Source organism: Chaetodon trifascialis, chromosome 5, assembly GCF_039877785.1.
Source record: "Chaetodon trifascialis isolate fChaTrf1 chromosome 5, fChaTrf1.hap1, whole genome shotgun sequence".
Classification (NCBI taxonomy): domain Eukaryota; kingdom Metazoa; phylum Chordata; class Actinopteri; order Chaetodontiformes; family Chaetodontidae; genus Chaetodon; species Chaetodon trifascialis.
The window spans coordinates 27,317,989-27,390,077 of NC_092060.1; the positions used below are offsets into that span (position 1 = coordinate 27,317,989).

The following is a 72,089-nucleotide window of genomic DNA, read 5'->3' on the forward strand; positions in this document are numbered from 1 at the left end:
AGGTTTGCACACAGAAACATTTTCAGACCATTCATTGGAGCACCCTTCAATTTTAGGACAGTATTCTCTGCTATCAGTGATACAGGGGCTTGACATTCGTTCCATGAGACATCTTGCTGTCTCCTCCAAAACTCTGACCACACATCATTGGCGTAAACAGATAGGAAATGAAGGGCAGGATCTTGCCTGTAGTTTCATTTATATGTTAATCTGTCTATGGACCTTGGTTAGGATTTGAGTGATTCCAGCATAAGGTTTGGTAATGCATTCAGCCGGACATGTTCTGATGGCGGTGGAAAGCCTATACATCCTTGTAGCCTCGAAGCAATCTATCATTTGCGAGGTTTGGCAGCATGTCGGCCCTCCAGACTCCATAACTGTTCCATTTATTTAGAAGACTACCTGCAAAATATCTGTTGAATATAGAGCAGCCACACAGCTGAGGTTAACTTTTGTCATAAATCAAGAAGACAAAGTAAGAGTTTGCCTGCATGTGATTGACTATACTCTCTCTCCGGCCCGTAACATGCACACTGTAAATGGCAAACGCGGGGAAGAAAGGAGGGAGCAGCAGATTTTTCAGGGGCAGCTAATGCATACGCATGCCTGTCGAAAGCCACGGAAAGAGTGACATGATGGATGGAAGCCATTGGCTGACAGAGGAGGAGAAAATGTTTTGGATTGTGCTGTTTGCTGCTTTGAAAATGGAGCATATTTTAAAAGGGAGTCAGAGCTAAACAAGAACAACAATGCCGTATGCTAATCTAGCACTTTGCACTAAAACGTCAAAACTGTATGATTATTATTTTGCATTAGCTTTTTATTGCTTTACCTGTATTATTAATGCTGCAGCAAAGACTTCTAGTTTTTCTTTTTTAATGTTTCTATTCATATTTTCTTAGCATGCTAACATCGGCTAATTAGTACACAAAGTACATTTGAGGCGGCTTGGACAAAAGACATTTTGACCTGATCATCCTGAGGGGGACATTGGTGAATCAATGCATGTAGCTCACCACCACTTATTTAAAGGAGTACTTTTGATAAAACCCACTCCGCTTATGAAAGCATCTGACAGGGGAGGAACTCTTAGATCACCTCCTGGCGCTCTGCAGATCACTCCATCCTGCTCCCTCACCAGTTCTTCTTGGTCATTCATCGACAGACCCTCCCCTGGCTGGCTGCCATAGCTCCTAATGAGGTCAGACTCCTGCCTGCTCGGCTGCCCTGGTCAGGAATATGTGTGTCATTCTGTGTGTGTGTGTGTGTGTGTGTGTGTGTGTGTGTGTGTGTGTGTGTGTGTGTGTGTGTGTGTGTGTGACAGACGGGGATAAAGCAAGCAAGACAAAGAGAGACTCACTGAAAGAGAGTGAGTGTGTGTGACTTTGAGGGAGAGAGGGAAGGGGATAAAGACAGTGTGCAGGAGTGTGTGTGTGTGTGTGTGTGTGTGTGTGTGTGTGTGTGTGTGTGTGTGTGTGTGTGTGTGTGTGTGTGTGTGTGTGTGTGTGTGTGTGTGTGTGTGTGTGTGTGTGTGGTTGGTGTTCTCTCTGTGCCACATGTACTGACCTGGAATAGGGTTAGTGGTAATGAGGACAGGGACAGAGGGTGAGATGTGAGGGGAAGTGCAGGGTTGCCAGGTCAGGCCTAATTCACATTTAGGGGAGTCCAGATTTGAGAAGTCATGCACTGGTTGTGCTGAATAGCAGCTACTTTCAGGGTTTGGTGTCACACACAAAAGCTTGGCCAGAGATTTGAATGGTGGTAAGTGAATTTCTACAGCACGAGTAGACACCCCAGCCAGTAAGCATTGCTAACACAACAGCAACTGTGGAGCAACTCGGAGTTTTAGTGATGCAAATGTGTCTCTGAGGTAGAGGACTGAAAGTCTATAACCATGCTAGCAAAGCTGTGATGCTTAGATCTGTACCACAGGGAGTCTGCAGGACCGCAGCCATGTTATAGCTCTGTGCAACTCACTTTGAGCTAAATGCTAATATAAGCATGCTAGCATACCGATGTTTAGCCGGTGTAATGTTTGCCATGTTAATCATCTTAGTTTAGCATATTAGCATGTTAATATCTACTAATTAGCACTGAAAACACAGCTGAGGCAGGTGGGAGGTTCAGTCAGTGCTGCAGGCTGCTTATGCTCAGCTGAGTTTCAAACCACATGCCAATGTCATCTTTATTACATTAGCATTCATCTGGAGTCTGCTTCTGGTCGGACACCTGACAAATGTAAATCCAATATTCACTCTCGTTTTAGCTCCGTTTTTGTTCTCCACCAGGGAATGTCTGGCTCTTTGGCAGCCATGCAGATTCTCTAATCTGATCACCAGACAGTCTCTAGATTTGTCTGCCTTTTAGTGATGTAACATACAGAGCTTGTTTGCTGAGAACAGCCGCCTGCTGGGGCTGGAAACGAGGCTGATGAGAGCGGTGAAGGTGAACCAAAACAGTTGAGTTGCGAGCCATAAAATCAAAATAATGAGTTGAGAGACGTTAAAGCTGCTGTAGCGCTGAGGGGAGCTGCAGAGCTGGGCGATAATTCTCTGTAAGGGGTGTCACTATTAGCAAATTCTTTCAAATTACACAGTCACTCCATTACTGGTATAAAAATATTGATTACAGCATTAATATTAGTGTGTGGATGCTCACATTTCACATGCTGACATTTAGTGTGTTGCATTTGATATATTAGCTGACCAACATTAGCATGGGCTGAAGCTAAAGGGAATTACTGTGGCTGTTAATGTGTCATGAAGTGGAAATTTTGACTTGTTGCTGGTGCCAGATGGAAATTCAGGGAATACCAAAGTCACTTGGAATCATTCCCTGGGGGCCGTGAGTATCTGGACCACATTTCATGTAAATATATTCAATAGTTGTCGAGCTATTTCACATTGAAGTGTTGGAAAGACGGTGGACCGGCCAGGATTACCATTCCCAGAGAAATGCAGCTAGCGTGGCTAATCTCAGTGGTTGAGTTCAATTTCATCATTTGGAGCCAAGGAACAACAAGAAAGCCTTTCTGGCAACCTGGCGTGGGTGATTTTCCTTCAATGTGATTTCCTTTTATCTGATTGCATCATTGTAGTGTTATACAAACAAAATTGATATATTTGTTCCAAAGCTGCCACCTAGAATCCGATCCCATAATTTCCAACTCTTTTGTGCTGCACACATTGTGGAAAGTGATATCAAGCAAAGTCTTGAGACTGTTGATTAACATCTGCCACAAAAGTTAAATCAGGTCAAATCTGTTAAGCAATCCTGACAAAACAAATTTAAATACTGGCAGAAGCAAAACGGAGCAAACCGATTGCAAAACTGAAGCCAAGACAACAGAGCCTGCGCCAGGGTTTTTTCACGTGTTCATGTGCAAAACAGTGGAACAGCATCCGTTTGCGATATCATGAGGCATCCTCCTCTCATGCTGCCTTTGTCATTTTAATAATTCTCCCGCTGCTCTCTGTGTCAGTTAAACTCATAGGACGTCTTTGTTTCGTCTTCACTGTTCTCCATCTGTCCCCGGGCCCCGTTACACCAAAGACTTTGATTTGGTCGACAAACGGTGTGTGAGTGCAACAGAAAAGCAGCAGAGAGGATTTTGTCCTGGGCTGAACTCTGCAGCAGCCGAGGTGAGGGCTGCTCACTGCTGACGGAGGGAAGAAACGGAGGAAGCAGACAGCAGACAAAGAGCGACAGAGAAGGCGGACATGACAAATAACAGTAAGAAGAAAAATCTAAAAAATGAAAAGACAGAGAAAAATCCCACAATAGCAGAATAAACAGCACGAGTGATATGAAGACACGAAGATGCAGGGCACCAGGAAAACAGCAGACAGACAAAGAGAAAGACAGGAAAATGGGTAAAATATGGAAGAAAGGGTCAAGCCAAAGCCAAGAAAACATGCTAAATGGATGGGGGTATGGAAAAGGAAATGACAGAGACCAGGAAAGAGAAGTAAATCAAAATACAGAGATAGAGGCTGAGAGGAAAAAAAGCAAGACAGAGTGAAAAACAAAGCCAGCAAAGAGGGGAGAAAGACAGCGACATATAGGAGCACAAACCAAATGAAAACAAGCAAAAAAGACACAAAGGAAGAAAAATAAAGGAAATGCAGCCAAGACAGAGGCAGAGCCAGGTAGCTAGAGGGAGCGAGAGAGACAGAACGAACCTTTGCCAACACTGTGAAATTTCCTCAACTCCCAGCGATAATAGCCCTGCATAATAAGCCGATTTAGCAGCTCAGTACCAATAAAACACCCAGGTGGTGCTCACTTTTTTGAGCTTGATGGCCAAACGCTGTGTTTCAGGCGTATGTGCTTCTCATTGTTCTGTTTGTGCTGGGCTCATAATGCTCAGCTACAGTAAAACCAGGAAGGAAGGGGCTGCAGGGGGATTCACAGGGCGCCAGTGATCGTTCCTGCTTAGATAAAAATTAGCACTGTGCTGCTGTGTTTATTGATGTGTCTCGGCATTTGATACCATAGGACACAACATGTTGTTATGCTTTAAAGAAACTGGCTTTCAGTAAGTTGTGTGCCTTTTCAGAATATACATGAGTAATTATGACTGAATGCTGATAACTGGATTTGATTTAAGTTCTATGCAGACGACACTGTATTTCTATACAAATGCAAACTCAACTCTATTTATACTTTGATCGGTTTACATTTGACAAGTCCCAACGATATCTTTTAATTAGGATAAGCTTTATTTAAGTGTCAGATAAACATGACATGAGATTGAAACGTAACTTTTGTCTGTGCAGTTTCTACGGAAGCCAAGTGTTTCTCTAAAATGGTAGAAAATGCTCCCGTTTACACTTCTCCTTTATACTCACGCTTAACCCTCATGCCACCCACTAGATGATAGTGTGTCAGTGTGATGGCTTGTCTCGCCCAGGTGTGAAAAGTACTGTACACCCATGTATGAAGTGCAATACCAGCAGAGGCCAATAGTGACAGGACCCAAGGTCAAACATAGTATAAAGGACTTGCACGGTTTGATTCCTGTCTGAAACCATTTTGGTTCTTATAAAATTAGTCTCAAACACCCATCCAAGGCATACACAAAGTAAGATAAGACAAGACTTTATTAACCCCATGCTGGGGAAATTTTGTCCCATTTGGAGCACATACATGGTTTTGGTCACATTTGAACACACTGAGGTAGAAGGTTTTTATTTGTGCCTGCAGATGACTTTATCTGGACCTTAATAGCTGGAAAACAGTGGACCACAGCATGAAGCCTCATTCTAGTCCAAGCTCAATAGAAATTGATAACAAACAATATTTTACATATGTCTTTCTGATGGTATGTCCAGTAATTCTCAAAATAAATAAATAAATAAATAAATAAAAAGACTATTTACAGGATTTATGTAGATAAATATATTCATATTTAGCGAATCTATGTTTAGGCCTTTTATATTTATATTTAAGCTATCTATACTAAGATTTAGGCTATATATCTTTATATTTAGGTCATTTACTTATTCATCATTTTGTGTAATATCCCTATTTGCACTGAATTCCTTGATTTAGTTGTAAATCACCCACTGAAGCAGAATTTCATTGGCTTTACAAAGCAACCACAAACAAATGTGGACTCTCATTGGCTATTAGGCTTAAATGGAAGATTCTAATTGGTCAAGTGAGGTATCAATCGAAAGGTCAGAGTGCAGTGGCCATTTTGAAACGAATATATCACCTGTGTGCACATGCTTACTGGAGTTATAACAAACAAAACATGGAAGATTAGCACACCTGCCACAGCTTTCTGTGGATTTATGGTGTTTTAGACTAAATATTTTAATGAATTGGATTGTTTGGACCTTTGCTACTGTAACCAGACTTATTGATCAGTGGATTACTATGAGACTCAATTGGTGAGTTGCCTCAATTGTTTATTTGTTGTTGCTGTTGATTGTACCTTGAACATTTTCTAATGATGTTTCACATGAATGTGAACATAAATATAGGACTTGTTTATAAAGACGCTTAACACTCGCTGACGGGAAGTCGAGTGTTAAGAATAAAGTCATCGTTTTATTTCTCCTGAAAAATGTTAGCTGGTGTAGGAGTATGATGGAGGAGATGTGAGTGTTTGAATGCGAGCTGACAGAAACTTTGCTTTGCAGCCCTGAGAGAACGTGGTTGAGGTCTAATTTGCTCATTTCTCCCGAGGCCCTCACTACCTGATCGAGGAGGAGGTGTGGGTGGAGGCGAACAGTCATCTACACCTCTGCACTGCTGGCATTCTGTGGAGACTCGTGTTCTTTGAGCTAGCCCGCCTGGTTTTGAGTGAACTAATCAACCAATTTGATCAAATCCCTCTTGAAATGTTACCTCGCCCACATATCCTGTTACACTCACAATACGTCATGTTACTGAAGCTTAAGAGAAAATTTAAAGTGGACATGTCTGTCCCATCGCTGGACGTCACACTGCTTCCCTTTCATTTACAGTATAATGACTCCTTACTTCCATATTTCTCTGTGTTTTACTCTCGCTCTGCACAGTTAGAAATTCCTCGGATTAACACAAACATTTACTATCATTGCACCTCAGCACTGGAATAACAATCAGGATACTATCAGACCCGGCACGCTCGGTTACTCACAGCTTTCATTGAAACACTGCCACAAGCTGAACGGGACTTCATTTTCAGTTCTTCAACTTCTTCTTCATCTTTGAACTTTTTGTGTTGTGTACAGTGTTTTGTCTGTTTATCTTATAAGTGCATCTTGTTCTAGTGATTATTATTTGGTGTGCCGTGGTAAACAGGACGCAGCTTGCTCTCTGTGACTCTGCCCTGTAGATATTTAAAGCTTTCAATTCCCAGCTGCCTCTTACAGATTCCACTCACCCACATATCATCACTGCTGGGTGCAAACCTCATACGTCCAATAGGGGTGAATTAGAGGATTATATGCTCCATGGGTTGGGGAAATTCTCTCACCTCTCGGGCTTATAAAACCTTCGCAGAAACTCGTGAGAGGCTTCAAAAGTGGATTGTGTTCAAGCTGTAAACAAAGCTGTTTTTCAAAGTTCCTCAAAAGCTGACATTTTGGAGATACAGGGTTTGCATCTGAATGCGACTGTGATGGAAAGAAAGCACGGAGCTATGAAATACTGAGCTCTCTGGTTTACAGCTGCTTTTGTCTCGCACCAGAATATCTTGGTCTGTGTAGCTACAGGCTTTTCACTGTGCAGCGCTCTGGTTCATTTATTGTCCTTGGCTTCAGCGGTAATGATTAATGTGGCATAGTATGACGGTGCATTATAGCCAACTCCCCCAGGCTCCAAAAGGCCGGGGCTTCAGTGTTTTGTGTCCCTGGGGACAGACATTTTGACTTTAGATTTTACTGTCAGGTGTTTCACTTATCCCATTCAGTGAAAGTGGAACACCTGTGTGCATGTTGGACCACTGTGTTGAGCTTCAAAGATGAAAACAGGTTTTCCACAGAGAGTTGATGAAAGCTTTTCATCCACGCTCCTTGATGAGAGACTGTAGGGATTATGTAAACAGGCAAGAAAGAGGAATACAGTATGTTTAATCTCTCTTTCTCCAGCTTTGTTGGCCATGAGTTACTTCATTGTTGTTGAGCGGAGGCTGCTTTCATAGCTGCCTGTTTTTAAGCACAGGCCTTTTTCCAAAATTTGAATTCAACTTCTGCTGCAGTGCAACAGATAGGAGGGACTCGGTGTGCAGCCTGAAAAGAGAAACGTCCTCCTTTTGTAAAATGTGTATTCATAAAAGTTCATTCATTCCTTTTGAGAGATCTAAGAGCTGTTTATGAAAGCAGATGAGCACAAGCAGGTCTCTTAGGCCATCTTTGAATGCTTGGTTCCTGAGGGGCTCGTGAAAACCCCCGTCTCCACCTGCCGCACTCCACTGACACATACCCAGACTGGCCTTGTTCAGATCAAACGCTCTGTGTTACCGTTGGCAGTAAACAGTATAAAATTCAGCAGGCTGGCTGTCACAACAGCATCTGAAACCAACTTTGTGATTACTGCTCGTTGGCATTGTGGGAGTCCAAAATTTTATAGGAGCTGTAACTAAGATTTATACCGCCTCACAGCACAAAGTGATCATAATGTATCTGCAGAGGGATGATGGGTTTTTTGATCAATACCAATGGCTAAATGATCACTTCAGGAGGGTCGGAGATTTCTGGCTTTCAAACTTACTTTGGAGTTTGTTAGAACTGAAGCAACAGTTACAAATGCAACTGTGGTTCCCTGAATTACGGCTGCGGAGATCATCATCGATTGTTTATAGGAGGAAGAAGTGAAAAGCAGAAAAACACTGACTCTCGTGAATGAGATTTGAGCCATGAAGGGTTGCAAGGTTACCAGCAAATAGTATTGCAGGATATATTTGGGTTTTTCAGCTTTTCAGCTGATGAGGTCAAACATTAAATATATTGTCTTTGTACAATTTTTAGGATGGGTTTTCCAAAGCTTCATTCTTGTTATTAGACAATAGGGCTTCCTTACTACAGAAGTCTTTTATTAGCTTGAAACATATTTGCATCACTGGACATTTTAGCTGTCAAAGCTCAAAGCAGTATTTTTAGTCCAGAACTTTTCTTGTTCATGCAGAAGCTGCCTTCATTAATCGTTGCATTTCTCTGATCTCTGAAGTTAGCTTACTCCTCCTCACTGTTGCTGAACTTTTTTCTTTACGCTGCAGGTTTCAGAAGCCATGCCAGAGAGCTGTTGATGATTAAAAGAGGTTAGTAAGAAATCACCTGACTTGACCTGCTGGAGGGAAGAGGCCTATCTTCTTTGAAAGTGATCTTATGCACGGTAACTTCTGCTGAACACCGGCTACAAGCAACTGATGATGAGCAAGGCTGAAACGCACAATGCAAAGCTACAGCTATCTAAAGTTTGCTAACGTTAGCTAACATTCAACATCATGGGCTAATGGTCACGTTAGAGTGCAGGCTGCTTCACTGTTGTGTATTGAATTGAGCAAGGGTGTATTGTATTCCTTCCATGTTCTGCTTTTAATTTCTGAGAAAATCAGTCTCTCATCAAGTCTCTTAAATCATCTCACTTGAAGAGCAGCTGCTAGTGACGCATTGTGAAAATGTAAAGCAGTTCTACTGAGAGCAAGTGCGGTCAAGATCTTTGGAAATAACATGTTATTAAAGAGGAGAAAATAACGTCAAAACTGTGAGCCTGACTTCTGAATCATGTGATAATAGCATGACATTTAGTAAATGTGGCTTTGAATGTATTAAAAGCCTCTCTCAGGGTCAGTAGACCTCCACTTACAACATGAATTTACCATTCAAAATACTTAAATTGCAGTCATTTCCTCCTCAGAATTGTCAAGTAATTGCTGTGAGTTTGGGGGGAAAAAAAAATCACCTTTTTCGGCTCACAGCTTGAACAACGCTCCTGCACTGGCAACTGCAGTCAATCTAATTTGAAACCCGGTATGATGAAGGGCTCTGCATGGCTGCACTTGTGTCATTATAAAAATGGATGGACAGATTTAAAAACCCCTTTGTAAAACTTCTCCGTGAGTCTGACACTTGGCTGCCTCCTCGCCAAATCACTGCTGGCACTGATCTGCAGAAGTTGACTATTTACGCTTGTACGGATGCCAGTTTCCCAGAACAGTAATTAACATTTGGAGAATAAAAATGGTTTGACAAGATGTACTCTTAAACAGTCTCGCTCACGCGCTTGCTGTTTGCTGTGGGAGTTGCAGAATGTCAGCTCTGCAGATGTTTACATTCTAGCATTTTATCCACAGTCGAGTTATGTCATAAAAACAGATGCGTCAAAAAACCTGCCATGTGTTCATCTAAGTTAACTGATTACTACACTACATGAAATTGAGTGTGTGGTGGTGTTTCCGCCGCAGTTACTGTGCATAATTAGGGATATGATATAAAAAAAAGGAAAATGAGCAGCAGTAATCCCTCCACGAGATCACATATGTTCTTCCTCAGACATGTTGTGCTGTGAGCTCATTCATATCCTCACATGACTGAGGATACATTTGGAAATGCATCTTTTTTTTTTGTTTGTTTTTGGCCCATTTTACAACTTCTTCTCCAGGTCTCACGCTGGAGCCTTGTCGAAAAAAGGCTAATGCATCACTGTCTTGTGATAACATCTGTACTCTGTGATGATGAGCTATACTGAAACACAACATATGTGATCACACTCAGAACTGGAAACGAGACAGCAGGCCGTGCCAAACTGCAAAGATATCAGTGTTTGCATTCTTGCGAAGTTCCTTCTTCCAAAGGCAAGCTGGGAAAAAATGTTTCGCACAAGGACACGAGAATCAACAGCATTTTTTTGATTTGATAATTACCTTGAGCCAGTTTAGAGCCACATACATGCAGGTCTGCAGCACAACAGAGCAGCTGATTTCACTTCAAGAAGTGCTAATAAGGAAAATCTTTGTGCAGAAGTGTTTTTCTGGAATGAAAACCTGCACACATATGGCTCTTGATGGCACATAGATGAAGGCCATTGGGTTTAAAATTGCGTCTGGAACAAGTCGGCCGCAACTGTCGCCATGTTGTGTATGTTGCGTGGGAGCTTGTCAGCACTGTATCCAAAACAAGGGCATGGGTGGAGAAGAACCAGATGTGGCCATTGGCAGATGGTTCAGGAGATCCTCCAAGCTTGGACAGTACATACCACATGACATCAGTACCAGATGGCTTGCTCATTAACACCCACCCTCTCAAAACATACCGAAAAGGCTCTGCTGAGGGACCAAAAATCTTAATAACACTTTAGATGCTCTGACACATTTTTTCATGAAGTGTTGGGTGATGGTAATTAAGCCTAATTAGTCAGTGTAGCAACTTTGTCATATCCTCAGTCTTTGGGCCAAGAGCTAAAATGCTGTTAAATCAATTACATGCATTTGAAACACAGCTGAAGTTAGTTGCTGGGCATGTATTTTATGTTTAAATGTCATAATATATGCTTCATAATGACAACCAAGGGACACAGCTACAGTGTCTACTATGTAAAGTATGTAATTTCACAAAATGTGTATTAAAATCAAGTAAATCTTCAAACCATTGAGCTCTCTCTGTATCTGATCTCCCTCGCAGCTCCCGTTTGTCTGAGATGAACTGAGTGAACTGGAAGGGGGGCGGCAATAGCACTTGGCACACTTGTCTGTTCCACTTCAGCTTGATCCATGTGTTGTGATGCCTGCAGTGTCCTGGTTTGGCCCTCCACCATTAAATGACCAACACTGGGGTAGGTATTAACAGCATAGCCTGTGGTTTTGCAGGCTTAATGCAGGGGGGGAAACACTTCAGTGGATAAAAAAATGCCTCTGGGTTGAAAGGAAAAAAGAGTTAACAGAGACAGGAAGGGATATCTGCGAGGAAAAAAAGAAAGTCACCGCAGTTTTGACCATTTCTGGTTGCCGCAGTTCCCCTCTCAAACACTTATCTTGCTTTTTTCTGGCCATTTTATCAGCTAGCTTCAAAAAATGCCAAAAAAAAAAAAAAGTGAATGGAGCATCACTGCTAACACAACCTTTTCTGCCCCAGACATATCAATCATTCGGCCTTGAATTTAGAAATATTTGGCTGCTTGACTAAAAGATGAAGACGTGAAAAATTGCCTTCAGCATAGCTTCAGATACCAGACATCAATTTAAACGTCCTCCTGCCTCCGTAATGAGAAGGCCTCACTGTCATAACATTCATTTATCGCATTCCTCCGTTCTGGGCATTTTGTTGATGTCCAGCCCCGTTTGTGTGTGAAGAAATGTGCCAAAGATTTGTTTTTCAGCAGTAAAGCAAATATGTTTATTAAGCACTTTAATATACATCAGAAAATTCCACTTCATATAATACAGGAATTCTTTTTAAATGAAAGTTGAATGTACATGGTAAGCTATTTACAATCCAATCACTGACAGTCAAATCAAAGATGACAGACAAAACACAGTCAAGACAAACAAGATAACTGCTTAATAAGACTATACAGTATGTTTCCAACACTGTTTCTAGACCTGATCCTGCCTTGAATCCTTCTATTGACCCTTCATGGTATACGTTTGAGCTACTGTAGTACTGAAGAGCTGAGAGCTTTCACTAGGGCTTATAAGTGTTTGTGCATGCGATTGGTTTCTACTCCCCCCAATCCCAGTTCTTGGCAAAAAATAGCTCACTGTTGACAATATGAAAAGCCTGCAAAAATATGACACAGTCTGTAAACGCTAACGCAGCTCCACACAGTTCATGAGAAACAGATGTTTCAGTTCCCTCAGCGTCACAGTCGAGCACCTCCTCCCCTCCGTCTCCCGCGGGGTTAAGTCCTGTTGAACCGATACTCGGCGTCTCACAGGGAGAGGGTGGGACAGAGTTACGTTGTTTCAACTTTGGCTTTACAACTCGGCATTTCAAACAATATCATTCACAGCTATGAGTTGTCTTAATGGCTGAACCCTTTTGAGCCGTTTTGTGTCATGCCCCTGAAAAATCCAGCAGGAATTACTGGAAATTAACCACATGACAAGAAGGAAACAAAGCTTGAATTTTGTTTCTTGCATTGCAGTAGGTTAAACATGTAACTCTTCAGACAAATGCAATTTTCTAAATCGCCGCTTTCACTTGAAATCGCTGCATTTAGCACCAAACTTTTGCTGACGGTACACAATGGGTTATTTAAATATTTTTCTGCACACACAAAATAACAACACACAAGCAACTGAAAAATCCCATAGGGACAAAATGAACTTTTTTTTTTTTTACATTTTCAATGAACCTCCCTCTTTCTCAGATATTTGTAATAATACACAAACGCACGCACAAAGCCAACAAAACTGGGAGTCCAAAATAACTGCAGGCAACTTCTGAACACAGCACCATGGTAGAGCGTAATGCAACACAAAATGCAGCAAAAGTGGCTTTTCTCCAAAAATAAATATGCTTGTATATACTTGTGAAGTAAATTGCCATAGCTATTAACATGTTACACACAACAGAGGTTTAGCACACTGATCAAGGTTAACACAGATTATTTGGGGTCTCTAGAAAGGCAGACTATCAATGCGCTTAAATTCATACCATGGCATCACTTACTGTTATGTCCTGTGGTTTGTGACAATGTACTCAGTGGCACATTGCTGTCAGTGTGAAAAAGTAGACCGAACAAACACAATATAAAATAATAAAAAAGCATTGGTATGTTTCTCTCAAACAGTTACTTTGATAAAACATGGATGGGATACAAAGTGAATAGAACAAAAGCATGTCTGTCATTTTACTCTTTTAAAAGTGCATACACTGTTTATTAAATAGCATTACATTAAATTAAAATGATAGTTTGCATGAATACATGAAGAAGGCTGTAACAGATGTAGGCACATCGATGTATCAGTTCACATAAGCCTTGGGCAGCAATCAACAATCATCCCTAGGTATTATTTTGAGGTCTCCCACTGATGAAATAAATCTAGTATTTTTTTTTTATGGAGATGAAAACAGTTGCTTTGGCACATTCCCTCCAATGTCAGCATGATGAATGGCATTCAAGACATCTGAAACAGTATAGGAATGACTTGGGTTAATGTTTTGTTTGGGAGGAACAAGTCGGCTTATCCAGATTGAGGCATTCTTCATGCAAGTCTGATTAAATCCAACTAATGGTGGTTGTGTTGAGTGCGATCCAGTATCAACTAAAAGTCAGTTATTGGCCTCTTTATTAGCCACTGTAAATGAACAGACAAGCCAAAGTCTTGCCTACGTGCTGTCACCCTGACCTTAATTTCAACTTTGAGACAAATGCTTGATATATTTCAACAAGAGCACATACTGGAGGATTATTTTGAAACATCTCTTACCAGCTATAATGGAGTCTCCTTTTTGTAGTTAAACCCAGGGTCTGATCCTTCAATCTGCAGTTTCAGGGCTTGTTTAAGGCTTAGCTCGGTTTCCCCTATGGGATAGTTCTCTAGAACATCCTGGTGGCCTCTGTTCTGTACAGTCCGAGGAACTGATACCCTACTCAGGAAAACCTGATTACCCTGTAGATGATAGTTGGGGTTGGTCATGATGCCATTCCTCCTCTTCTCAGAACAGCTCTGCTGCTGGATGAAGAACTGATCTTGGCTTTGCCCCCTTTCCTGCCGAATTGAACCACCGATCATGATCTTGCAATGGGGATCCTTCACCGCAATGTTCGCTACTGATTTGTTGAGAGCAATCCTCTTGTCGAACTGTGTCATCTCGTACTCCAGAACCTGGCCTTGGGTTGATCCACTGTTCTTGGCTTTTTTCTTGTCTCCCAGTGCTCCTTTGCCGTTGGATGTCCCATTTCCGGTCTTACTTCCCTTTGTTGACTTAAGACTGGGTTTTAACTGAGACCAGTCAAAGTCACTGGATGGAGATGATGGCTGCTGACCAATGGACTTAGTCGTAGAGGAAGGGGACACAATAGACTGTCTGCTCCGGCTGCGAGGCAGTGAGTGCTGCTGGATTTGTTCAGTGAATGTCAGTCCATGAAAACTGTCAATCGGCACAGTCTGTGCTGTGGCTGTGGACGATGTTGTTCTCAAGGAGGAGTTTTTCGAACTCTTGAGGGAATTATTTGATAGGGAGGATTTCTGTCTATCTACTGTGGAATCAGGAGATTCTGATGGTGAACTGAAAGCATGGACAGGTCCATTGGGTAGACCACGTCCAGACGACTGCATATCTCCTGCCCCAGTGCTGCCAGAGCTGCTTGATTTGATGGTGAGGGACTGCATTTTACCAGTCACCGCCAATGGGGTTTTTTCCTCCATGGTGTGCACTGGGGATGGATTGCAGCCATTTAGAGTTGTGGCCCCATACTTTTCCAGAAGTTTTATGATCATTGAATGGCCACCTTTTGCTGCCACTCTCATTGCTGTGCGTCCAAACTGGTCGGCGTGATTGGGGTCAGCACCATTTTCAAGGAGTATTTGCACAACATCAATGTGACCCTCTTGTGCAGCTATGCCTAGTGCTGTTGCTCCCTGGTTGCATGTATGATCCACATGTGTGCCATTCTCTATCAAAAACTGCACAACTTTTGTGTGTCCTTGCCATGCAGCAGACTGGAGGGCAGATCGCTTCTCATTGTCACAGGCATTCACATCAGCATGATAGTTAATCAGCAGCCTCACCATTTCAACATGTCCTTGCCAGCAGGACACGTGGAGGGCCGTTCTACCCTCAGTGTCACAAGCTTCCACATTTGCTCCGTTTTCAAGGAAATACTCTGCCATAGCCAGCTGATTTTCAAGTGCCAATATGTAGAGTGTCGGGCGTCCATCTGCGTCTTTGTAATCTATGTCAGCACCGTGGCTCAGCAGCAGTTCGACAATGTCCCTGTGGCCTTCTAGTGCAGCCACCCTGAGAGCATTTCTCCCATCATATCCTCTCTCGTCAATGCAGGACTTGTTTTCCAGAAGAATGTGCACACAGTCATAGTGCCCCTCTTGTGCAGCTAATATCAGCGGTATTCTACCATCATTATCAACCTCTGTACAACGAGCACCTTGCTCAATAAGGGCATCGCACACTTGCCGGTGGCCCTCAAATGAAGCCATGTGCAGCGGGGTCCAGCCTGCATCGTCCCTGTGATTCTCGTCCAGACCTCTGTCCAGCAGAGTTCTGACCACCTCCACATTACCCTGAGCAGATGCAATGCTCAGCACAGTCCTTCCCTCACTGTCAATGCTGTCCACAGCAGCCCCCCAGAAAAGCAATGTGTTGACAACAGAGGCATGGCCCATTGATGCAGCAGCAAGAAGAGGAGTGCGACCATTGTTGTCTGTGTGATCCACATCAGCCCCTCCTTCCAAAAGAAGATCGACTACATCGACATGTCCTTCATAGCCAGCCACAAGGAGGGGAGTCATGCAGTCTTTATCACAGTGGTCAACCTCTGCTCCCCGGTCAATCAGAAGGCTCACAACAGAAGCATGGCCTTTACTTGCAGGAACACAGAGAGCAGCAACTGAGAGGGCAGTCCTCCCATCCACATCTTCATGATTAACTTCAGCCCCATGGTCCAAGAGGTGCTCAACAATCTCTCTGTGTCCCATGTATGCTGCAGCAATGAGAGCTGTTCTTCCTTCATTGTCTGCCTTGTTGACCTCAGCCCCATGCTGAAGAAGGTTCAATACTATGTCTTCATGGCCTCCCCAAGCAGCAGCTCTCAAAGCAGTTCTACCATCCGCATCAGCACAGTCCACTTTGGCGCCAGCATAAAGCAGAGCTGATACAACCTCTGAATGTCCACCCCAAGCTGCTGAGCGTAGGGCCGTCCATCCATCATGATCTGTGTGGTTTATGTTGGCCTCACAACCGATTAGGCAGTTGACCACTTTGGTATGGCCCTGCCTCGCAGCAAGAGTAAGTGCCGTTTGTCCATGGTTGTCTTCCAGCTCCATGTTTGCCCCTCTAGATATTAGCAAGTTGACCACATCAAGGTTTCCACTGTATGCGGCGTTGGCCAGCAGAGTTCTCCCACTGGAGTCATACTGGTTCACAGATGCACCATTGTCAAGTAATGTCCGTATCGAGTCCTCTCTTTCAAGGGCCTGTTGTACAATACATGACGCATGGTCGTCCTCATTGTTGACATGAGCTCCAGCTTTGACCAGAAGTTGCAAGACCTCCTGTTCTCTTGGTATAGAGGTGGTCAGAGAGTCTTTCGCAGGAGTTCCATTCCAAACCATCCAAAGAGCCAGATTAAATGGCTCAATCTGCAGATTGGAATTGACCAGGTGCAGCGCAAATTCCTGCACTTCAAGTGGTTTGAGCTGCTTTGCCCGGCAAGTGTAACTCATTGCCAACATCCTATGTCCCTCTGCTGCATTGCATAAGTACTTCTGGGTGCAATGCTTAACATCCAGTAGCCACTCTGCAAAACTGTAGTGAAAAAGGATTTTAGTGCTCCCAAGACCATCAACCAACAACTTGGAGAGAATGTCCATCTTTTTCTGAAACTCTTCCATAGTCAGTGTCATGTTTTTGGTCCAGACTGCATGGTACAGTTCCTTTACCGTGAGTGGCCTGCAAGTGGCCAGGATTACATTAAGGATGGGCTGGACTTTGGCAAACTGTTTTCTGACAAATAGTCTCTGGCAGAGCCACAGGTAGAGGCCATTGAGAGTGCCAGGGATGTCACGGATCTCACGAAGCATGATAAAGTTCTCCACCACGCCATCCAGCACACGCTCCAGGTAGAGGAAACAGCCGCTGCTTTTGATGTGGAGTTGGTTGAGCATCTCGGCTGTCTCCTTTGTCAGGTGCTGCCTCAGGGCCTCCTCCTGGTCCAGCCTGTGGAGGATGTACTGTTGCACATCCTTTACGATGTAGGCCTTGCGCAGATCATCAAGGCTGATTTTGCGGAATCCTGAAAGAAAAGATATGGATATTAGAGAAGTCACCAAAAAAGGAACATTAAAATTAAGTTGGCTTGTATATGAAGAATATGAAAAGATGTAAGTAGCTGTTCATGATGGGTGGTGTTACTCTCCCCACAGTGTGCCTTGGAGTCATTATCTTGAGTCTGACCTTGAGATCCTACCCAGTATCTACCCACTGATCTTGTACCTTTGGATAGTTAGAAAATTAAAGGTTGGCTTAACCTAAGACAAAGGATAATTAACAGTAAAGCCACGTTGTTAAAGAAAAACCTTTCAGAGGAATTGAGAGCATAACCCCTCTGGCTGCTAAAGGCAGACATGATCAGCAGGAGTTCACAATCAGTCCAGCCCATAAAGAACTAAGCAAAATAAAATCATGTCAAAAGCGCACTATATTGTGTCTGCCAATAATTTAGGGTGTGCATGCAAGAGGATAAAAACAGTAAAATTTCAGTAAATACTGAAATAATTAATACATTATATTAATATATACTTGTGCTGTTGCTTATCCATGTGCTGCAACATCCAACTGTGTAAACACTCATCAAAAGAAAAACTACAAAAAGTAAAAGCAGTGGTCTTAGCAGAGAGCCTTAAAGAAATAACACAGAGAGTGATAACTATGTCTGAAAAGCCATAATACCCTGAGAAAAATAGAATTCCTTTCAACACTAAAGTTGGGTTGCTTGGTCATTCAACCCAGCTATTGACTGCAGAGGTTATTAGCGCTTAATCAGCAGGAGCAGATCTGTGGCTGAGGCTGAGGATGAACAAGAATCAAAATGGAGGAGAGCAAGGTAGACATCATTTCAATGCCTGTAGCACATCAGTGGTCTGTAAAACATTTCTCCAGTGCCTCACTTATTATCGTGCTACATGCTCCCAGCACAGACCTTTAGAAATCCTTCTGAAAAAAGAAATTATCACAGTGGGTCTTAATGAATGATCTTTAATGGGAATTCCTCTCCAAGATGTGGAAAAATGGCTCCATAATGGCCTCGGCTAATGGGTATTAAGTGAACTTTCCTCCACGTTAAAACAATCTGTTCATGGTCTGTGTGGCCACCAGCCCGAGGGCGAGGAGAGCATTTCTGCATACTTATATTTACACTTCCCATGGCTCCGGAGGTTACTGGGACAGGAAAACACTGTCACCCGAGGCACTCTCAGCGTTATTGACATACAGTATTTTACAACGACTAACAGGCCTCCAACTCTGAGGAAAGCAGTTGCATTCTTCTCCCTAAAAAGGTGCACTTACATGCCAGACTGCGCATGGACTCATTAACAGTGACCTTTTTAAAGTAAGGTAATTAAAGTTTTAATTTTAGGCATCTCATTATTGGCTGAACCTTTTATGTACTGACAGGAAACTGCTCTGAAAAGAATCAACAACAAAATTTAGCACCAGCACTTTCATCTTGAACAGTTTGCTGTGATTGCTTTGATTATATAACACAACTTTTCCCTGTACATAATGTGAATCAGACTCTGTCACCAAGCCTGAGGCGGTGCTCTGTTCATCTGACTGCTATTGTGTGGGTAGAAAAGGCTGTGAAATCTTACTCCACACAGGGCCAGTGCTCACCACACCTGGAAGCCAGATAACAAACCTGATGAGTTTAAGGAGAGTTCCCAAGCAGGTACTGACAGTTTGGACAACAGATCCCGGCAAACAGAAGGCACGATGGGTTTTCTTTATCATCTGCTTCTGAGTTTGTTTTAGATAAGCACGCCTCCACCAACTGTGTCTCACAGTGATCTTCTTCTACTTTGTCCTTGAGGCCTTACTTATGTTTGAAGCTGTGATAAAGTGATGAAATTAAGGCATTCACACCTCAGATACTGACAGAGTTTAATTACATTCTTTGATAGATGGCAGAAAGTAAGAATGAAGCACTGATTTCAATTCTAATAAATCACACTTTTAGGTTGGACTTTGTTATAGGCACAAATCACCCAATATTTTATGAGAGTTTCTAACCCCCGGGCAATTAAAGGGTAAGTTTTTGGGATTTGTGACTTTACTGTAATAGCAATTATATATGAACAGACAGGTTCCGCTTCACAATCTAAACTGGAAGGAAACATAAATGTAAAAACTCCACATGCTTGTTCTAAATATTCACGTCTACAGATGTAATTTAATGTGCAGCAAGGAGGCAGCTGTGCAATTGGTTTAAATTATTGCAGCTGAAAAGTATCACTCCCCAGCATTATACCATATAACTGCCAAGTAAAAACTCAGTGACCCTAACCCACTTTCAGCCTGTCATTGTTTTCAGTGACTGTGTGCATTTTCCACCCTCTCTTCAGCCTCTTTTCTGCTCCTGCACCAGCTCCCACTCCAGTCCTGGAGAAGGCACTGACATAAGAGACAGATGCACAGTCAGCATGCATAGCAGCTATAGGTAAGTAGAAACACTGAAGCATTTCGACCTTTGACAACTAAAAACCATCAAAGATTCTGTGTAAATTCAAAACCTGTGCTCCAAAAACCTCTGATTTCTCATAATTACAGCGCCACGGGAAGACCTGCAATGCAATCATGCATTCTTTCAAGTTCATATCAAAAGACACAGAAACACTTGAAGGTACCTAATGATCCTAATGTGCAGTCCTGTTCTCAGTGTACTCACGAGTCCTCTGGCTCAGACTTCAAGCATTAAAGATCAAATTTCAGGCAATCAGAGGATTTCTCACTCCTACTCCCATTATTTTCTCAAGCCTTTTGTTTCATGTCAGGTTCTTAATGGTCTTTTGTTTAGCTTGAAGGCCAAACTAGCTGGTGTACATGCTTCCTTCCCCTTTTATTGATATTTTTGAGCTCTGCTTTTCAGGCTAATGCAGAATCACAAGTGCTTCATTCGACACACGCTCAGTATCACGGTTTTATTTACAATTCATGTTGACAGAGAGACGCCTGGTGTGTTCTCCTGCCTGTGTGACTCTAGCGTCACGGACTTTCTACTGGACCCGATCCTTCTTTGGACATTCTGGGTTTGCTCCAGTTGGGACAGGAAACCCACTAGCTGAGAGGGGGGGAGAGGCCACTGAAGGGGAAAAACAAGGACCAAAAAGAAAAAAAAAAAGAAGAAGACTTTAGAGGACCAATAAGAAAAACTATTTTTCAAGCAGCTAGTGGCTTCAGCAAAGCGTGACATTTAATATTTTGTCTTGATGTAGACTGTTCTGCTCACACAGGGACTAAGAAAAACAGTGAGTGTGTATTACGGCCCAATTCTGGAGATGTTACTCTATCGTGAATATTTTCTCGGGGGAACAAAAGAAAAATGCTTCTGCGCTGTAGTTTATGATAAACAGTTTCTCCTACATTCCACGGTCGCTGACACACCAATTATGAAGATACAATGACTAGGAAGGCTGGAGGAGGGAGGAGGAGACAGAAATTTGACTGCAGCCACCATGAAATAAAGCACTTGCCTGGATTAAAAAGAAGCTTTTTACACACACACACAAAAAAAATCTTTTTCTATATACAAGAAACAAAAACAGCTCCAGTGAGAGTCCACCAAAAAAAGACCTCCTCTTTCAGTCGGAGGGGATGAGCTACAATTTCCACTTTAGTCATCAGCAGACATCACTTCACGAGGCTTGGATGTCAACTGTGAAGTCATGGCATTATTACTGCCCTAAACCTGCAGATAAAGCACTAAAAACAACCACAGGGGGAAAGTCGTCCAACCTGTATTTGATGACTGTGGTGTAACAGGAACTACTATTAAGTACTACACAAGAATGCAAGAACTTTCATTGGCTACAAATGTTCAAAAGCCTTCCAAGAACCGCTTTTCTTTCCAAAAACTAACAGTCATGAAGGCCTAGGTTTTGCACCATTAATAAGTGGGCTACACAAACTCTAGCTGGGTATTGTGTGTGTTCAGGCTTTTTATGTGTGTGTGTGTGTGTGTGTGTGTGTGTGTGTGTGTGTGTGTGTGTGTGTGTGTGTGTGTGTGTGTGTGTGAGAGAGGATGGTTCAGAGTCTGAACAAAAGCGAGTGCTAAACAAGCAACAAATGACACATTCATCAGGGTGAGGGATGCAGCTCCCGAGTACAGGCCTCTGAGCCAGCTGCTGCTCGTTACAGAACTGGATACCAGCCACAGGAGACAGAGCCCGGCGTACAAAAGAGGGACTGTTTGCCTTCTAGATTAATTTTTCAGATGACAAACGAGGCCGCGTGTGTGCATGCGAGAAATAAGAGGTCCGAGCTCATCAAGCAGGATTTCGGAAGAGCGGCATCTCCGATTCGGCGCGTTCTTTCGCGAGACACCATCTTAGGTCATCTGATCCATAAAGAAAACAGAAACCCAAGCCTCGCTGCCCTCTCCTCAGGCTCTCCAGTAAACCCGCGCTCGACAAACGTCTGTTCGACAGCTGCAGCGTTCCCGGCTCCAAAAAACACGAGAGCGCCAACCTCCTAAACACAAGTATGTGGATGAGAGTCAGCTCCAACGGTCTGCAAACAACAGTCCTTTGAAAAGAGTGCTGCTATTTAATCTCTGAAAAATCCTGGAGCGTTCCTCATTTGACTGCATACACTCTCTAATTTCTACTCTAAGAGACCACTGGAGATAACACGTTCTACTTTATCTCGGATAAATGTGGATTATTCACAAGTGAGAAAAGACAAAGGCAGGCACTGAGAAGCTTCGACTCTAATGGGGCGCTAATTCAACTGTGCAGAGATAACTGTTGCAGGAGAACAACATTTTAGATTAGCAGCTTCATTTTAGGCGAACTGCATGTTTCCTGCCATGCTGCACGACCACCGGGCGAGACGCTGAAATGATTACACTTTAACAATTAATTCTTGTTACGCTACAGGCAGGGCACATGAAAACGCTCCTGTCCAAACACGCCTCTCTTTCAAACGGGATGTGAGAGGGTTTCCAGTCAAACCTGTTGTGTGCGACTGAACGTTGCTGCCGAGGCGGGGGGGCAGGGGGGGGAGCAAACAGGAACACGTTTAACACACTGAAGCCCTTTTCACACATGGAATACTCAGCACCGCCGCCTCCATCTATCTGTTAAAGTGGCGGCATTTGGTCAATCACATGCTGGTGACTTTTCACTACTGTGTTCAGACGTGACAGGAGAGAGACAGAAAACAGCTGTGAGATTAAAAAGTTATGATAGCTCTCACCGGCTGCATCGCTGATGGATTTTAAAACTTATTTTGCCGCTGGGGCCTTAATTAATGACCACTGTGACTGCGAGGGATGCTCGCCCACACTTCAAACTGTGAAACCACTGAAACGTTTTCACATCATTTTAATCATATAATGTACTGATGGCGAGGTCTGCTGCCCGTTTTATTGTATCTGAACGAACACGAGTGCTGACTGACGGGCTGATAAATTGGGACTGTTGTACATTCATGCAGTTGCCATGAATGAACATTGGAAATACATGCAGAGACTGTTGGTTAGATCATTATTGTAAGAGGGTTGCTTTAACTGCAAGGGGAAACATCATTTTTACAGACTGGCCTGATGTGAGAGGATTGATCCTCAGTGCTTTAAAATCGCCTCCTTTGTTAAACTGATTTTGTGCATAAGAGACCATGATTAAGATGACGAATGCATTAATAAAAATCTCTCCCTGCATGTTTCACCCCGTGCTGCTGGAGCGCTAATCCAACAGCATTCATGTCAAACTTGAAACTGATGCAGAAATGTTACCAGTCTGACCTTATAGGACTGTTGTTGGGACGTTAATGTGAGCAGGGTCTTATTCAGACGTGAGGCCGACGTGTTAAATTGCCGCCAGATTAACGTGAGAGGTGCATGCCTGAATGAGGCTTTAAAGCACGGCTCAGCTTTAGAGGTATCAATCAAACCACCTGCACACGGAATAATATATCAGTCATATGAGCATCTAAGCAGAACGCACCAGAAAAAGTTTCTTCTCTGACAGCCTAAGAAGAAAAGTTCCCGCACACATGACTTTGAATGACAGGATCTCATTAAGATGCTGACAAAAGACAGTCGTGAGGCTGCACCTGGTCACATGTGTGCCTTCACTCAATGCATCCCATAATGGAGATCTACTCTAAAGAGAGTTGTCACTTCATGCTGTATCATAGAGCTTCTTGCAGCTGCACAGATGACTGGAAACTTCATCCAAGTGAAGCAATTCCAAAAAGAGAACTGAAATAACTGAGCCAGAAATCCACAGATCAAACAGGACCGGGATCAAACAGAAGCAGAGTGATTCAAACCGTCCACTAACACTTTCTGTAATCAGGGAAAGAAAGAGCTTCTACAGTCAATAATTCCTCTTCTCATACCACGTGGTACTTTTCATTTCTTCCCTGAAGTTTAAAAGGTTATATATCTAAAAGGCTCCATGATCCTCGCACCATAAAACAAAACATTCCCACTTGTCGATCTCCGCTCTTGTGCTGCTGGGAGTTCGCCGCCCCACACAGGATCAAATTTCCTCTATCGCTGCCCATGTTTTTGTTCATCATTACACCGGCTGACCTCCCGGCGACCTCATTTAGCCCTACCAGCACATGTTTCCATTCACCTGCGCAAGAAATGGCTCGGCCTAGCACGTCAATCGTGTTTTATTGGCCATCGAGTCAAACAAGCCATTATCTGCTATCAGCATGCAGTGCCAGGAAGGTTCTGGAAGCATTTTAGAAAGATCTCACAGGGAAATGTCCAGACAACAGTTCCAGCACAAGGAAAGCTGTGGCAGCTTGCTGTGGAATCAGGTACTTGCAAAGTCATCCTTGGCATGCAGGTCAAGAGGCAGTGCGGTATAAAAATCCCCCGTCTTTAGAGGCCTTTAGCCCTGCAGCTAAACCAGCTGAAAGCACGCCAGGAATTCCACTGCATTTATTCTAACTAAGGATAAATTAAGACTTAATTTAAAGACCCTTCAATTAAAGCAAAAACTGACAAGTCGCGCTCCGTACGAGAGCCTTGAAAAAATAAAAAAAAATCTCAAGTCTATAAAAATTTGGCAGGGGCACGCCACATACCAAAGGGCATCACCTCGGGAAGAAAAAGGGCAGTCGGTTCGTCTGCCATGTTCAGAATCATGTTTCTGCAGTGCAGCACCCAAGGTGTTACAGATACAGACACGGTAGACCTGTAATTTGCCCGGCTGTCAGACTGCACGGTGGTAAATTACAGTATTCAGCGAGGATTATGGTCTTCAGCTCATCCAAAGTGAGGCTCAACATGCAGCCTCACAGACGACAACTCATACATGAATATGGACATAAATCAGCTTGTCTGTGTAAGCCAATTCCAAGAAGGGGGGTGGGGGGTGGGGGCTAATTAAATATGTCGTCCTTGCTCTTGTAACCCAGGCATCAAGGCACAATCAATACTGAAAGCTCTATGAGGAGAGGACAGAGAGGGCTTTTATTATGTTTTGGTAGCATGAGGCATTTGTCGAATGCACTCTTTGGTTTAGTGCTTTGCAATTTAGTCTGAGGCCAAAGCGTGTTGGACTTGTTTTAAAGTTCTTTTAAGTATTAAATAAAGACTTCTTAATTTTGAGCTCAAAGAGCGCCTTGGAGCTCTTTCCCCTTCCAGCCCCGAAAATTGTTCTTGGCATCTAATCTCTCATAAAACTTTAGACTTTTATTTCATAGTTAAGTTTCAAATTCATCTGTTGCCTTCGCACAAACACACATCCAATGGCCTAAATGATGCCACAAAATGTCATTTACTGGGGAGTCAGTGAGCAGAGCCATCTTTGTCTCTCTTCAGGGAGCATTCCACAGCCCAGAAGAAATAAACCATCCTCGCTGCTTTACGACTGTGTTTGTGTTGTCAGTCGGCCAGGAGATCTCGTGGTCCCTCCGCTGAGGTCTCGCATTTGACCAAATAGAAAGTATACAAAAAAGGGGAGACGTTAAGAGTTTGGTTGACCTTTTTTTGCGGAGGAACGGCCGTGTCGGATTCGCGCTCAGGCCTCTGGACAAAGGGCGGCTCAGAGAGGTGGAGGAGGGCGCATACTTTGAACAGGGCTGCGCTTTTGGTTTCTGATCATTGGTGGTAAATCACTTCTGTCTCTCGCCGTGTTGGCTAAAGAAAGCTCCATTCACGGCGGGGCAGAGTGGAGGTGGAAGACGTGGTCCGGGTCCTTGCCAGGGTGGGCTACCCTCTCTCCAAAGAGACCAAATACAGGAAACAAAAACACAGACCCACCCCAGGGTCATATAATATCCTGAAAGTCGCTGTGGAATTTGTAACGGCTTATCTATACGCAAGAAGACCTGCTGCTAAAAAAAACAACTCAGAACATGAAGAAATGCGTCATTTTAGGAAGGAAATGAGTAAAGGCCCCATCAAAATGCCTCACAGGATGAGTGTCTTCTTAAAGTGGCCACATGCTCCTGCAGCATTCCTCAGACTGAGCCTGGAATATAACCGTCTTAATTACAGCTGTGATTCATAACAAACAGGGGCTTTTACGTGTGGTTTTGTATGTGTGTGTATATGTGTGGCTCTATTCCAAGTTTCTAGCTGGCACAACCCACAACGCCTGCCAAGTGCCCCCTGCGACCAACTGGAAGAACTAATAGTAAAATTGGGACCAGAATGAAAATAATAATGTATTTTATGATCATGGAAATCAATCTAATTGAAGTTGCTGTAACACTGCACAGCAGGAATGTGGTTGTTTAAGGGAAGCTATTATCTTTCATGGCTCCAGTAGCACACTGATACTATATTATTATAACTACTGGCACTGCAGTTGACAAATCCATGCCTTCTCCATCTTTCCTCATCCCTCGCTCATGTTGGCTTTTTCCTCAAAATCCTAAGTACAGCTTGCACGAGGTTTTGCTTTGTGTTTCCTTTAAACTGGGCTGTATCATTGTCATCTGCCTCCTCCTGTATTCATGCATTAGTCACAACATGGGAGGAGAGACTTCAGTGGCAGCAGCTCAGATATTATTCCACGTGAATTTTACCTCAACAAAGGCTGCGTTTTGAGAAGACTTGTATCTCCTGTTTTTGGGTAGGTTTATTGCTGACTGTGTGTTAAAAGAGCTGAAATATCAAAAGATTTAAAAGACAAATGAACTTCCTGAACACAAGGAATTGACAGGTATACTTTTGCTCCCACCCCCCTCTTATCAAACATAAGAGTATCTGCTGGGACTCACAGCGGCCGCAGTACCGCCTGCTGCCTCCAGGAGAGGCCGTCACATACTTACTGCATGAGAAACAGTGACTTTGACAAGCATGCACCATAAACAATATTGGACAGATGGTAGTCATTATAGTTCAGTGATGCCTCCTCACGATAAACAGATCACACACTAGGCTGGATCAAACGCTGTGAGGGGACCGGGATTAGAATTAGTCTGTAATTATTTTAATGAGCCCATAAGCAAAGTGAATCTTTTCTTTGCAAAAAAACGAAAGGAGAGCCTTAAAAAACCCAAATAAATACAATTTCTGCTTCATCATATGTTGAATTGGGCTTATTTGGCATTTGAGAAGTTAGAAGAAGCATTTCTGAGTCAGCAGAAAAAGTTTTGTGCAATTTTGAGAAATCATCACCTTCATCGGTTTTGTCCGAGTAAGTGAAATGATGAGAGTCTGAGGTACGAACTGTAGAAAAAAGAAATGTCTGAGAGGCTGTTTCTATTTAAAAGCCCAACCCCCTGTCTCCCACCTCCACCCCGCCCTCTCTTTCCCTTTCCCTCGCCCTCCCTGCTGCCGGAGGCCTTGTTAAATTGGCACAGATTCTGCCTGACTCCCAACCAAAATCGCTGCCTAAGTGTTTCCACTCCGCTACCCCTATCATGGCCTTACAGTAGCACAGCACACGGGTGTGTGTGCGTGTGTGTGTGCGCGCGCACAGCAGAGGCAAGCTTCTCCCCGTAGGTCTGCAGGCGCTCGGGACATAAAGAAGCAGCACGGACTTCGCTTTTTAGCGCGAGCCTTATTAAACACCTCGAGTCTGACTTTTTCTTAATCCGTTTCAAAGATGACACACAGAGACTGAGGCTTGATCAAAACTGAGTGATCACATGATGTGAGTCAGCCAGAGGGACAAACTCTTACTCCTCCACGCACAAACAGAACGGTCTTTGTTTGCGAAGCTTTAGCCGAGCGGATGCGAGCGAGTCATTCTGCTGCAGAAGTCAGAATGCCTCCTTCTTCCTGCTCGGTCTCAGAGGTGTTGAAAACTTCCCAAAGCACATTCCTCTCTGAGACAGACACAAGGAATAACAGTTGAGCAAGGAAAGAGGAATTCAGAGTCTAGCTCCTGGGGACAAAGTCATCTCTTTCAGTCAAAAAAAGAAAGAAACACCCAGCTGATGCAGAGAATATGCGTCAGACTCCGGTGAGTTAAACACAAATCAAAGATGGTGAAACTCTTCGGTTTCACTGCTTTTTCCTGAATTCTTTCAGGAATCTTAAAAGCATCGGTGCAGATTTCAGGTCCTATAACTTCTCTGCAGAATGACCCTCTGGTAAAAGGTCATTCCTCAAACTTTATCGCCACTATATTCACATCACCACAGAGTTCCCATCACCGCAGACCAGAGTATACTGGGAAACCCACACAACCTCCACCCCAGACGAAATGGGCCGCTCGTATAAAATAGGAGTTGGCTTTGCACAGAGCATGAAAGTGGAGTCTTTTGGCAGGTCACTGCCATCTCTGACTAGTAAACAATATGGAGGGTATTTTTAGGGGACACTTGGCCTCAATTTGATACTCTGAAGTCCTTTGGTCTATTTTCGGTCCAGTGCTGCATGAATAAGAAGCATCCACACGGCCGTGTTCCTAATAAGAAGCCCAAGCTAATGGAGGACGAGGTAGGTGGGTGCATGTTTGTCTAAGTGCGAGGAAAAAAAAAAGGCGGTCTAGCAGAAGAATTTCCAGTGTTGAGGTAAAAGCGGAAGACTGAATCTAGACAAAACAAAGACGGCGCTAAAAGCAAAGGAGGAAGGCCGAGGCCTGCTGAAGGTCTGCGGGAGCATCTCGATGCACAAACTCAAAGGGCTCCAATGAAACGTCGCAGTAATGAAAGCACTAAATCTAGAACAGCGTGTTCACATAAACACAGCCACACGGGCAGTTCTTAAAAAGAAAACGGAAAAACAAAATCACATATGTCCTTCACTCCTCTCAGACGGGGGCATCACATCTGATGTGTGAGTTTGGCTCCGTTCAAAAGGCCTTTTTTTAAAAACGACTGCTGGGCAGTCGCAATAAAAGCTTGGCCGTCATCAAGAGGCAGTAAAAAGGGAAAGAGATGAGAGCCAGTCCCAAAAAAAAAAACCCACAAAGAAAAGAAAGAAGATAACTGCTGTTTATCAGATTGTTCCAAGATGAAATTCCCTTCAAACCATATCAAAAACTAAAAGAACAGAAAGCTCATCAGCTTCCAACGTAAGAGGAGAAAAAGGCAAATGGGCAATCAGAGAAGTGCTCGAGACAATCTGAAGCAAGTCCCAGATAAAAACTTCCCATTAGCGTTTACATCAGCGGCATATATAGCTCTATATTCACCCGGTGACTCCGCTGTCAACTTTATGAGCAACTGCAAATAACATCGGATGATTTGAATCTATGGTTCAGCTCTGAGACGCACACACAGGATAGACCAGTAAATACGATTTAATGCAAATTGCTTCTGAAAGGAAATCAAATGTAAAACTTCTTCTTCTCCGTCTGTGTTGTCTGTGGGCTCAAAGTTTTGGAAAATGCTGCGAGGACGCTTTATACTACACAGAGATACCGATCCAGGATGTGATCCACCGCGGGCACCTACGTAGACGCTTTGATGTTCGAGGAAAGCGTGGGTGGGCATGTCTTTGTGATTATGAAGTGGGCAGCTTGCATCACAGTTGGTTTGTTGAATTAGATGCACGACGCCCACGAAAGACTCAAAGTGAGTTCTGGTGTCCTAAACCCCCCCACTGCCACAACACCGATCAGATCTCCACTCCTCTAAACTACACTTACACCAGTCTGACGCCTACACTTAAGATTTCACTTAATCCCCAACACTGCACCCAATCATTTACAACCTACTTTCAAACTACATTGTTGAGTTAAGATGGAAACAACACATGACAATCAGTCTATAATGAGAGACAGGTGCTGCGATAATGGTGACACTGAACTGCATCGTGAAATTACACCCAATCAATACTCAAATGACACCCATTCTGAAGAGGAGTTAAGTCTGGAAAGCCTTCGTTATGACCTCTGAGATCCTTTTTCTCATGGCTGGACCAAAGCAGTTTGAACGGACTGGCTGGCGCCACCTTCCTTACAGCTGCATTCACTCCGTTTAGACTATAAATATGACGTTAAGCATCTGACTGTCCAACACAGAAGCCCAGACACAGGAAACAGTACAAAAACACAACATCAGATGAACTCTAACCATGTTTCAGGAAGAATTTGTGTCATTCTGCTGTATTTCATCCTAATTTCTTACATTTTGATCCTGAAAATCTGGTTTCAAGACAAAGTTTAAAATGAATAACAGAAAAGCATCGTGATGTCATCATCTGAGACGCAGGAGTTCAAATAAGGTTTAAGTTTTCAGCCTCGTATACTGTTTCACATTTCTCTTTGTTCATTTCAGGGCTGCATCTGATGATTATTGATTAACACTGTGACTATTTCTTTAACTGATCGTCTCTTATGCAAATACATTGAGTGCAGTGTTTAAACTGGAGTCAAATCCCTCGTATGTGCACACATATTCTTTTGATTTTGATTCTGAAATGGTGAAAATGCTGATTAGAATTTCAAAGAATCCAAGATGGCGCCTTCAACTTCCTTGTTTTGTCCAACAGATTAAAAGATTTCCATCTTACAATGACAGAAAACTGCAAATCTCAACACTGGAGAGGCTGAAACCACAGAAACGTTTGATGCGTGGCTTCAAAAATGATCAGCTGATTATCAAAATACTTGCTGAGTCTGATATTATACTGCAGAAAATACAGTTCTGCACAGGTACTCTGCGTCTGCTGCAGGTTGAAACCAGCTCTTGTAGAAAGGCGCTGGTCTGAAACATGCCTACGCTCCTGAACATCTCACTTCTAGCTTACCTGCAGAACATCGTTGCGTTCTTCTGAACGTTTGCCAGCGACTGAATTCAGCGCCCACTCCAAGCTAAACGCTGGTCAAACTTTTCGTTTGTGCTGAAAATCTGCTCTGCACAACGATGCAGCTTCTAAACTTTGCATCATTCCTACATGACAATGTGCAACATGAGCAACGTCACCTAGAGGACCAGGACGAGACTTCTGTCTCTGCCTGATTTTATCCATGAAATAACACGAAAATGTGTAAATGACAAATTACCGTCCAGAATTTTAATGCATCGTTCTAATTATTTGGGACACTGCATACATCATTTATGCAGCGAAAGGAGGAAAAAGCAACGTGTAGCTCGTTCAGCCTTGAACCTGACTTGAAGCATCTCCTGAGTGGAGCAGCGCAGAAGCGACCGCTGAGACTGCTGGGATATTACGTAATGGTTTAAGAGGCGAGCTGAGGGCTCGAGAAGCTCCCACGTCGAGCGGTTTTGGGAAGGTAGAGAGGGTACACACAGCAGTGCGAGTCTGCGGAGGAGACTTCCTCCCACACAGGCAGGCTTTTGATTAAAGCTACGCCAGCTCATCGCCACAGAGGAGGCTGCTGGACTGACAGGGAGATAATAGCAGCTGGTGTGGTACAGTGTCACTGGACACTAAGGAAGCACTGCAACTCTTCCAGAGGTCTGCAGTGGTGACCCTAATCTGTTTGGGCACGCCGCAATGTCAGAAAGCCTTTTGTATCTGTACTATCTGAACAGCCATGACAGAAAAGTAACGGCCGCAGTGTCTGTTTGTAACCCCGTTTTCAGGTGAAACATATCACATTTGCATGGAAAGGTAGCTGCCGCTGAGCGGAAACAAGCACTGACAGGTGCAAATATTGTCTCATCTATCAAAGTGTCTTTTTACATCAGCCCCGCTCAGTCGAGACGAAGGTATCACAATTATTAAACCTCAAATAATCTTGGATAGAAGCTCTTCATTTACAGAAGACCTGAGCGAAGAGAGGAGCCAGACGCTTTACCTGTGAACAGTTTAGTGATGGCCTTGTTCTGTCGCCGGGCGGAGCAGATGAGAAGCAGCCAGGGGGGCAGGAACTCGTGGTGACTGGCCAGGAGCTCGGCGATGGTCCTGGGGGAGCCGGGGGAGGACCTCTGCTCCCCCTCGCCCAGCTGACAGCCTTCGTCGATGGAGTCCACCAGCAGGAAGACAGACTGCTGAGGAGGCTTGACGCTCAGGAGAGGCAGGAGGACACATCTGAGGACAAGAGGAAGACGAATGTCATCATGTGTTCAGATGCTTGATTGTGTTTCACTAATTAGACGAGAAATGTAAGTTTCTGTTACACAAACACTGTTTGAAGGCACAACACAATCCCACTGGCTGAGAAACAGTCGGTAAACTTTCAGAGTAAAGATGTTGAGCAGGAAGCTGCAGTCAAATTACAGGATGATTTTCTCCACAAAATTGGCAAATAATCATTTTCTTCCTCACGGGAAGCGCAGTGAGGCGAAAGCAGCGTCTGTCTGAGCGACGGCGTTTCTGAGGCCGTGTTTGTTGGTATTTTTGAATGTGACTGTTTGAAGGATGAAGGCATTACCGCTCGAAATCACAACACTGACGACTTTGGAAACATCATGCATTCACCTAAATTTAAGAAAAACTTTCCTCGAACTTTGAACCCTGAATCCTCAAACTCTTGCCTGGGTTAGGGTTAGGGTTGCCCTCTGCTCTCATCTTAAAAGCAAAAGTTTCTTGAACTTTATTTACATGTAAAGAACAAAAACATGTAAAAATGTTGTCTACATACAGAAAATATGATGAAAAGGTTGTGTAATATTGTTTCCAAATGTCAAAATCAACTAAAATTCAATCAAACTTTAGACTTTAAACTTTAAAAATGTCTCCATCCAACCCAAAGTGCATCCATTAACAGGCCCAGTGCGGATGATTTGAGCTCACACAAACATGCAGATACAGTCATTTATAATTCAGCGGCTCTTTCTGTGCGACAGAAAACTTTGCCGAGAGCTAAATGTTCAGCCTTGAGATTAAATCAATGACGTGGAGAGAAATGTGTTCAGCGACTATCAGGACAACTAAACATGCAGGATTTCGACAAATCTGCACCATAAATATTGATGTTTGAATATGAAAACCGGCCGTGTGGCGTCCAGTGACACAGCAAACATCATGCATGGCGTCCTGTAAGCTAGCATCACATCAACACTCAGCTGAGCGCCCCCCCCAAAAAAACACACTTAAAAGCTACATTAACATTTTGTCGACTCGCTCCGGTGCTAATGTGCAACTTCACACATAAATGCTCAGCGCAGCGAGATAGCAAACTAATGCATTTCTGTTCTGTGGGGTCGTGTTTGTGCTGGCCAGACTTCTGTTCGGCTGCCACCAACGGTTTCAACTCAGCCATAAGACGTCCATTTGGGAAAATGTCATTTCCCAAGACTCATAAAATTATTTCCAGCTCAACTGGCCGTGATAAAAGATCGGAGGGTTTCGTATTAGTGGCGTCTTAATCTGGGTCTAGGTTTATTAAACATTTAAAAAGGGGTCGAAAAAATCAATTTATCGCCATGAAAACTTGATTCAGGAGCTGAGGCGGCTTTGGGGCGTCCGAGGCGTTTCCACGGGTAGCTGTGGCGCAGATAAGATCGGTCACCTTGCTCGTGATGGGACTCTTGGATGACCACTCTTCCTTAATGGAGCTGACATCGGCTGTAAGCTTTGTCATAAAACACTAAAATACTGTTTTAATGAGACGTCCTCGGGATGCTCAACAGTCTGTCACTAAGCCTGTGGCTCCAAAGCTGCTCCCTTTAAAGCATCTTCCATTTCAGCCCAAGTTCATTATCCTTAAACACATGTGAGTGGAGACGGCTGGGGTGAAGGTTCCTGTGCCTCCAGTCTGAAGTACTGGGATATTCAGAAGAGGACATTTTCATAATGGTGTTCCACTTCAAGACTGTAGAGACGTACTGATGCAGGTTTCCTGTAATGTCAGACAGGTCTGATAATGTTTAACGCCGTTTGTGAGCTGCAGTACTTTGACAACATGAACATGAAGGTTTGTGCTTCCTAAGACTGCTTTACATGTGTGTTACACATCTATTTTTCAAGTTTCAGGTCTTCTGAAATCACACTTACTACATGTTAGAGATGCCTTCCACATCACACCAACAGCAGCACCGCAAAATGAAACCACCACTCAACTATTTGAAGCACTTTTCCCAAAAATGGACACCAGCTATTATGTTTTCTATTGACTGATTTTGTCTATAGTCTAATCAGAAGTTCTCATAGCTCAAGGCAAGGTCTTCAACGTGCTTGTTTTGTTGAACAAAACAGTCAAAAAGCATAAAAACATTAAGTTTTTATTGAGAAAAGAAAGAAATTGTCACTGGAATTAAAATGTTGCTGATTGTTGTCGTTGTTGAGGTGGACACTCAGCAGTTAAACGTGATTTTGCGAAGCTTCTACAAACTTAAACTTCGTATTTGAACCTTTTTGCAAGCAGTCTGAGTCCTCAACAGGACAGAAATGAGTGCAAACGGCCTCCAACCTTCACGTTTTGTTGTCAGCCTTTCAGAAGCGCAGTCAATCACTGCTTCTGATGGCCGCAGCCCACGGAGAACCTGCAGCGCCATCTGGGAAACTGGCCAAAAGGAATGTCCATCCACAGGGGCGACTGTGTGCGAGTGTGTGTGAATGGCCGTGTCAGAGGCCGCGCTGCCCACCGAGACAATCAAATCCACGGTGACAGCAAGTGGGCAAAACAAAGAGTCATTCTTCTCTCACAATTCAGCTACTTTGGGCCTGTCAGAGAGTCAAAAGACGAGGACTGCAGACAAAGAGAACTCCACGGGACACTGGAGAGAAACTAAGCTCAGGAAAAGCTGATTTAGTTTGCCAGACAGACCTGCAGCCTACCTGAGCCAGAGCTGAAAACTAATTCAGCCCACACACCACGGCTTTGGACATTTGTACTAACTATTTTGGTTCTCGCTCAAGTCCTCAACATATGTCCCTGTTGATGCCAATTGCTATTTAAGACTCGAAATAAGGAGAAGAAGGGGGATGTGAAATGCATCTAATGCACTCGCCATCTGTCACGTTGTGTGTGCGACTGAGGCGGCCGTCGCTGCCGCCACAATGTGCAAAGTGAAGCTTTCAGCGTGACGTTTAGTGAAGATGTCTGTGCCGACAGGGCAGCGCCGGGCAGCGAGCCAATGCCTCGCAAATTTACACAGCTCACTTTATAGAGCGGGCGCAGAGCCTGAAATCCATGCCACATACCCAAACACCAGCACACTCACGCACATAAACACTGACCAGGGTGCAGCACAAGCTCGAGAAAGCAGAGGGTGAAATACAACGTCCACGCCTGCTCTATTAACGGAGGAAAGGCCGGCCGGCGAGTCGAGCTCGGCTTCAGACGGATCACCGCGCAGAGCGAAACTGACAAAGCTTTCCACCGTGATCAGTAGAAGACCAGAGAGGCCTTTTCATTAGAAGGACCCCCGTCTCTTTATTTAGTTTCGAGTCAATTTGGAGGAGGCCTGCTCAGCGTCTTTGCTAAGTCAGGAGAGCTTAGTGCCACAGAGCTGAACGACAACAGCTGACTCATGCGCCGCCTCGTCCAAAGTGAAAGAGGCAACTAGCTTGCAGATTCTGCTCTCGCACTTTCTTCTGCGATTCTTGCATTATGCATAACGTTACTGCAATCATCCTGTTCAAAGCAATCAGACTGATGAGGACAATAAGAGCGCCAGGCTCAGAAACTGTATTCTTCCCCTTCCATCGGCCATATGCTCCCGTTTCCTCCCCGATCTGTTATCATCTCACTCCAGGTTTAACTGACTGGATATAAACCCCAAATCTGAGGTTTCACAACAGTTTCTGCTTAATGGGGATGTGATGAATAAAGCTTGTTTTTAAAGCTTTTAGCAAATCAAGGGGTTGATGCAGAGCGGTTACAGTGGAGCAGAACTGCAGTTATGTAAGCTGCAGACAGACGTATTTACATTAATTTGTGCTGAGAGCCTTTCATTAGACAGATAACCCCTCAGAGGATGTCAACCTTGCAGCAGTAAATTAGTTATTTTTCAGAAACACAGAAATAGCCATTATTATCATTTGTTCAAAAGAACTCAGAGGAGATTTGGGCGACGTTATTAAAAATCCTCATTAAGCTCAAACAACTGCATCGTGACACAAAAGATCTTCAAACCACGGTGATGGTTTTTTTTTTTTTTTTTATTAAGTGCACAACATCTCTCCTGACATGACGCCACTCTGCCCACATGTCATCTATCACTGAGTCGTCGGTTGGATAATTAGAGCCGGCTGCAGTTTCATCTCCTCTGTTTTTAGCCTCAATGTCAGCCAACGTCAGCCCGTCAATCCCTCAGTCGATCATCAACGACTTTGGTTAATCCCAATAACTTTGGTGATCCCTCACTGTTCATCTAGCGCCACCATCAGGTCAAAAATGGTGTGCTTTAAGGCTTAAAACATGCAAAACTAATGACATTCCCAACAGGCTCTGCTGTGCTTTAGAGCTAACTAGCAAATGTTAGCATGCTAGCACATAAACTAAGATGGTGAATGTTACCTGCTTTTACATTAGCAGCATCATCATTATCAGGATGTCATTAATCTGTGATCGACTGAGTCTTTCCAGGATGCCCCTTTCATACCCAACCATGTGTCAGTGTCGTCACATAAAGATACAGCTCCACTCTCTCCCCACGTCAGGCCACACCTCAGTCCGTGATGTCAGAGCAGGTGTTTTCCACAAACAGATGAACTCAAATAAAAGCAGCCGGTCAGCAAAACCAGCTCCAGCCCCCTCTGAGCTTGAGTATTTAAAAAGCGCTTGTTCCTGAGTTCTCTAAAAATGCTGGACGAAGCGGGCGATGTGATCTCAGCTTAATGGATTTGTAAGATCAATTCTGCACTGGATCCCGAGCAGACAAATGCCTGCAGCTGTCTGAGAAACCAAGTCGCGGCGACGGCGTGGTGAGGGCGCGTGACGCACACCCACAAACAGACGGCTCTTTAAAAAACGAGCCCCCATAATCAGCCCTTTCTGTCCTTAGAAAGACAAACCTAAGCTGATATCTGATGATCTGTGTGTCTTATGATGTTTTGGATTCTAAACGCGGTCATGGGACTGGTCACACACACACTGATCGCACTGTTTGTGTGACGGCGAGGGCGGCTTCTGTGACGCCCATCCACCACCCTTTAATTACACCCGACTGCGTGATTCTCTTGACTGGACTTTTAATAATCTATTCAAAAAACAGACAAATATCTGATGAGAAAATCCAGCGTCCTCATGAGTCAGACGCACTTCTCGGCCCTGTAATGCAGCCTTTTAATGATTTGCAAAAGTGTAAACATCCTGCACACGTTTTTTCTGGCCAGCACGCATACCTCAGATAACTATTCCAAATCCCCGAGCTCGTCCCAGCCCAGACGAGGTGTGCATTCCTGGCCAGCCATCCAATACTGTCAAAGGAATCTCAAATTTCATCCTCTTCACCCCCTCCCTCCTCCTCCTCCTCTCCCCGCTGACACTCCTGCCACAGTTTGCCTCCAAAATCGCTCTGTGCACAACTGTCCGTCCACATGTGAACGCAAACAGCTCACACGGATTTCAACATGGCGTCCGGCGCGAGCCAACACAGGTAGAAGGCTTAAGACGGCGAGATGGACGTGCTCGTGCTGAAGCAGCTGGTGGATCACCAGAAAACAATCTCTGATATTTGACCCGAAGCCCGGGAAACATATTTTCTCGCTGGGCTTCTGACTGCGAGCGCTGGGATCCAGCAAAGCATTCTGCCAAAGTCAGAGCAGTTTGGATCTTCCACAGCAGACATTTCTGCATTTCTCTGGCCGGTTTCAAGTGGGCGGACTCAGCAGGGGGAAAAAGTGATGTCACATTTCCACACCCACCAATCAGAGTTTAGAAACATTTGAATCGAAGTGATGGCGGTTGTAGGGATGTTTGCATGTCAATCAGATGTGATCAAACCACACCCACACAGTCTCTGTGAAGCTGGACTTTTAGGAATTAAAGTCTTCAGAAATAACAGCTGAGGATGTTTTCCGAGCTGTAAACTGTTGCTGATTGAGGAATGAATATTTAATGTTGCTGATGTGCTTTAGCCTTTTAAGTAATTTATTATTTACTGGTTCAAAAGTTTGAGTTTGCTTTTCTTCTGCTTTTTTTTGGTCATCGTAAATCGAATATTTTCCAGTTTTGGACAGCAGATGAGAAATTTAAAGACTTAGCTTGGAGTTCTAGGAGCACATGACGGGTATTTTTCATCATTTCCTGATATTCTTCAGACTGAATGATCATTCGGAAAGTTCCGGCCCTCCTTTGCCGTCACGAATGAGTCTAAACTCGCTTCAACTCAACTCTCCACCAGCTATTATACAAGCTCGAGCGCCATCATATATGAGCTTCATTTAGTGAGTGGGACGACAATAATATGAATGAGTTATGTGTGCCCACACAAGCACGTAGGCGCGCGCGCACACACACACACACACACACACACACACACACACACACACACACACACACACACACACACACACACACACACACACACACACACACACACACACACACACACACACACACACACACACACCCGCGGGTGGTGTGGAGACAGAGGCCGGCCTCAGATTGCTGAGTCATCATTGCAGCCGCACCAGTGCTGCTGTTTCTCCTCATCTGCTCGACTCGACTTGATGCGTCACACTGGGAGCCTTTTCTTTTTCTTTTTTTTTTGTTCCTAAAACGTGGCCCTAATCTGCAGCGAGTTTTCCACAGCCGTGCACCACATGAAAGGCACGGGGCCGCTTTCATTTAGCGTCCTTTAACCCCAATAAGCAGGGCCGCCCAATGTGCAACAGTCGAAAAGTCAACACAAAGAGAAAAAAACCCGCAAAGCTCCCTCGCAGACTTCATAAAAAATGTCTTGGTTGGTTTTACTGAAATGTGCCACAAGCTGAACTGTGTTCGAAATGAGACAAAGAGGCTACAGACGTATTATCTGAGGGTCAGTAAGTAACCGTTAGATCACAAGATGTCAAGACATCCTTACAAACATCTTCACATTTATTTATATCTCTAGCTCTGCACCTCACAATTTCCTACGTTTCCAAGAGCCAATAACTAGAATTCACTTGTCACAATGTCCTAAAAAAAGTTCGCTGTGAGCCGGTAATGCCATGCTGTCTTGTGAAATGACAACTTAAAACAGCCCAACAATATGCATGTTCACCAGAGGCCACCGGCGTCGATCCAATCGCGCTCTGTTTTGATTAATGTCACGGCTTATCTGAACAGTTATTTGGAACAAAGCAACAGGCAGCGTTTCACAAAGAAAGGTTTGAAGTGGCTGCCAGAAAATCAACATTTTCAACCGTCGTGTAGAAAAAGATCCGCAGCATCATTTTTTTTCTGCCGACCCGCTGAGGGAATAAAACACTGCCAAGAAACTTCAAGTCTTGTTCACAAATTCAAGCCGTGGCCATTCATCATTTCTGAAGTGTGTGCCCTTTCCAAAGAAGCAGAGACCCGTCCAGCTCCGATTCAAGTCTAACTCATGCTCGGTGGAGAGCGGCCCGGCTACAGATCCACATAAGGTCACACCTAAACTAAAAGGCAGCTTTGTCCCATCGGCGTCAGCGTTGCTTTGACCCACACGGCCGGTTTGAAGCCAGCTCTTTTGTCCAGAAGGGAGAAAGTGACGCATGTTGGACGGCTGGTTGTTTAAAACTCACAGATTCATTCAAAGTGCAGTCAAAACACAGCAGCGGCCTTTGATAAAGCTAAGACAAGAGCCCGATGAGACAGAGGAATGTGCTTTGGCTGCAAACAAAACCCTTGATGATACGCTACAACCCAAGTGTCAGAGCCTCCAGATAGCACTAATGGAAATGAATGTGACCCGCCCGGGCGGCCGATGTGCCGCAAATATCAAGTGTATTGTCCGAACGAGACCTGAGGTTGTTCTGCTAGTCTGGAAGCAGAAGAAAGGCCCAGCTGAAAGGTGAAGCTGCCTTTTATCTGGAGGACTGGACTCGTGACCTTTGCTGGCAGGCATCTGCCCGGCTAATGCATCCCATTAAGTTTCATAACTCACAAAATAAAAACAGATTCTACTGAGGCTCGCTGAAATCAATACAACACTGTTGGTAAGGACAGTTTTCTCCAATCATGCAGGCTTAACGTTCAAGGAAACATTTCTATATGATCGTGTCTCATATTTGAGAACGTTGTTATTTTTTAAGGACTTAATTTGACTAACATACTCTTAGTTTTGATGTGTGATGACGGTTCTTAAGTAGAAAAGACAAACAGGGACAGAAGTCAAAGGAAACACATCTGCTTCATGCTATCGTAACCCGTTACGATGGTTTTTCATCCTGATTTAAGCTGAAAAAATATCAACAAGCTGATTTCTGAGGCTTCAGAGTATTTCTGCTTCTTATTCTACTACTACTACAAGTGAGTACCTCAGTACATTAACAATATTTATAGTTTTCAGGTACTTTCGGGTGCCGCCAGTGAGGACACAAGGTCGCGTCCTCGTTTAATGACACGAGGAGGAGTTTAAAATCAGACAATAACTCTAACTAATCTACTGCACATGTTGAGTTTGTCTGGGGTTGATTTTGTATGTAAATACTCAAGTAAAGTACAAGTATGTCAACATTGTACTAGCTACTTTTCACCACTGGTTTTTACTCAAGAAAATTTTGAATGTAGGAACTTTGCTTATGTTTTATGAGTACTACTACTACTACTCAGTTATATGGTTTAGCTGTTTGCACAGAGATAAACACAGAAGTGTAGTAACACAAAACAATGAAATGTAGAAAAGAATGAAAAATGTGAATATTTTGATAAAAAGCGCTAAAATTCAGCTTCACTCTGTGGAAATGAGCTCGTCTGTGGCTGCGGACGTGCAGACGGGAGAAGCGGTGATCAGGTTGCACAGAGTGGACGTCAAACCCGTGTCTGAACCAGTTCCAGTGTATTAACACAAGACTGGTGATTACTATCAACAAACAGGCCTGTTTGTCTTTGACTGGGCTGAAGAATTCGACGGGGCCTCTTACATTCACTCGCTGGCTGAGGTTTAAAATCACAGCTGGGGGGGGGGGGGGTCACCTTTAAAATCTGAACAACATAACAGGACCCTTAACTGAATGAAACCTGGGAGTGAAGCACAAGCCTGAACCTGCTCGATCAAACGAGGTATGCACCCCTCTGTGATTTTCATCCCTGATGTAAATTAGTGGTCACGATGTTGGACGGATAATAAAGTTTGCACCTTCCATTCATCGCTTTTTTAACGTCACTGCCAGATACAAACAATCTTGGCTTCCCAAAACCAGATAGCATCTAGAACAGCAGGGGAGCCGCTCAGATTGTTTGTGTACAACGCTGCCTGGGACACTTTTACACCTGAGATGGCGATAAGGCATTCACTGAAGTGCTTATTTGGCTCGAAAACAAAACACGGTAAGCGTCGTTTCTTTGTTGGCCACAAATTTAGGGCCTGAGGTTTAAAGTGCTGCACGATATCTGCTTCACGAGGTGAGACTGAGCGAATGTGACTGCCCGGAAAAAAGGCCCTCCACATCCAGCGTGACACAGAGCAGAGGCGAAGTGAGAAGTCCGGCCCCGCCGGGGTTCAGGCTCCGTTTATGTCCCGACGAGAACCTGCCTTTTATCCGAGGGGTCAAACTGAAGTCAGAGTCGTCGGTCGAGGCTGCGTGATTACGAGCAGATGACAAGAGCAGCGCTCGCTTCTTTGGGAACGTGCACGTCCCAGAAAAAAAAGGCAGAAAAAGGCGTGGGTTGAGCTGTTGACTCTAGTGAGCGTTTAAAAAATGATTTACCTCGCTGAACGTTTGACCTACTTTTTCTCCCGTGTGTGTGAGATGTTGAGATGGTGCAATAAGCATCACCAGATGGCCAGACAAGGAGCGCAAGTGTGTGTTCAGTGCTGCATTCCAGCCTGCGCTGCATCCACTGCCTGACCTATACTGTGCAGACACGCCGTGCAAGTAACCCACATCCACACATGCTCACGCGCAGCTCCCTTTAAAGCCTCTGCCTACAATAACAGTCCATCTTGATCGTGTTACATGCCCGGGCAGGGCGCTGGAAGTCCGCGAGCCTACTGTGCTGCAGTTTCACATGTGCACTTCATCTTTCTGCAGTGCAGTCGCTCGGGTCAGTCAGTCAGTGAGTCAGTCGCAGTTCAAAGCTCCTTTCCTCCCGAGTCTCTGACCACCTGAGCTCGGCTGCCACTTAAAAATATCTGACCTTTCTTGAATCGGGAGCCGAGCGGGGACAGTCCCACCCAGCATGCCACACCGGGGGGGAAAACCAACAAAACCATGACATCAAATAAGTGGAGAGGCTGCCGAGGCGGAGCTATGCGATGAGTGTGAGCAGTCAAAAAAAGAGGGGGGGAGGGGTGCATCGGGGTCAGGAGGTGGAGAGGGAGGGAGGGAGGGAGGGAGGGGGAGGGGCCGGCATTGCATTTTACATTTCTAGGCAAGGCAGATTCCTAGATTTCAAACATTACCTGGAGCCACCAGAGAGGAGTCATGGGATCAAATGTGACTGTCAGATGTTAGAAAACATGATCGTCTACGACGAGCAAAGACTCTGCAGGTTTTTACTCTACTGCAGGTGATTTCATGCAGCGCTGCAACAATCTGCTGTTTGTATCAATCGGTCGAGTGTCGCTCTCTGTTAATCAATTTGTCAATAAAATGTCAAAAAAATGGTCAAAAGTATTCGAGGAAACAGAAGAACTGAAAGATATTCAGGTAAAATTATGCTATAAAACCGAGAAAATGCAACACATCCTCACATTCCAGATGCAATTTTTTAGCAGTTTTGCTCAATAACTGCCTTAAATAATGGATTCATTTATCGAGTACTCATCAGCAGTAACTTCATGGATTAGTTCCCCCTCTGTCCGACGGTGTGATAATCTGTGAAATCATCTGGCAGCTACAGCAACAGAGCTGGGAGAAAGGAAGCGGGGTGTATCTGAGTGAGAGTGTGCTCGTCCTTACCTCTTGAAAGCCTCCGTGGGGTTCCTCTCACACTCTCCAGGCTGCAAAGTGCTCTGCACAGCTGGGTCGCGCACCTTCTCCTCGTAGCCCGGCACCAGCCCGCTGCGGCAGATCTGAGCCACCAGACCTCGGATGAACCCGCCGACGCACAGCGTGTCCGAGTCGTCCGCCCGGCAGAAGTGGAAAGCCAGACTCTGCTGGTGCAGACCCCGGTGTGTCCCCTGGGCCGACGTGGGCCACAGCAGCTCCGTGCACACTGCGGTTTTACCGCTTCCCGGCCCCCCGACCAGCAACACCCCCCAGGAGGTACCCGATTTGGCGGATCCTGACGTCAGGGTGCCGGGGTTGGATGCAACCCCGCCGGGCGCCAGCGGGGGCTGCTTACTGGGAGTGCTGGTCACCCCATTGAGGTTGTTGGTTTTCTCCTGGAGGCAATGCTGGATCTTATGGAAGACCCACTCCCGGCAATAAAAGCGCTTCCCCTGCAGCAAACTGGTTTGGGCCATTTTGATATAGTGCTGCTGTTCCACCTATTCCTCCTCTTCATAGGGGTCCCCTCATTCTGCCCCTCACATTTTCAACTCCAACAAAGGCCGGCAGTAAATTGGAACATCCATTTCGTCGGCTGAAAACGTGCCTCTCAGAAAGCAGGCTGCACTCTGGCCGTCCTTCTTGTTGTTGTGGTGAAGAAGAAGTCAGAGTGAATGCAACTTGAGTGAAAGTAGAGAAAGAGGCAGAGCCGCCGCAGATGGCAGGAAAAGCAGCCGAGCTACAGAATATCTAGGTCAAAATAAAAAAAAGGAAATCAAAATCGAGGCTCAAACCATAGATTTTCCACCAACTTTTTCCACAGCTTTCCCTCTGGTTGAACTGAGTGCTCCTTGTTATTGGGAGTGTGTTGCTTTAGCATGGCGCTGGGCATGGCAGGGCACCCGCCTCTTGAGTGCATCCACTGGCAAGCTCAAGCCACCACCGCTTGATACAATTAGCCGTGGGAGCTGCTGATATATTTCCGCTGATGCATTTCAGATGCTACCGGGGGTGACCAAAGAGCGTTTCCATTACATTAACATGGCCGAGGCTGCCAGTGCCGAGTCAGTTTCTCCAATAACATGCTACGCCTGGCGCTCTCCCTGGAAAACAGACACAGAAATGAAGGCTGGATTAGAACACCTTTCAAACACAACTTCATGCTGGTGCGCAATCAAAGCAAGGAGATGCGTGCAGAGACGTCATTTACGGTCCTGCAGAGAGGGTGAAGCAGGAAAGAGGGCCACCAATGTGAGCACGAGCAACAGTTTGCTTCTTATTATACTGCACAGTGCTGACCTGCAGGGAAGGGTTAACTCCCACAGAAACAAAAGGTGGGCACGGCGGCTCGTTCGGTACTTTTATCCTCCGCAACCCACATCACTGCCTGCCCTGCAACTACATTCTTGGCAGGGGTTCGTCCAGTTTCTCTAGTCTATCCACTGATCCCCCCTTCCTTCCTATGTGGCTTTAAATCCCAAACAGTCCACATCCGTCCTGAACTGTGTGTGTGTGTGTGTGTGTGTGTATGTGTGTGTGTGTGTGTGTGTGTGTGTGTGTGTGTGTGTGTGTGTGTGTCAGAGAGAGGGGGGTCAAAATGAGAAGTGATCCTGCACTTACGGGGGTCGTTTACATGGTGGAAATGGAAGGTAACCTCACCTAAAAAAATGACTTAACAGCTTTTTAAGGTGACAGAGACGTGCAGAGTTTAATCTGGAGGAAATATAAGACAATGTGCCAACAGGAGATGGTTTTGAGTGCCACGATGATGGGTCTATAAAATCAGGAAAGGCCGTAAAAATTAAGCTTCTTTTGATCTGGTTTCTTGTGGGCTAACTGCAGTTTAACCACCTTTTTATTCAGCCCTTCATCGCTGCCTGCTGCTGCCTCTGCACACCGGAGCAAATACAAATGTTACCTCGCCTCAGAAGCCATGAAACACACACACACACACACACACACACACGCACGCACACACGCACGCACAGTCTTACTGGTTACTTTGTAACGCTGCCAAATAACAAGGTTTCGCACGAGCTGCGATACATTTCCACCTTTCTGCTTTGCGAAGGCGCCTCCGACACAAAAGCTCCGCAAACAGACGAGCGCTGCGCTGCTTTGAGGCGGAAGGCGACAAACACGACGCGGATCCCTCCAGTGACTGAACAGGCAGCAAGTCTTTTGTATGGCCACACTAACCTCACCCATTTCAGATGGGATACGACTTACACCTATCGGGGGGGGGGGGGGGGGGGGGGGCTGTTAAAACCCCCGTGCAGACCGGCTCACAGTTGCATGCTTTGAGCAGAACCCCCCCTAGAATAAAGGTGAAATGTCGGCTGTGGTGTTACCGCAGAGCCACAACTGTTCCTTAAACTTCAAATCAGCCAATTGTGGAGCGTTTCACTGTTTTCGCCACAGTTTCAAGCGTCTCCCCCATCCCCGAGCGGCTCCCCCTCCTCACCTCTCGCTGTTTTCTGGAGGGTCTCGCCGTGTCCGCGGAGTCAACACCCGCTCAGTCCGCCTTCAGAGCTCCGCACGAGGCGTCCGGTCGTCTCCTCCGCCGCGGTTCAAAGCCTCCTTCTGCGCGTCCGAGCGGCGGTCATGTCTTTCTTTGAATCGCTCTTTTCTGTCGGCGTCGGCTCCTCCTGCTGCCCGACACAGCTCCACAGTGAGCCGACTGACTCCCCGCCTCCAAACACTCTACATTTCTCTCCCCTGCATGCAGGGCACACACGCCAGCGAGCGGCGCAAGGCCTTCTGGGACTCTGAGTTTTACCCGCCTGTCGCCATTAGTAACATATAATGAGCTCGGCCAATTAAAATGCGTGAAAATGACTGCAAATAGTTTATGATCTTCCCATAGAACCGCACAACTCCTCATTTTATTTTATTTTTTGTTTTTGATGTTGTTTCACATCACAAACCTACTTTCTGCACTATTTGGTTAATTATTTTTAATATTTTCTATTACATCCCTGCACATATCTTGTGCAATATACTTTTTTTTTACGGTGCTTATACATTTTTCTACAGTGTTATATATTTTTCTACCGTGCAATAGCACAAAACACTGTTTTATTTGTTTTGCTTTGTTTTGACAAACTGAACCATCCTTCTCAGGCAATAAATAAAATAAAATAAATAAATAGGTTTATATTCCTTTTGTATATAATGTACATATATACTTGATTTTATTCTTTATCCTTTTTATTGTCTATTTGTTGTTTTTTTTCTGCATCTCCTTTTTTATTTTTGCTGTTATTGCTCTCTGTAACAGCTTCATTTTTATTTTTGTTTAAACATGTGAACCCTCTGTCCTTGTCCCCCCACAGCCTCAGTGAACATATAAAATCCTGTGTTAAGCAGCCTTAAAACAGCTGCTGCTGAAATGTGAAAGCAGGATGTTTGAGAAGAACAAGATAAGATTCAAATCTAAAACCTGATGAGTGAGAGTGTGTTTCTGTGTCATGGTTGTAACGCACAGGATGTAACTGCCAGCATTCAAGCAGTAGATGTAAATTATGCTCTGAAGACCTGAACTGTGTGCTTCATCTGTGAAAGTGCACCAACACTCCTGGGCTGGATGTCGTCGATGTTGCTTCAATGGTACACAGGATTACATCTTCCAGCAGCTTCATTAAAAAAAATGCTGTAAAAGTTGCCGTTTCTGCCCGAGGCTTTTCATTTTCCGAGATCTGGCATGTTTGCAGCATCTGTCAAAGGTTGTTGATGAACAGGTCCTGACAGCACTGGAGACTAATAATGCAACGCTGGTCGGTTGAGCAACAACGCACTCTTAAACAATGATATCTTGTGCACAACAGGATTGCTCACAGAAAGTTATCATTGAAGCTTTGCCACAGGTCTGACCTCTCTTTGCTATTACTGCATCCCCTGATACCTTTACAATCAAACTATTTACAGTTATTATGGATCTGCTGGAATATAATGAATAAAGCATTAATTGGAAATAAAAACAGGCCATTCCTTCCATGGTTTAACTGCTATCTGTGATGTGTTTCCTCACAGCTGACACACCAGATGCTGTCATTGTTAGCGAGCAGCCGGCAGGTGCGTGTTTTGGAATTGGGGTTTTTACTTTTGACAGTAATTTGAGGAGGCTTTCCACGATCTCGCAGCCTGTGTTTTCATTTGGAAATCTCTGCGTAATATCCATAGATTGCTGCTGATGTCTTTGGAGGCGCCTTGACTTGTGTGTGTTTCAGCTGCAGAACAAAGCAATATTTGTTACAGGAGCCACTTCAGAAATGAAACGTGCGAGTGAGAAAGTTGCAGCAGAAATGTGAGATTTTTCCAAAGTTTTTTTCCTTCCTTCCTTCCTTCCTTCCTTCCTTCCTTCCTTCCTTCCTTCCTTCCTTCCTTCCTTCCTTCCTTCCAGCAGGGATGCACACGGGGCTTGCAGCTTGGAGTGTTTTGATCTAACTTGAGGCTGCTGATCTTACAGCTTATTTATCACTCACACAAGAATGACTTCAGGGACTTTTTCTTTGAGGTGGAGCTGCAGCAGGTTGTAATAACTGACAGTGTTGTGCTGATGCTGTCTGTGCTCACATGAAGATAACCCAGTCTTGCATTGGAGTGAGTTTCCGGATCAAATCACGTTTCCTATAGTGATGCCCTCCGTGTTTGGGCTTGCAGAGATGATCGGTTGGGGTTAGTGAACAAGTGCAGTTCAGGTTAATGTTGGGACATACACAAATCAATAGAAACAGACTGTGTTCATTCTGTTCAAATACAACTAATTTGCAACAGGAAACGCACCACTTTCTGGATTATATTTCCTATTAACATAATGAGGACGTGTTGTAAATTAATGTATTGATGGCAGGTCGTTTCCCACCAGAATATTCACTCTTACAATACCAGCTTGTTCCACAACACCGTGACACTTCTTAAGGTCATGTTCAGACACTCACAGGTCCATGGTCCTGTTTGAGGTGACTTGAATCCAGAGACACAATGAAGTGAAAGCAAGGCTACAGTCCTGCCTTCTGTAGACCAGACATCCACCTGACCAATTCACTGTGACTGTGGTGCTGGACACTGATGCAGCACTCTGTCACCTCTGAAAATAATAAAGGCGAAAGACATTTAAAGCAATTTAGCACCTGTAATTTCTAGAGGAAAGGGTTGTACCATCCTGCGAACTCAGCCCCTGACTGCACCATCGCCTGCGGAGTAAGCACATTGTCGAACTGAGAAGTACGATGACACTGTTTGCAGAGGCAGAATGACTGTAGAGTGACTCAGTGAGAACTATGACCGTCACACAACCAGCACGTCAGGGCGGCTTTGCAGAGGGAAATGATGTGGAGGAGTAACATTACAGTCCGAGTGCAAAGTAAGCTGATGTCTGGAATCCCAACCGGGTCCCAGCTTCACTTCCTGTCAATTAGTTGTGCATAAATTAACTGATTGCAAATTTATTTTAGAATCTGAGGCACAACAGTGTCGACCATGAAGTATCCTGCATTATTACCTTCTTGCCTTCGTAAAGTACATGAGCATCCGTCCATCAGTACAGCACAGTGCATGCTGTCAGTCAAACAAGACAAGTGTAAATACCTCAAATCCTCATTTCCACTTTTCAAAGAAGAAGTAATAATACAGAGAAACAGTGAGCCAAAGACTATACGTGTGAAAACGCAGCAATAATCCTCGGTTGGATAAAGGGCCCATAAACACACATTACTGAGTTCTACAAACGTATTAGAAGCCCCTTCTGGGATATTGTAAGAAAATTCTAATGATCTTTTTGTTAGGTTTATCGAAGAGCAAAATAAGCACTCCGTAGAGATTATAACAGCCTTGGAAAAAAAACACTATTACAACAGTAGGAAGCCTGCTGATTGGAGAAAACAAAACAGGCTCCATACTTACCAGCTGTCCGCCGTCAATTCTCTCACAAATCAAGCCCGAGTCCCTGCAGAGCTTTCAAAACAGTATAGATCAAGGCTCACATTAGTGAGCATTTTGTGAACTTCCTTCCACTGAAAACATGTCGAGGGTGGTGTTCGTTCGGCTCCTGCTCCGTCGGATGTGTAACCCGTTGTGTTGGTGTTGCCATGCGGAACGGCGAGCGTGGAGGTGCCCCCTGTGGATGCAGCGAGGAGATAAACAAATCCATATATTGAACTGCCCTCCAGAGTTATCACAAACAGCCATCGACCTTACATGATACTTCATCTGCTAATGCCTGCTCGTCAACAAATAAGCAAGTGAAGGACGGGAGGAAGATGAACTGTCCAGGTCGCTCGCTCCAGATAACCGCGGGCTGCAACTAATGATTATTTTCATCATTGATTCATCCATAAATGTCTTCTTTGATTAAAGGTTAAGCTTCAAATGGGTTGTTTTACCAAAGAAACAGCCTGAAATCCAAAGATGCTCAATGAAACAGTGAGTTGTTTTTTCTAAGCCAGTTCAGCTTTATTAGTCGCTGCTCTCAACAGCTCATGTCTGCTTTTTATTTCCTGGGAGAAATCCTTTGGTGGTGGTGCTCAGTGCAAGTCGGGTTTGTTTGGAACAACCATCCATGTGGTGACATTTTACCAGAGGAGCTGAGGATTTCCTATTTCTGACCAACCAATAACAGTGGCCTTCAAGATGCCGCTCTTCTCCAGAGGCTGTCCATGTTTCCCACAGTTTCCAGCATGATATCCAAAGAATATGTCAACACAACCAACAGCAAACAACTGTATTTTCATTTTTTTTTTCTTTTTTAAATGGGCTTACTGATGCACAATTGTGTTAAATTAAAGAATCATCATTTTGAATTCTTAAGGGGTTTCAGAACTTGTGAGCTAACAAATGCTAACTTTACAACAGGTGACCGAGTTTCCAACTGTGGTGTTTATGCTCTGCTAACGCTAGATCTCTGAATCTTATCATGTTGGATTTAACTTTGTTTTTAATGATTTTGCCGACACATTTTCACTCCCAACTCGTCCCATACAGAGCCTTGGTCAGGACCCCTCGGCGTCACTTTTTAAGGCACCTGGTACACCTTTTGTGTGATTTATCTACATGCAGGACTCCGCGGTTAAGTTAGCAATAATAAATATACAACGTCCAATGTACACATGTATACAATGTACAACTTTCCCAATAAAGCTTGTGGTTAGCACTGAGATGCATTTTGATTATGTTCAGGCACCAGAACTTCTTTGCTGGGTTTAGGAAAAGGTTAGGGTCTAGCTTAAAATAACTGTTAGTTAAGTACAAAAGAAATCAACCTTTACTTTTACCTTTACACAGGATGCAAAGCCCAGTCTCCTGGATGAACATCATTTATTTAGTCCATTCAACCACCCCAACCTCCTCCATAGGTGGACTTTTCTTGATGTTTATGCTACGCCGCTGACAGGTGTTGTCTCTAGAAGTCTATTGGACGACCCTACATTTTGAAAAATTATGCTAAAGGGGTACACAGAGCAGTGTTTAAAACTTTGGTTTATGATCAAATCCCTGCAAATCTAATGACATCCCCATCAGCCTGAGCCTCAGCATGCTAAGCTAAGACGGTGATAATGGTAAACATAACACGCTAAACATCAAGTCATCATGTCAGACATGTCGTTGTGAGCATGTTAGCAGACTGATTTTAGCATTTAGGTCAAAGCACAGCTGTGCCTGGGGGCAGCCTCACAGAGCTGCAGGCATGGCTGCAGACTCTTGGTCTTGCTCATGGTGAAATTGGAAATGTTTTGTTTTGGCCCTAAAATGTCTGTTCATTAAAATTCACTTTCATAGACCTTCTATGAATAAGAATGAACGCTCCAGTCAGAGGCCTACAGTAGTTCAGGCATATTTTCATACCACGTTGCACACAGACACACATTTTGTGGCCAGTTCTTCAGAGCGCTCAGACACGAGCACTCTCCAATCTGCCTGCCATTCCAGTATCAGCAGGAGCCAAGTTACAAGCTCACTACCCCGCCACAGGAAAACTGCAAACCCGCATGTTGCTGTTTATTCGTTTTTTTCACACCGAGATCGATGTGTATATCCTCCTCCGCCACGCTCACCAATCTGCCGAATTCACATAATTACACTCTTTTTCCCCCCGTTTGCCGACTGAATAGCAACTGGTGCAAGTCACAGTCCTCAGGAGGCTGGATCAGCATGAGTCGCCATGATAGTTCCGTCTTTTGTGAATATTCAGAAATATTCTCCATGTTGTTATTAACAGCGTGATGACGCACATTTGGTGATTGGGGTTTGGCAGGCAAACACAATTTGCTCCAGAAAATTGAGCTGGTCCATGTCTTCCCTGTCTTGTGTCTCTTCTCTGATTTGGCTGCTGTTGCAGAGTGCTGTGAGTGAGCTATGGATGGCACTTACCACGGTTGTTTGGCGTGTTTGGCTGAAGTTTTCATTGCTGTGATTGTTCCTCAGTAGTCAGCTGACTAGAATCAAGGGCGTTGTTGCAGCCCTCTGTTGGTTCTGGGGGTCATTTTTTATTAACTGTTATGCCTTAATCATTGTAATGTGCAAAAGCTTTAGGGAAGATGTCTGCGCTTCTTCAAGCTGTGCACTCTTACTTTGGAATTCATGTCGTATTAGACGTCCTGGAGCTCATATTTGCTTAGCACAAAAGGCTGATTGTCGACTGCAGTTCGCCACGGCTAATGTTTCTTTATAAATAAAGGTTCATATTGGGTGTTGAGCACTGTTTACAGTGGCAGTGCCCAATAAATAGAGGCCGCAGCAGCACAAAGGAAGAAAAGGCTGAGGGAGGCAGCGAAAGAAAGCTTTGTTATAAATCTGGTTTCAAAGCAGCAGCCAACAGCTGAATAATGATGACTGGAGCTTCCAGAAAGCAATTCTTACACATGCCCTCGAACAGTTTCTTCATTTTTGGATCTTTGATTATGAATCCAGATACCTCATAAATCGGTTATGTGCGGCTGTGTTTCTGACATACTGCGGCATGTTAATCTGTAACACTAATGGTAGTGGACGCTGCTGTTCTGTGTGATCGTGAGTAATATATTCTGTGTTTTTTTCTCCGTGCATCATCTGACCAGGTTTTCGTGCAGGTAGTTAAAATGCAGAAGGGTTGTTGTTTGCACATCCAACTCTATATTTAGACCTGAGCAGGATTAGGGTCTGGGATTGCTTCAGATCGCTCAGTGTTAGCCCTGACACAAAACCTGAGATCTGGCACTGATAGCTACAAACATTTCTTTTAAATATCTCTCTATTTAATCCAACAAAAGAAGCCAAAGATGTTTTAATGTTGTCTAAACACAAGGAGCAATAAAAGAGCTTCTCCCACATAAAATACATGTCTGAAACATGTAAAGAAGGAATTTAAGCAGGCATTTTGGGATTGGGCAGTTTTTTGCCATGTGCTAAAGTTGCATTGCAGTGAAGCTCAAATCTCAACCCTATGCAGGATGGAGGATTCAGTGATGATAAAAGCATAAAGAATCCACATCCTGGATTAAAGCTGCTGAACTTCACTGTGCTGAACAAGCAGTAACTGGACCCTATCAGGTCTCAGATAGAGATCAAAGTTCAACTAAAATATGTAAACACGTTCAAGAAACATCATCAAAAGAGTTAAAGATACAAAGAAAAAAATTTCAAATGTATTTCAAAATGTTCTTTAAAGGGATTTGAAGCACGATGTGACAACAGAATACGCGTTTCGACAAATCCTCCTGTTGGAAAATAATGATAAAAGGGATGAAACCTGTCCCCAAAATAGAGAAAATGACACTGTTGCAGTTACAGGCTAGCAGACACATCACTGAAAGTGGAAAACGTGTGGAGACATTTTGACTTTTTACAGCAGGAAAAGCACAGGTGAAATAAATTTCCTTAACGATGCCACAGCTTCATCGTGTGTCCTGATTAACCAAGAGCCAGCATGCACAATACCAGGAATTCACTCACTGTTAATCTTATTTATAACACCTATTAATTACATTTTCTGTGAAAAGGTCTGTTCAACAAAGCAAAATATCAAAAAAACAGTAAATAATGAACCGTGCAGGTCACACGAGGACATGTAAATGTGTGTGCGTGTGCATACAAAGAGAGTGTGTGCGTCCTGACATGACATTTTGTTTGATGTAGTACGGCTGACACGAGAACGAGGTGAGGAGACAACACAGTCGGGGGAGGGGGGACGCTTTTTTTTCAAACCAGCTCTCAAAATGTCCGCACACGTCCCCGCAGAACAAAACCAGCGTCATATTATGGGAATGACTTCTTCACAATGACAAGCAAAATCAATATTTCACCACCCAGAATAATAATGTGGTAATAATGAACAATGAGGATGCTGACCGTGATAACTCATGCAACTGCACTTCACTCTCTGAATAGAGGCTGAGTAATACATAATTGGCAATCATGGAACCCGAAGCTGCAGGCCTGTAAGCGCTAATTTGCAATCACAGGACGGGACAACGCTGCCACTCCAAAGACTTCTCTTTGTGTGTGCGTGTCCATGTGAGCAGATATACAGTATGTGTGAGAACGCGTGTGTGTGTGTGTGTGTGTGCTCGTGAGCCCAGGAGTGGAGAGGTAATTCAGATGCATGATCAATTTCTGTTACGGTGGCCGATGATAAGCTGTGCGAAAACAGATGAAAGCTGGCATGTACCTTGGTAGCATTCACAGCTGATTAGTGTCTCCATTTATTTATAGAATAATATTTCATTGAAGTGATTCGTGGTGGCACACACTCCATCCATAAAGCTGTGCTCTGCTCCGCTTAAATGCAACGCTTTGAACGCCACCCAGCCGGCAAGTTCACTGCAAAAAATGCATTGTTGAACAGCTTCTGTCCGTAATCGAGCACGTAAAATTTTATCTTTTAAGACGTAAGTGAAAAAACAGTCCAGTGCAAAATGTTTTAGTGTCTTCCCTGTTAGAAAAACCAGCATAGACCAGCATCATTTCAATGCTGGTCTATGCTGGTTTATGCTGGATCGATGCTGGTTTAGCTGGTGAGTCAACATAGCTATGCTAGTACACCAGCATGGTGTTGCTCATAACGCTGGTAGACCAGCATCAAAACACAACATATGCTGGTATAACCAGCATAGCCCATGCTGGTTTTGCTGGTGGCTAGCTTCCCTGTTAGAAAAACCAGCATAGACCAGCAAAGCTAGCCACCAGCAAAATGTTTTGGGTTTATGGCCTGTAAATCATCAGCATCATGTTCAGCCGCAGCACACAAACGCATTCAGCTAAAAAAAAATCAAAAACATCCACGAGAGTCGAACATGTAGCTGCAGAAGAGCCAAATGTTTCTCTGAGGAGTTGGTGGAGAACAAAACCAGAACTAGAAGGAGAGGGAATATTAGCCAGAGACATGACTGCCAGCGAGTGCTAATATTCCTCCATATGTGCTGAATGCGTAAATATGCAATTGTTCTCTAACAAGTTCATCATGTTAACTAAAAAGGTGATAATGTGTCAGTGCTGTGCTGAAATAAAACAACTGTTTTGCTTTATTTTCACTGATTCTCTTTCTTGTTTCAGGACACAACTTCTGGATGCAAGTTGCTTTCTACAGAGCTCAGCAGGTGAGAAAAAGCAATAATTTGTTCATAATTTATTTGTGCTTTGCATGCATAAATAAAACAGTTTGTGCTCGCAAACGAGTTAATTTGCCTGCAGAAATAAAGGAGCAAGTACTCGTTATATTTCAAAAGAATATTGAACATGTGTTAAAATGGCAGCGGGAAGTTTTGGTTAGATGTCAGCATTAACAGTTACTTTGAATATTCAGATCAAGGAAACTCAAATCTAGACATAAATGACACAATATGATGGAAATTTCTTCACAGTTTGACAAAATTTGTCATTTTTGTGTGTCAGTAAATACAGCTTTTTTGAAAGCCTGGAAATTACTTCATGACTTTATTCAACACACTACGGGATGGTGTTTTCATGAGATGGCTCGGTCATGAGAAATACTTCTTTGCTGTTTGCTCTTTACTCGCTCATGTCAGCTTTCAGAATATCTTGCCTCTCTGTGATGACCACAGAGCCCAAAGCCCTTTGGAGAAAATAGAGATTTTCTTTTTTCCCTCTGTCAGATTGGACAAGTCTTCCCTGCTCAGTATCCTCGGGCCTGCACACAAACAGTTGACAGGGAAACTGCGTGATTCAGATGAGTGACCCCTCGGAAAATGAGGGAGCACGTCTGGCAGTTTCAAGGCTGCTGAGCTGCGTGACGTTTGAAAGCAGAAAATTATGTTGTGTTTCGCAGCGCAGCTTCCCTCAGATCAGAGAGATGTGGTGATAAATATGTCAGGCGTTTGGAAGCACATTTTGATATTTACTTTAGGGGGAAACGTGATATGTCTACGGGAAAGACGAGACCAAAATTAAAATGTCATGTTTGGAAAGAAAGTTTGAATCCTTTTCAATTAGCTTATGATATTTTAGGACAAACTGAGAAATTGCACGGCGGAAACATCCATCATACATTCATCAATCTCATGTTGACTCTTAAAATCTTATTCTGTCTTATTAAAGCGTGTGAGCGTCTTGTTCCACTCCAATTCATGTGCTCAACTGATACAGATTCTTCTTCTTCTTCTTGCGATAATAATAACAATCATAATAATAATAAGCAACTTTATTTGCATTGTACCTTTCATACAAGACATGCAGTTCTAAGTGCTCAACAATAACAAAATTGCATGCTAATGTTCAGAGAATGAACATAAGACCAGGGATAGAAGGCCAGAAATAATGGAGAAAAGATGGTGAACAGAACCCACTTAAACCCAGTATCAGTAGGATATGCATTATTTTTACATGTGAACACTTGAAATTAAATAAACTACATTGCACATTTGAGCCCAGTGGCGAAGCTGTTTGATTTCAGATCAATAAATCAGTCTGCGCTGCACGGTGGCGCAGCAGGTAGTGCGCGTGCCTCACAGCAAGAAGGTCGCCGGTTCGATTCCCGGGTCGGGCCTTTCTGTGTGAAGTTTGCATGTTCTTCCCGTGCATGCGTGGGTTGAAAGGGATAAGCGGCATAGAAAATGGATGGATGGATGGAAATCAGTCTGCGATCTGCAATTTCACAGTCAGTAAAAACACCTCCAAGGAAAAACATGTTGATATTTGGGTGTGAATCACGACCTGAAGCTGTTGTGATTGAACATCTGGCGTCTTCATGACGGTAATGGATTTGATGGGAGTCAAGGGTCAAACAGGGGCCAGTCTGAGGTTATCAGAGGAAAGAGGAGGCTGGGTGTTCAAAGTGTCCGACTTTAACAACAGAGACTGAAGTTTGCATCTTGTCTCCCATCAACAGTGAGCGATGGCTTCTTTCAACCAGCTTTTCCTGAAGCGAGTCCTGTTAGCTTCCTGAACTTAAAACAGCAGCTGAATACACAACATTGACATATTACTAGTTCAATGTTCTTAAAAGCCCAATATTTGACCTCCTTTTAGCTCTGTTTTGTTCTCCACCAACTCAGCAACTCGATGCTCCACCGTGTTCACGAGCTAGTCGCTAACTGCTGCTGTCTGGTGCTAAAAACGTTTCTGATGAGAGACAGTGACCCAAAACAGGAAAGTTACAGCCAAAACAAAGAGCTAAAAGACGCTAAAATGCTCCAAGCTGCAGCTGAGGTTTGCTCAGTACGTTGTAATCTCCAACCTCGCAGCTAGATGGCTCTAAATCATTCACAGTGGTCCTTTAAAACAGCCTCAGGGACGATGTTTTGTTATCGTGGAGGTAAATCACCACCTGAAGCAGCTGTGATCAAACAGCTGATGTCCTCATGAAGGTAATGAGGCTGTTTGATTTGATGGGAGTCAAAGGTCAAGCTGAGGCCAATCTGAGACTTTGAGCGCAAAATAACACAAATGAAAAAGCAATTTTCACAGAGAAAATCCAACTTATATCGCTGACTCCAACACTTCTATTTATTTCTTTAATTTTAATTTCTCCCCAAAAGACTCGAGATGCAACAAACTATAAAATCATTAAACCAGATTGCTTCTTTATTTCTTCTATATGGGTCATGAACTCGTGTCCCTCTTCTCTAGAAACTGGTGTTGGCTACGGGCTCGTCCAGCCCAGCAGACTGGAACTAACAACAACTCTCTGAAATATTTATGTCCCTGGAGAGTGTGTGTGTGTGTGTGTGTGTGTGTGTGTGTGTGTGTGTGTGTGTGTGTGTGTGTGTGTGTGTGTGTGTGTGTGTGTGTGCGTGCGCGCTAAAAGTGGCACGACATAACAACTGAGCTAATGTGTGCATTGCATTAAAGCAAAGGTTCTTCTCTGTGTCTGCAGGCTGTTTCCGTCTCTGTACCTATCTCCACTTTCCTTATACTGAGTTTGTCATCTGATTCCTCTCAGATTTGGTGGATATTCAAAAAGAGTTACCAATGAGCAACACTGTGCCTTTACTTTCAGGAGCTTATGAGATTTTAAGTTTAAGTCAGCTTAATTAAAAAGGCCCAAAATCAAATGATAAAATGCTCTATTTTAATCTCAAAAGTCGAGTTAATTCAATAAGACTTTAAAGGTTTATTCCAGGTTTTTACAACTTTGGTTATATTCATCCGCCATTTCTCTCAGCTATGATTTTACCCACCAGGGAACCGGGAGCATGATAATATCACCGCAACAAAGCCAGACGAGGCAGGAAATACGAGCGGTTAGATGATCAGACGGGCTGCAAACAAGCCAACAAGTTTATCAAACCAAACCGGCACAAAGTGAGCGGATGTGAACTGTCAGTAAGAATCTCTCGTCGCACAGGAAAGCTGTGCTCGCGCCTTCGACAGGTTCATCGTATCAAAGCTGAAGCAGGGAAGTCGGTTTGTAAACGCTGATGGATGTTCATGAACGGGTGATAATTTCATTGTTTGCCTCCTTGTTTACAGCTTGTCTGCCTGCTCATTATTGCGCTCTGTCTGGCTTATTTTTAGCGGTGTCGCTGTCGTCCTAAATCTCTGCAATAAACTGATGAGTATATTGTTTTTCTTACTGAATGAAGACTGAAAATAAAACCCAGATTGCAATAAAACGGAGTTGTCCTTTAATTGCTGCAGTCAAGAAGACAGACTTTATTACAATAAAACAAAGACCTGCTTCCTTTCTTCTTTTATTTTTAGTTGCACTGCATGGCTGGAGGGATTACGCTGTCGGCCTGTGGGTCCACCGCTTCGTCTGAGGCTGAAATATCTCCACAGTGACTTCATGGATTTCCATAGTCCCCACAGAACAAATCCCAGTGACTTTGGCTGCATCCACACTAATACGTTGTCATTTTAAAACAATGAAAACGATCATTGTCCAGATCAGCGTTTTAACAGAATCAGAAATAATCTCCATCCAGACTAACTCTCCTCCTGCGCGTGAGGCCTGATAAGATGCAGAATTTAACTGCACACCAAGGTCAGCAACACCTGGAACTTGTTGAATTAAGCGGTGAAAATCAAGGCAATATCTGCAAAACCACATTCTCATCAGCTTCATCTGCACTTGCACCAAACAGTATACCTGCTAAAGACATCAGCATGTTAGCATTGTCACTGTAAACATGTTAGCATGCTGGTGTTAGCATTTATCTCAAAGCATCATTTCAAGCAGCCTCGCTGTGTGGCTAACTGTTGCTTTGGTTTATGAATAACGTTCCTAGTGAATGAAAGAAACCACATAATCACTCATTCATCAACACACAAATGAGCTCAATAAATAAAAAAAAGTCCAGCACCTCAGCTGCTGTTATTAGCGCAGTTTCAAATTCAATACAAATATTGAAAATTCATAGCTCCTCTGAATGCTGAATACTAGAACAACACAAAAAGACGTCTTACAGCGACGCACATGTCATCTCCTGAAATGTAGGACACGGAAATCATCTCATGAACACTGTAAAACGCTTCATACAGTTTATGCATCATTAATGACAAATCTGCTGAAGGAGATGATGGAGGTGAGCGAGGTGTGTGATGTTTGTTCCTCTACCTCTGCACAGGAAGGTTTAAAAATACCATCCTGTTGTGTTTCTGTTACATAACTGCCACAGAACAAGTTACAGGCGCCATTCTTTATTCCTGTCCTCCGCTTTTCCTGGATTCCTGAAGTTTCAGTGTTTTTATTCCGAATGCTTTTTCACTCTGTAGCCCAAAGGTCTGACCCGCTGAGCACTCAGTGAAATGAAAGGGACAGTTTCTTTGTGTGTGCAGGCGAAGACGCCGCGCAGATGAAGCATCGGCTTTTAGCACGTACATCATGTTTCTTTGCTTCTTAAATCTGATTTCGGTCTTTGTTTTTTCTTTTCTGTCAATCACGTAATGTTTTTTGTAAAGTCTCAGGAATGGTGGGACATTATGAGACATTAAACGGAACAAAAACACAATCAACTGTCCTCTGACCTCTCTTCAAACAATTAGTCGCCATCAGCAACTGTATGCTGCCTGTACAGCAGACAGACTGAGTTTGTGACTAGCATAGTAGAGCATTTAGCAAATATTTGTCTCAGGAGGTGGTGGAGACCACAAACAGAGCCAAAAGGAGAGTGAATATTCAATGTAGATTTACCAGGGGACCAGAAACACGAGTCCAAAGGAATGACCAGGATCTATCAACTGTTTCCCGTCACATTCGTAATGTAAACTTTTTAAGCTGATAATATACAATTTGTGTACACTGCCCCCAAGTGGCCAAAAAGAGAATGAATAAATATAAAGGCAGTTTTTTGTCCCCATTTTTCAGGCTTAATATAATCATCCTAAAAGTAAAAGACAGGGGAGCCAAAACAGGCTGATGTGGTTGTGTAGTCCTAACATTATTATTATTAATTTTATGTAATTAAGATTACATTCACATGCACATCATTCACATAGAATTTTAACATTTTAGCAGGGAAGCTTGCTGTCTGAAATTTAATAGATAAAATCACATGAACAGAAAAATCCATCGGTATACTTTAATAAATTCCCTTGTTTTTATTTTGGAGAATCCAGAAAAATCTCAGGATTGGTTGATTAATGTGTAAATCTGAACAGACAGCAGCCTGTAGGACACAGCATTGCTATGGATGCCTGTGTAATCTGCCCCGAAATGCTGCTGCAGCCTCCCAAAATCGGCTGCTCGTGACGCTCGCTGGAAAGAATGCTTCATTAAATGGGATCCTGTGAAATTTAACAAACAAATGCGTCTTTTTGTTGTCGAACATTTGTTGACCTCCGCTTAACATTTCCTCCAGTGTTTAGAGAGGAGTTTGTCTGGGTGGTTTTATGACCGTGTTACTGGTTGTTTAAAGGACACACTCTCTCAGCTGAGGCTGCAGTTTGTGTTTGCAGGGGCCATAAAGTCAATTAGTGCGAGGTTTCACCAGCTTTTCCTGTTTATTGTACTTCCTTCTTCTGAAAAGGGGACGGATCTGATGCTCCGATGCAACCACTTGTTCTGGAACATCATGAGATCTCAATCAGGCTTTATTTGCTTTATTTGCATGTCATCATTTAACCGGCTGGCAGCTACACAGGATGATGCTTATTTGATTGTTAACATCAGATATTTTTCTACTACAAAAAAATCATTATCATTTGGTCTTATATTCAGCTTTCAGACAAAATGTCTTAACTAATGTAGTGCAGTCTATATTAAATAATAAGACTGGATTCCTATTTCGCAAAAAATCATATATATATATGAATTAAATCTTCAGTAAGTGCCTTTGTGGGTCCAGCAGATACCAAGAAGACATCCAGCAGTTGCAGATCAACACCATCTAGCTGTGTTTCTATCCACTGGGTGAATGTAATATTCACTCTCGTTTGGTCATCTCCTGAGGGAAATATCTGGAACTTAAGCTGTGAAATGCTCCACTAGCTAGTCTCTAACAGCGTATGTCTGTGGTTTAGTGCAGAGCAGGTAGTGTGCAGTGCGTTTTAAGAGCTTTTGCACTGAAAACAGCTGCCTGCTGCGACCAAAAACGACGCTATGGGACACAGAACAGCTAAACAACGAGCTGAAACTCTATAAGTCTCCACGAAGCCGAGGGGAGCTGCAGATTCAGGTGGTAATTCACTGTAGGTTCATCAGTATGAGCAACCTGTTTCCTTTGTCATGTTGTTTTCACAGTCATTTCATAGATTCTTATTATAATATTATTAATATAATAATATAATATATTATCACAACTTTAAAGATTATTTTATGCAACAACAAACTGTATATGTGTAAGTGCTGTTTTAAAGAAATATTTCCCAGCATTTTGTTGCCATTTCATACAACAGAAGAGCAATTTGATATATAAAAGATGGAGAAATGACCAAAACACGTCCTTATACATCTGCTGTTATTAGAGCCTGACTCTGTTGCTCTGGTCAAGGCTGCTGATAACACAAGGCTTTGGTGGGTGGGGGATTGCTCTGCAGTGACCTTGCAACAAATGGCTCAATTATCCGAGGTACCAGCAGACTTCATGCATTCTTTGGTTAACCCCTTGCTGTCACACACAGTCACACACGCACTTACTCAAGTGTGCACCGGCCAAAAAGTTCAGAGGTCGCCGCACTCTGAGCACAGGCTCTTAACTTTTCTTCCCTCTCTTCCACTTGGACTAATTTGGTGACTTAATGACCAATGCCTTGCAGGAGGAGTTGGCTTGCAGGAGGTTATAAGAGGGGTAGTTGCAGACATATGCAGTAAAATTTCTCATAAATGGCAGGTAAAGTGTATTGAAGGTGTAAAATGCATCATAAAGACTCTGGGCAATGAAAAAAGTTGGATTAAACAAGGACTTCTATATACTAGAAGCTGGTTTCGGTTGTGTGACAGTCAGGGACAGTGAAAACCATCGTTTCAGTGTGTGAAAACCCAAAACTGTTTCATTAGCCTTAAAGCCTTTAAATAAAACCTCAGCCACATTTTAAAGCCCCACACACTGCAAGAGGAGTGTGTGAGCTGGAATGTGAAATGAAAATCAATCACAAATGCTTGCTGTTAAAATCCCTCCCAGGGTCCCTCCTCAGCACTTCAACATGAGATCATTCTCAGAGGCTGAAACACTGTGGCACACATACACAGAGTGTTTACTGTAATGTTGCATAAGGGGATCGACGAAATATAAAAAGGAATCAGAGTTAACTAAACCATTGCTTCATTTACATAATGTGCAACTGAGAGAGTACGATTTATCTCGTTCCTTTCCTCACAGTTTAACTTAATGCTCAAAGATGCTGTTCAAAACCTCTGTCACGACCCACGCTCGAGCTGTGGGAGTTTTGAAATGTTTGCCAAGAGGTTACCAAGACGAGCTGAAATAATTAACCAAATGTAATCCACACTCTCTTTTCCCTGACACCACCTGTTTAACTTGGTGTTAGCGAAAGCAGCTGTATGAGCATCGCTGCTGCTAGCTGCTAACCTCAAGTGTCTGTTTACGACCATAAATCTAAATCTGATCATACAGATGTTATTGAGAAATAAATCAATATATTTTACAGCTGTAAACAACCGCATACATGCTATTTACCCCCCGGTCACTCTGTGATCCTGTAAAGTCAAACATGCAGAAGGAAAAGGATTATATTTGTTCCTTAAGCATCATTTTGACAGGATTTATTTCTCTCGGGGAGGTGGGGGGGATTTTAACATTACCTGTACTGGACAGTGATTTTAATCCAGAGTGCGTATGTGGGTCATTTTTCACCCCCCACCCGCCACATTAATGGCTGCAGCCTAAATTACCCACTGAACTCACTGATCCTTCTGTAATGGAAGAGAGCAAGACCCAGTTAAAGCTCATCAAACGGGGGGCTTGTTAGCCTGCTCTTGCTAACATTTTGGCAAACTGGCAGCATTAAAAGTGTGCAGAATTAGCTCTCAGCAGCTCCTGTGTGCAACATACTCATGCATGTACACACAACTATCAATGGATTACTTCTCAGGTAAGTCATGAAGTGTGTTTTTCTGTGATTTTTAGATTCAGGGACGTTTATTCACGATGGGCATCAATGATAATGAAGTGAAAGCCCCACTGAATGATATCGACATATGTTTTGTGTCTTAATTAGCTTTCTCCTGCTGAATGCCCGTCTTATTACAGACCATATCCCCAATTGTCCCCATTGTTAAAATGCTGTGTGATTGTCTCAATCCCCACCTGCCCCTGCAACATTAATCCTGTCAGAATAAAGCTTTTGTTTGATTTTTTCACTTTCCGTGGGTAAGTGACCGTGCTCGGCACCACAACTTGTTTTTTCCGGATATTCTCCACCTTGAGTTTTGAGGGATTGGGGTCCTTTTCTCCGCTGCAGCCCCATGCTGTCATTTAAATTGATGTATTTTTACAGAAAATCTTGTTCAGTGTAGCTTTAAGTCCCAAGATTAATCCAAGAAATTGATTTAATTCCTGTAAATCCAGCATGCGGCCTGGTTCCTCTGTTCCAGTAATAAGAAAGCATTAGGAAGCGCTTCACAAAATGTAACCTGGAAGCACAACAGCGGGACAACAGGGACTTAATGCCTTGAGAAATATACAAATGATCTGCAACATTCGCAAGCTGTTCTCCCCTCTCCTTTCCATCTCTCTCTGTTACTCCTCCTCCCCTCTCTCCCTCTGAGCGTGCCTCAGCGCTCCTCAAATGCATTTCAGAGAAGATTGCTCTGTCAACCTCGTGAAGGTGACGATACACAGTGTGATACTTCCTTCTCCTCCACAACCAATATGCAATTATTGCCTAAAGTGGGCTCTACGCCGTACCAGGTGCTGGAAATTGGGTGTTTTGCAGGAATGCTATTCATTCAGGGTATATTGACATTAACTTTTCCCCCTATGCTATTATGAGCCTTTTATGGTAACGCACTGTTATTAAGCAGGTCTAGAAAAGGAGGCATGGTTTCAAAAGCAGGTGAGCTGACTTTGGAGGTGACTTTTGGGAAAATGCTCTTTTTTTTCTTTCAAGCACGTAGCCTGTCTTCCTCCATTGTTGCTTCTGTGTTGGGAAGGGACAAACAACAAATGGGGAAGATGCAGAAAACACACAAAAGGCAGTGTTTTGGCACAGCACAGGCCCACGACCGCCTACACCGGGCTTTTAAGGTTTTTATTCAAAGCACTTATTTATTTTTACCCAAATACGACTGCACAAAGTTTCCATAAATGTTGCAGGTTTAGTTTCTGTTAAGAAAAGAGTGGGTGTGTTTACAGTCACAAAGAGGCTTTGTAGCAGTAAACACTGTTTTTGCTTCCTGTTTGTGTGTCGAGCAGCAGTTTGTCTCTGGGCGGGCAGATGGACATTGACATTGACATTTTGGTAGCACTTTCTAAAAGAGTAACGTTTATAAATGGCATTGTGAATTGGAACTAATGGGATTGAGGATGGGCTAGCCAGACAGAGGAGATCAGTGTTTCATCTGCTCTTTACACTGTTGGGTAGTTCAGTCTATAATAATGCATGATATTTTAAAAACTGGTCCAAGAAGTCCATATTGTAAGTAAATCTTAGGATACTAGAGAACTAGTAACTGCAATTATTAAATAAATGCAGTGGAGTACAAAATGCAATATTTACCCGTGGGAGCAGCAGTGTAGTGTAGTAGAGTAGAAGTACACAATACCCTGCAATAGAAATACTTGAATAAAGTACAGATATTGCAAAATTGTACTCACTTTCCACCACTGATTATGATATACTTGTACATTATGGTTCAGTTATAAGCCTCTAGCAAGAACGACCTTTGGGTTGCCAGGTTGTGAAAAATCTCTGTAACTGTTCGGACCGTGTGACCGCTCATCAGAGGATCTGCTCCAAAGCCCATTTAGAGTATTAACAGTTTATTAAGTATTTATCATGATTAACAACTTTCATAACAAACAGCTAAACATCATTTAGAGGGATTTTTCACAACCTGGCAACCCAAAATTTGTTTTTATTAATGGCTTATAACTGATCTGTAAAACATGAGTAAATATCTTAAATATTTTCATTTGAGAAAATTGAATTGACATCATCGAGGTGCATTCAACAACACTTTCCTTCTCTGCTGTTGTCAGTAGTTTCGTATGTTTTTGTGAGTAATAATAATGTGCATATATAAAAATTATGCTCCACTACTCCTATTTTGGATGCACTGCTTGGGCATGCACTTGCAGAAAATATGAACTTCTTTGAGTTGTTTGTATCTGCACTTCACATTTAACAATAAACAAAGCAGCTGAAGTGATTCAGGAAAGCTGCTGTCAGTTATTTTGGCCTGATGGACGCATAACGAAAGCAACTGTCACCTTACAAAGATACTATAGTTAGCATATTAACAGTTTCACATTAATGCACCCAGCAGACATGAAGCCACATGAACATTCATTTAAAGTCGTGTTTCTTTCAAAATGTCAAAGGAAATCTTAAAATTCACTCTTGTTTTAAGACTTTTAGAGCTCCAACAACTCCTGAGATTAACATCTGGCTCTGTCAGATGTTCCACCTTCTTCAGCAGCTAGACGCCACGTTAACGCTGTGTGGAGGAGCTTTCAGTTATCTGTGTATGTTTTCCAACCTGCGACATTAAAGAGCAGATTTCAACATACAAGCACAGAGAAAGAAGAACATGTTTGTGCGATAAAGCGATATCTTAGTACGTGTTGGCCCTGCGTACGTGAGTGGGTCATTGTCCGACGTAGATCCATAAGAGTCATGTTGAATGTGGGCCGTCATTGTGGTCCAACATACTACAGTCATTTACATTTTACCCATCTGCGTCTGGTACAATGGCTTCCCTTTGTATACAGCTTGAAACAACAATGCTGCATTCAGAGACACAGAGAGTCTGCAGGGGCTTTTCTGATGCTTATTTCTCTTGGACAGTGGCACCAGCCACCAACACTGGCACGCCGGGCAGTGGATACACAGTGGCATTGAGACACTTCTTATATAAAGATAGCTTCTTGTTAAATTGTGAAAAGCTGCTTCTTGTTAGAGGAGAGAAAAGCTTCCCTCGAGCTGAATTGAGGAGAGCTCGCAGAGTGCCCAGATGGCCGAGTCTGTGTGAATGTTGAGCAGTGGAAGTGCTGAAGAAATGCCAAGTGAGCTATGAAATGGAGTGACGGACGTTTTTCATTATGAGTTCAGCCAGAATAGGGCCTAAATATCTTTAAAGTAGTAGAGAAAGGTTTGTGTCAGCTCCAAGGAATTCCACGTTTTTGAAGATCCAATTATATATTTGTTTATGTTTTGTATTAAAAGATGAACTAGTTGCATATGAACATACGAACCATTATTTTGATAAACTGAATGTGTATCGTTTGCTTAATGGTGCCAGAACATGAGGTGACACAGTGTAAGTTTCTGCAGCCGCAGAGGGCGATAATAAAAATGTTTACTGAGCTATAAATGGCAAAAGAATAAATAAAGTAGATCTACACACTAATTCATTTGCATTCTAATATGAAGCTCTATCTGACGAATTTACAGGCCGGTAGCTTAAGTTTACAAGCACTGAACTAGCTAACCATGTTTATTTAATTTCAATATTAAATTATTATGTTATTTTGCTAATAAGGTTAATTTTCCTCCTAGTTTCTAAGGAAACGTCTGGAAATATGTCGTCACTTGTGCGATTGGCCTGATGAAAACTCGTCAGTTTAAGTATTCATGCAAAATGAGCGGCCATTTTTAAAAACCTGAATGCTTTTTGTCTCCTTCTGCTTTGTTTGATTCATCCGCCATAATGAGTTTCATTCATTTATTCAGTTTAATCAAACTAATATTTGATGAGCAGAGGCACATTGAGCTGAATGAGGATTTTGTTAAGTGTGCTGCCTGATGGATAAATTAGCTGATTACATTTCACTTAAGGGGAAAACCTGCGGGCATCGTGACATTAATGACTGACAGCAATATAACACGAGGCATCGTTATAACAAGGCTAATTGCCTTTGCCGACATCCTGACCGCAGAGATGTTGTGTCAGACAATTCGCTTTAGAATAAACGCACAGATGGAAAATGGCTGTGTGTTTGCATCAGCCTTTTAAATTAACACCGGAGTCCTTCCCTGCTGGTCACCACTGAAAGGAAATTAACTTTGCAGATAAACTTCAAAATATTTGTTTTTCAAAATTAAAGCATAGATACAAGAAGTAAGTCTCAATTTAGCATAAATGCTCTCGGTTTATTTTCATTGAAGTCCATCTTTCTCTTTAAGTGTTTCTCAATTTCAGGGCTTCTCCTCTTCTTCCGTTTCTCTCCTTCGTTCTTTGTCTGAGAACAATTCCAACAGACACTGTTAAAAATCTAGTAAAACCCAGTTTCAAGACTCGTATTTGTATCCATGCCATGATGGAGACGCTTGGAAAACAGAAATAAAACCCGGATGTCAGACTCAGTGGGCTGGCTCACGAGTCAAAAATCCTGCATGTTCCTCACACCATCTGCTGATGTATTCTGGAGACCTGTGGGTGATATGTACGAGGCCTGTGTGTGCGAGTGCGAGTGTGGATTCTGTGTGTGTTGAGTACGTCGAGTGTGAGTTTATGTGTTTGTGCAGGAAGCGAAACGGAGACATATGGCCTGTGAACTTTACATCAGAATAGACGGAGCAGGAGGCCGTGAGCAGTGACGGTGAAGCTGTTCGAGTGCTCGCATCGCTCGTTAAAAAACTTCTGAGCGAGATAAACGGGATCGACGAGAGGTTTCACATCTTCAGCCTCCACTTTAGTGCAGATAAATGAGACCTTCACACCCACCCTTCCCACAATGGGAAGAAAGTCTTTAGATATATTGCGCACATTGCAAATTTGACCATAAAATGAGAGTAAAACCATTATTTTAAAGCAAAACTGCACATAAAACTGACAGTTTCATACATGAAATGACAGCAAGGAATCAAGCATGGAAACAACAAACACGTTTTATTGCTCTGTTATTCACAGAGGTGTTTATCAGCTGAGCTCGTCTGTCGGATCTCTGTCCTGTCAGATAACTCGTCTGCTTTGTGGAAAGGAGATTTTATTTTTTGTGTCACTTCGAGGCCGCCATAACTGAGGAGGAAGAACGATTTTTTTCCATTGATGTTCCTGGTGGTCACGTAAAGAGCTCAGTCAAAAAGGTTTGTCACCCGATCAGAGGACATAACATAAATTTAGATTTCATAATTCCTAATACAGTATTATGGTATTCAGATTTTTTACTGTGAAAAAAGAAAAACTAATGACAAGATAAAATTGCAGGAAAGTGAAAGAAAAAGTATTGAAGTATTGAAGCCAGTTATTATAATAACTATTGACTGTTGGTCGATCAAAACAAGACATTTGACTTTGAAAAGATGTTAAATTGTGACCGTTTCTGAAATTTTATAGGATAAAAATTCATTGATCAATTGAAAAAAGTTACAAAGAGATACAATGAAAGTGAAAATAACCTTTCATTTCAACCTCAGTCAATCCTGGATCACTTAAAACTCTTTTATGAAGCTCTTTTTACTTTTAAAGTTTTGCAATGACTTCTTCATTGAGACTTACTAAAACAGCTCGATCAGAAACTAGATCAGAAATCTGAAAATACCCTCGGCTGCAGAACTGTTTCCAGCAGATCGAAACTGAGAAAATAAGAAATAAAAAGGTGACACTGAACAGATCAACGTATTCGTAATGCCTTTGTGTTTATATTAAGTGGAACGAGACCAGTGGAAACATAAAAATATAACAAAAATATTCCCAGGCTTTAGAGTGGGATACACCTTTTGTTCACCTTCAAGAAAAATGAGAAAGAAGAGGTCGAATGTCATGTCAGAGGAGGTCTGAGCAGCTTGAATTCATGTTTATTTCCCTTCAGCATCACTCTGTCACATGAGAACGCAGCGAGAGGTCATCTGACTGTGGGAGTCCTGAATACAGATTCAAAACAAATGAAGCCAGAGTTTTTTGCCAGCACTCCACCACGTCTCAGCGGCACGTCGAGTATGTGTGACAGCTCATAAGGCGGTCATTGTCTGACTGGAGCTCAAGTGGGAAAAGACGTCAGCGTTACAGTACGAGTGATCAGCGGTCACAGTCTGTCATTTTCCAAGCTGTTAACACAGAGAAAGCAACGGGAATATCCAGAGTACAGTGACAGTAAGATACTATCTGAGCCACGCTGTGATATTACTGATGGTTGAGGATACTGTGTGGAGCTTTGGACCTCTAGCAGCTCTTTTGTCTCATGCACAAGAACACACATGCATGCACATGAGTGACCCTATAAGCTCTAAGCATGGTGCATGCAGTGTATATGCTCACTGTCCTCAACATAAGTGTCCTTTAGGCTTAAGAGGGACCTGCTCTCGTCCACACAGGAGTTGCCATTGCTCTATGACGCTGTAATGAGTGCTGTGGCCGTAATCTACAACAAACATACAGGAAGGCTGCGTGTTTGTGAGACCTCAAGGATTCGCACACAGATGAGTGACTCCACAAGGCGCTTTAAACACCCCTCTGATGACACGTCCATACGTTTATATCAGGAGAGAACTCAACGCCATGGCTGAGCAGAGCCGCCTTGGAGCTGCAGTGCACCCATGACAGTCCTAAAAACATGCATTCAAGGAACCAGTTTACAGGGTGCAGCTCCCCACAGGCAGTCAGAGGAAAAGCCAGCAGCAGCCAACGCATTGGTCAGATGGTAGTTTATGTTTCTTGTGTTTTATCTGTTGACTTTGTCCAAACCAATCTGCAGTAGGCTAGTTAGCCACCGTTAGCTTGCCAAGTGACATGACGATTCATGTCAAACACTCACAGGACTTTCTCTCTGACCTCAGGGTGTTGATGAAGCAACTGTTACTCAAAGCAGTTTGTGGTAGCAAGGATGCTGAATTAGATGATGGTTATCAGAGTTTTCCTTCAGTTCTTTTGGCCAGAAAATGCCGTTTGTGTTTGATGGGCACAGTCGAGGTGAGCAGGTTTGATGCAGCTGCAGGCTGGGGATGGAGGCAGGGATCATTTCCACATTCATAGATCTGCTCATACTAAATGAAGGCAAAGGTGTAGAGTTACATCAAACCATTTTAAGGCATGAAGGGTTTTTTTTTATGGAAAAACTTCTAAATATGTGATTTTGATGAACAGAGATTAGGGTTTTAACAGAGATCAGGGGTTTCATCAATGCCCGCAGAGGAACTTTAGGGTTGGGAAAAGATTGTGGTCAGAGTTAAGAGAAACCGAAGGCTTGATTCTTGGTAGGGGGACTGGATACAAACTGCGGTCTTCAGTGTTAAACCTAGATGCTTTCTCCATTCAATCATTCATTCCAGCCTCCCCCTTAAGAGGATTTGCAGCGTTAGGACGATGTCCGGTTACTTCTGCTGACAGGAACTTTGCATCACTTTGCATGGACCCTGAAAAACAGACTCCTGGCCACGCAGACGTGGAAGCATAATTTGAGCTTACTATATTGCTTGGCATGTTATGGTATTTGTTCATGAGGAGCCTGATTTGAAGTATTTGATAATACTTTAAATCACAGATAAGGTTGCTTTCCATTGCTGAGGTAGAAGCTGTTTGAAACCACAGTTTCAAAAACTTAAATTTCCCATTTGCTGCAATTTGAGATGAACTACAGGCTTTAGATATTCATAGCATAAAATATGATTATTACAAACAGAAATATATTCCATGTGTGGGATCAAAATGATTGCGGCAATGTCATTGTGTGGCATTTTGGATGGATCCAGCAAAACGTTGAAAATGTCTCAGTATAGATTTGTCATCTCTACTCAGGAGACATACAAATAACCAGAAATGTCACCAGTTCACACGGCCGTCATATTTCACACGGCGATCTGTACGTGCTGGTCTGTTTGCTGCGGGTTGCCATTCATCAGTCTGCGCTCCACCATTTGAAGGAGGGAGGTTTGTCTGAGAATGTGAAGGATTTTGGTGGGAGAACAGCGTGATTGGCAGATATGAAATGCTGGGAAATGTTGTACGGAGGCCTTTTAAGTGGAAAAAGGTCTTTTTTTAGTCAGCTACACTAATGTGAAAACACGTACGCCCAGTGAAACGCACACAGAGGTGTCTGCTGTCACAACAAACAGCGGTGGGTGACCCCGCGGAGTCGGGAGGCGTCTCTGAAATCAGCTGTCTTTGTGTAAAAACAGGCTCCTGCTGTTTGTACAATCGGGTCATTCCCAAACTCAGCTGCCTGGGAGGAAACACGTGCAGAGAGCCGGGAATTTCCACATAATCTGATAAATATCTCCACCGTCTGTGGAGCCGTTTCAAGTCCTGACCACTAACAGTGCAATCTGTCCAAAACTAAGCAGCTGTGATATGTGGGCAACTTTTTTACACAATGCAGATGGCCAACGCCGCCCTGAGTAGGGAGCGGAGCTGGCGAGAGGCAAAAATCAATATCTTTTAAAACCTTTATTTAACCAGACACTTAACAAAGAACAACTTCTTGTTTCCAGAAATGGCCTGTCAGAGTAGCTGCAGGGAGACAGACGAAGTCATAGAAAGCGCAGGAGGCTGAAGCGCACAGATACTGAGCTGAGCAGTCAGGACTGAAGGTAATGGTTTGCTCAAGGGCAGCTGGGCAGAGGAATGTTACCTCTGCCTCCCCCGATCTGATCAAACCAGTGACTTTACAGCTTCCCTTCATGGTTCAGAAATGGGACTTTTTTTGGTTGGATGATATGTAAAATACCTCATGAATAGAATGGGAAATGAATGGCAAATGGCAGAAATTGACAACAAAGGTAGTTTTTAAGAGTCACAACAGTGTTTCTGTCTTCAGATTCAGAGACGGAGAATAATCAGAGCAAAGACGTGTCTGTAATTATATACATACTTTGGTCAAATTGTTCCCATCAGTGTGTCCAGACCAGGATCTAGCTCAGCTAATATGATTTCTTATTTTTTTTTAAATACTTTAAAGGCCATTTTCTTGTCTAAAAAACATCCATCTCGACCAGGAATGCATGTCCAGCCTGGCTGCAGCCCAAAAGACATTTTCCCCATAGACCACCAGTATAAAAGCGATAGAGCCAGTATGGTTTAGTTTCCCAGAGCCTTGAACAACCAAACCACAGAAAACTCTGTTTGGATAACTTTCATGTGGACGACACCATCTTGGAGTCCGCTATCGACTCTCATGATCTAAACTCTGATCTTCCTTCCATCAGCAAAGCCTGTCGACCATCAACACGTGCAGTAGACGGCAATCATGTTTTTGTGGTTTAGCAGCAAAACGCTCTTTTACATGACATGTGCGATGAAAATAAAAGTGTTAACTAAGATCGAGTTTCATTTTTGGTTGGCTGTGTCTATAGCTAAAGTGGGCAAGCTGCATGGCAGAAAGGCAAATTAATTCAGTCAGTTATCTATTGCTAAAAAGTATGTTCATATTAGACAACTCTACATTCAATGCCAATGTTTTTTAATGGCCAGCACCAACATTTCTTTC

The 72,089-nt window shown here is 43.4% G+C and overlaps 1 protein-coding gene across 2 annotated transcripts; it reads right to left on the reverse strand.

Moving 5' to 3' along the window:
* Positions 1–11,805: 11,805 nt before the first annotated feature.
* Positions 11,806–45,357, reverse strand: ankrd50 (ankyrin repeat domain 50). Of its 2 annotated transcripts, XM_070962368.1 has the most exons (5): positions 45,140–45,357; positions 42,646–43,778; positions 31,523–31,755; positions 13,865–17,409; positions 11,806–13,561 (listed from the first exon to the last, which is right to left on the reverse strand). In XM_070962368.1, exons 2-4 carry the CDS (start codon positions 43,149–43,151, stop codon positions 13,868–13,870), a joined length of 4,281 nt encoding a protein of 1,426 aa, XP_070818469.1. In that variant the 5' UTR covers positions 43,152–43,778; positions 45,140–45,357; the 3' UTR covers positions 11,806–13,561; positions 13,865–13,867. The 2 variants fall into 2 exon arrangements, with proteins under 2 accessions (XP_070818469.1, XP_070818468.1); XM_070962367.1 differs by having other exon boundaries at positions 11,812–17,409.
* Between the last annotated feature and the right edge of the window lie 26,732 nt (positions 45,358–72,089).

Excerpts from the sequence above, each read along its gene's own strand:
- ankrd50 (XM_070962368.1), bottom strand. The coding sequence starts at position 43,151 with ATGGCCCAAACCAGTTTGCTGCAGGGGAAGCGCTTTTATTGCCGGGAG. Across the intron at positions 31,756-42,645 it reads CCCACGGAGGCTTTCAAGAG|ATGTGTCCTCCTGCCTCTCC; the intron begins GTAAGGACGAGC and ends TCTTGTCCTCAG. Across the intron at positions 17,410-31,522 it reads CATCACTAAACTGTTCACAG|GATTCCGCAAAATCAGCCTT; the intron begins GTAAAGCGTCTG and ends CTTTTCTTTCAG.